Source organism: Mauremys mutica, chromosome 15, assembly GCF_020497125.1.
Source record: "Mauremys mutica isolate MM-2020 ecotype Southern chromosome 15, ASM2049712v1, whole genome shotgun sequence".
Taxonomy (NCBI): domain Eukaryota; kingdom Metazoa; phylum Chordata; order Testudines; family Geoemydidae; genus Mauremys; species Mauremys mutica.
In genome coordinates this window covers 34,839,721-34,908,748 of record NC_059086.1, presented here as the reverse complement: position 1 = coordinate 34,908,748, position 69,028 = coordinate 34,839,721, and the positions used below count along the sequence as shown (strand labels likewise).

The 69,028-nt window shown below is 61.2% G+C and overlaps 2 protein-coding genes and 1 long non-coding RNA gene across 3 annotated transcripts; all 3 read left to right on the top strand.

The window, feature by feature from the left end:
• The first annotated feature begins 35,960 nt into the window (after positions 1-35,960).
• Positions 35,961-57,720, top strand: LOC123350181 (leukocyte immunoglobulin-like receptor subfamily B member 2). The gene is made up of 7 exons (XM_044988617.1): positions 35,961-36,245; positions 54,782-54,877; positions 55,544-55,663; positions 56,212-56,239; positions 56,492-56,541; positions 57,060-57,097; positions 57,440-57,720. The coding sequence occupies exons 1-7, from the start codon at positions 36,008-36,010 to the stop codon at positions 57,587-57,589; spliced, it is 720 nt and encodes a 239-aa protein (XP_044844552.1). The 5' UTR covers positions 35,961-36,007; the 3' UTR covers positions 57,590-57,720.
• Positions 41,428-45,349, top strand: LOC123350198. Its single transcript, XR_006573726.1, has 3 exons — positions 41,428-41,528; positions 42,085-42,112; positions 45,300-45,349. It is a non-coding gene; the product is annotated as an uncharacterized LOC123350198 (long non-coding RNA).
• Positions 57,721-60,719: 2,999 nt separating the features above from the next.
• LOC123350016 (immunoglobulin superfamily member 1-like) lies at positions 60,720-68,008 on the top strand. Its single transcript, XM_044988349.1, has 8 exons — positions 60,720-60,823; positions 62,320-62,388; positions 62,769-63,053; positions 65,624-65,905; positions 66,277-66,363; positions 66,531-66,645; positions 67,084-67,276; positions 68,003-68,008. Exons 1-8 carry the CDS (start codon positions 60,790-60,792, stop codon positions 68,006-68,008), a joined length of 1,071 nt encoding a protein of 356 aa, XP_044844284.1. The 5' UTR covers positions 60,720-60,789.
• The last annotated feature ends 1,020 nt before the right edge of the window (positions 68,009-69,028 follow it).

Here is a 69,028-nt window from a genome sequence, read left to right as displayed (position 1 = left end):
TCCCCAGTCACTGGAGTCACCCTGAATATGGACATTGGACTGTAACCTCTGGACTATTTCTGAAAGGACCTTTGGCAACTACAAACTCATCTCTGCTGTGTCTGATCCTCAAGAATTGAATTCAAGTCTGTCTGTATATTGGTCTTTTAACCAACACTCTCTCTCTCTCTTTTCTTTTTTAATACATTTTAGTTTAGTTAATAAGAATTGGTTAATAGTGTGTATTTTTGGGTGAGATCTAAGTTATAATTGGACCTGGGTGTGTGGCTAATCCTTTGGGGTCGGAAGAACCTTTTCTTTTATATGATGAGATAAGATTTTCAGTAATTATCATCATATCTGACGTGTGTCTGGATGGAGGCCTGAGGCTGGGCACGTTAAGGGAACTGCGGTGTTTGGACTTCTGAGTAACCAGTGAGGCAACACAGAGGCTGTTTTGATAATTCTAAGTATTGAAATATCCACCAGACTTGGGGGGTTGTCTGCCCCCTGTGTGCAGTTCTCCCTAAGTGAGTGACCTCAGCTGGCACCCACGGGCAGCACCGTCACAGAGCCTCTGACACCCTGCAAACCAAACACGCTGCTTCAGGTAGAATAAACAAACAGATTTATTAGCTATGAAGGTCGATTTAAGTGATTGTAAGTCAAAGCACAAGAAGTCAGATTTGGTCAAATGAAATAAAAGCAAAACGCATTCTACGCTGAGCTTAACACTTTCAGTTCCCTTTCAGACTTCGATGCTTCTCACCACAGGCTGGCTGGGTGCCCTTTCCCAGGCTCTCCCCTTCGATCAGCGTTTCAGTCGCTGGGTGGTTGTGGTGTCTGTAGATGTAGGTGGAAGAGAGAGAGAGCGAGCAGGGCAAAATGTCTCCCCCTTTTAGCATGTGCTTTCTTTCCTCCAGATTTTGCCCCCCTCCCCTTCAGAGGCAGGGGAGCGTTACCTCATCGCAGTCCCAAACTGACCAAAGGAAGGGGGGTGACTCCCTTGAGAGTCCAACAGACTCTTTGTTGCTGCCTAGGCCAACGTCCTTTGTTCCTGTGAGGCTGGGCTGGGTTTGTCCCGTACGTGCCCTGATGAGGTGTGAACGGCCCCTCTGCTTCGGGAGAGTTTTGGCCAGGGTTTGCTTTAAGCCATGAGGAGACATTTTCAGCCTCATAACTATATACAGGAAATGATAACCTATAACCTGACAGTAACATCACTGTAACGGTGACTATAACATCACCGTAACAACCACGCTCAGTGTATTCTAAGCCTTCCGAAGACACCCGCCATGCCAAACTTTGCACTGGATCCCACACAACTGTCAAAGTTAGACTCAGGACTCACAGGAGCCAGCATCCGACGAAGTGGCTATTCACCCACGAAAGCTCATGCCCCAATACGTCTGTTCGTCTGTAAGGTGCCACAGGACTCTTTGCTGCTTTGACAGGTTTTCAGACCACTCTGTTTTATTAGACTCTGTCTGGTCACCCTACCAGGGAGTCAGGTTTACGCTGAGTTTGAGAGGCAGTAACAGAAACAGGAAGCGAGCGCTGGCTCTAGACACACTTCCCCTTTTCACAGATTTTTTGGCCGGTCCTTTAGGAAATTAGGATCTAAATGTATCCCTCCCTCCCTGCCCACCTCACAGGGGCCGGAAACCACCTCCCACCCCTCTGTCCCGTCTCTCTCTCACACCACTGCACTAAGAACAGCATCTGCAGCGACACTACCTGTGGGATTACAATGTGAGATGCTGAACTGATTATGCTGGGTTGTGTGTGAAGGACTGGCCTTGGGCTTGTTCTCATTGGCCAGCTAATTGTAAATAGGATACAGGTGTGTAGGATGATAATTACCCTATGGGGTTACAGCTGTGGTTGTGTGTGTATAATTAATCAATTAGCAATTGATTGTTGACTATATTGTATATAAGAGCATGCTGGGAATGAATAAATGGATATGCATACACACACACGCTCTCTCTCTCTGCTTGGGCTCTGTTCCTGCGCGAGTGCGATGCAACAACTACCTGGGAAGGAGGTTGGCCATACCCCTCCACCCTCATGCTCCAGAGTGGGCGCTGGACCCAGCTGGGTCAGGAAGGAACCTCTGCCCCACTCCATAAGAGAGGCTCGCTTTGTTGGGGGTACTGTGTGTGGGAGGGGGAACCCTCCTCTGCTCTGAGCTGCTGCTCCAGGGAGGCTAGATGGGCCTGTTGGAAAAGCTCAGGGAAGCCTGGGCACCTCTTGATGCCTCCTGAGATTCCCCCTTTCCCAGCTGGTCCCCGGACTGGGCAGCTCCCGTGTGGGCCTGGGAGGTGATCGTGGGGGTGGGGGACCAGGCAGCTGCAGGAGGGGATGTGGTTTTCTGGGCGTTGCAGGGATCTGGCTTTGCGCTGACCGTGGTAGATTTGGCCTGGAGATTGCAGAGGAATCATCTGATGTAGAAGAAAGGGGCCGAGCGCATCACGGGTTTCCTGGGGCCGCAGCCCCCGTCACAGTTCCTCATTCCCCTCGCACTCGGGCCTCAGGCTTGGTGGAGCTGGGCACTGCGGTGTTGGTGGCAGCACTGAGGGGCCACCCACTGCCCCATCATGGTGTCCGCTCTCACCGTCCTCCTTTTCGGTGAGTATTGGAGACAGCCAGGGGGTGTGTTCTTTGGGCGGAAAGTGAGACCAGAGCATGTGTCCATGGTGCGGGTGGGATCTGAGACGAGGGCGTGTCCATGTGAAGCGGGGGGATCTGAGACCAGGGTGTAGGCTCCCGTCGCTCAGGGATCTGGTCACTAACGAGCCGTCTCCTCTCCAGGCTGCTGGCTGGCCGGGCACAGCGGGGTGTGGGGAGGTGAGTATCTGTCTGTGCGGAGGTGGGTAACATCAAGGATGGGAGAGGGGATGCATGGGGTGGGGAAAAGAGGAACTGAGCCCTCAACCTTCCTGTAGCAGGGGGCTTACCCCACTCCTGCCCTGAAGGGCTGAAACCAGCCCTGGGGGAAGGTTGTGGCTGGGAGCTACTAAGCTGGGCTGATGGGGAAGTGGCAGCAGCTGAGCCAGGCCCGATCAGGCCACAGCTGGCCTGTATAAAGAGGCTGGGAGCCAAGAGCTCAGGAGTCTTCCTCTGCCTGTAGAGGGAGAAGGGCCTGGCTGCAGGGAGCTGGACACAGGGTACCTGAGGGGAGCAGGGCTGGGGAAAGGCTGAGGGGCTGGGGAGCTCCAGCCTGGAAAGCCCCAGGCTGCGGCCTAGCATTGGGCCAACAGGTACTGGGGGTTGCAGGGGGCAGCCTGGGGTAGGCCAAGACAGCAGGTCCAAACCCCCCTTGCCAGTGCTGAGTGGCTGATACTGCAGCCTGCCCCTGGGTGCGGGGCTAGACAATGACTGGCAGTAGCCATACACTGAGGCAAGGTGGGGATAGAGGGTGGGGGTTCCCCAGGGAGGGGAGACCCTGAGACCGAGGGGTTACTGCCAGGGGGCAGCACCCCATGTAAAAGGGCACTGGGTCCAGGGAGGGGCCAGAGGATGGGCAGATCACCGGCCTGCAGAAGGCGCTCTGGAGCTGGAACGAGCTAATTCCCAGGAGTCACCAGCAGGAGGCGCCACAGGGGTGAGTCCACTTGTCTACGCTTCCCTAAAACTCAACCCAAACTCCCCCCGTGTCCTCAGTCCCGGCCCCGTTCTTCTGTGCCCCCCACCCGCTGGAGTAACTAGGAGCCGAATCTGGCTCCCGGGGTCTGATGAGGCAGACGGGAACCATCCCTGGTTCAATGTCCTGCCCCTCACAGGCTATGAGGATGGGCGGGGTCAGGGACAGCAGGTGGATTTATTTCAGCTCATACAAATGCTAACAGGGCCTGTCCGTGGGCTCTGGATCCCCTCGGGGATCCGAAACGTTCACGGTCAGTGCAGCCGTGGGGGAGAAGCCTCCAGATCCACCTCTGCCCCCAGATCCACCCCCAACAGCTCCCTCCCCTGCACTCACAGCCCCCCCCCCCCACCCCCGTTCCCAGGGCCTGGGGAAAGGTGGGTCTCGTGTAACTCCCGCCAGTCGCACACTCTATTTCCAACCCCAGGGCTGGGGTCAGAGCTGCAGGGGCCCACTGCTCAGGCTCCCTGGCCGGCCACAGGTGGGGCCTGCGGGGACACTATCTCTCAATAACAGAACAGAATTGTAGATTCAGAGAAGCCAGGGAGTGAATGGACCCTGGAGACTGGCCTGGCCTGGCCCCCGCCGGGGAGCAGAGCTCTGGGCCCCAGGGGCTGGGGTTGCTCCGTGTCTCATGCTGTGAGCCCAGGGCTGAGGGGAAACTCTGGCCCCTGTGGAAAGGGATCCAGGAGCCCGTCCCCAGGGCCGCCGGGTCTGACCCACCACTGAGGCTGCGTGGTGAGGACGGGCCCCAGGAGTGAGTGACGGGGCCTGTGTCTCACGGCCTGTCTGCTTCCCACTGCAGAGCCCAGCTACCCCAAACCCAGCATCTCCCTGAGCCCCAGCTGGGGGGTCTCCCTGGGGGGAGCCGTGGCCATCTGGTGTCGGGGGCAGCGCCGGGGCGTGCGGTTCGTGCTGAATAAAGAGGGACGTAATTTCCGACCTGTGGATTCAGACGAGTCTGAGGTTGTGTTTCCCATCAGCAACGTGAGCTGGGAGGATGGCGGGAGCTACAGCTGCTCCTATCACAGCAGATCGGAGCCGTTCAACGTGTCGCACCCCAGTGACCCCGTGGAGCTGGTGGTGAGAGGTGAGGGGCCCGGCTCGGCGTCCCTGTTCCCAGCCCCACCCCCAGCCAGACCCTCATGGGGGCTCAGTGCCAATGGGACACTCAGAGCCAGGCTCTGCCCTGAGCCCTGACCCCGCAGAGGGGACGCCTGGCCAGGGAGCGGGGACGGAGTCACTGGGGGGTTCCCCAGCCAGGGGGGAGGGAGGCGACTTTAACGCTGCCCCTTGTGCATGTGAATCGCTATTTAATCCTGTGATCCCCTCCCCTCTGTTCTCCAGTGCCCCGGTCGGGGCTGAATGAGGCAGGAGCTGCAGGAGCTGGTGGACACGGCGCTGGGCTGGGACCCAGGAGGTCTGGCCCAGCTCCTGGTGCAGCCACAGACTCTGTGTAATGGGAGCATGTTGCTGTTTTCAAAAGTGTCCTTCCTTGGGTGCGGGGGGCCTCAATCTTTGGGAGGATCTCAGGCCGAGCACCCACAAACCTAGACGTCTACAGTTAGCGGAGACCTCTGCAAATACTGGCACTGTATCTCTTGTGCTGGGGGAGCATGTAGGGTCCCCACCATGATCAGGGCCCCTTTGTGCCAGGCGCTGCATAAACACAGAGTGAGGAGACAATCCCTGCCCTTGGGAACTCACTAAGGAAAGTGAATCTGTCTGTGCCTCAGTTTCCCCTGTGTATAATGGGAATCAAGACCCCTTCCTGCCACTGGGGGGAGGGGGCTGCCTCCCTTCCTGGGTGGAGCTCTGGCCCTGCGGTGCTGCATGCCAGAGACCAGCGTGTGAGTCACTCTGTGCTTGCGGGGGCCATACATGGGCATATGAGGATCCCAAGAACGAGTCTGTGGGGCTGGGAGCCCAGCTTGCAAGGCCTGGATTCTATGGGGCGGGGGAGAATCTCTGCCCAGGGGCCCCAGGATCTGTCCATGGCTGCAGCCGGCCGGGTCTGGGTGGGTGCCTGGGTCTGGCTCTCACAGCCTGTCTCATGTGCGCAGATCCCAGCTTACCCAGACCCTCCATCTCCCTGAGCCCCACTGGGGTCATCGCCCCAGGGGCAGACGTCACCATCCGGTGTCAGGGGCAGCGCCGGGACGTGAGGTTCTTCCTGCACAAGGCTGGAGACCTGAACCCGCAGCAACACATGGACCCTGCTGGGGCCGGGGCCGAGTTCCGCATCCCCAGCGTGGGCCTGTAGCACAGAGGGAGCTACAGCTGCAGCTACCGGCCCCAGTCAGAGCCCTTCGTCTCCTCGCAGCCCAGCGACCCCGTGCAGCTGGTGGTAGCAGGTGAGGGTCCCGGCTCAGCCCCCCAGGGAAGCAGGATGCGGCCTCTCCTGAGGGGTCCGGCCCCGAGGAGGCCCCAGAGCCGCAGTGCCTGGGAGATCCCCAGAGGGGGGCTGGGCTGGACCTGCTGGACGTGGGGGTTAGGGGCTCTGCTCCGGGGCAGCGCCAGCTACTGATCTCCCTGTCTGAGCCGCCGAGTGACTCTCCCCTTCCCCCTGCAGCAGCCCCCCTGGATTTCACCAACACCAACATCACCCGCCTGGTGCTGAGCGCCGCGGTCCTGCTCGTCCTGGGGCTGATCCTGGCCGAGGCCTATTACAGCCGCCTGAGAGGGGCCCCTAGGTGAGGTGACCCCCCCCGTCTTCTGTACCCATTGCTCTCCCCAGGGGCTGGGCCCAGGGTGACATGGGCCCCTCTAACACGCCATCTCTCTGGGCACCCAGGAGCCTGGATCCGGCCCTGCAGGGAAGAGACTCTCCCTGGGGGACAAGTGGATTCCTCATGGGGTGCGGAGACGCTGGCGCAAACGCCCTGCCCCCAAACACCCCTGTCTCGGAGAATCCCCCCACCAAACAGCTCCCGAGCTGACAGTGGTGTGACGGGTTCGGTCACAGAGACCCCCTTGGGACTGTCACCTGATGGGCTGAGACTCCCTCTGAGCCCTTTTTCTCTGCCACTTTGGGTCTCCAGAAACCTGCCTTGTTGAGCAGGACACACTAGCCAGCTGCAAACACAGACCCAGGGTCTGAACTGTGCCCCCAAAGCTGCACTTAACTGAAAACAGCTTAAGAAGTGCTCCTGTCTTCAGCACCCAGACACTCGGCTCCCAATGGGAGCCAAGCCCCAAATCAATCCATTTTACTCTGTAAAGCTTATACAGGGTGAACTCATAAATCATCCGCCCTCTATAACACTGATAGAGAGATTTGCACAGCTGTTTGCTCCCCCAGGTATTAATCACTTACTCTGGGTTAATTAATAAACAAAAGTGATTTTATTAAGTATAAAAAGGAGGATTTAAGTGGTTCCAAGTAATAACAGAGAGAACAAAGTAAGTTACCAAACAAAACAAAACCAAACCCGCAAGTCTAAGCCTAATCCATTAAGAAACTGAGTACAGGTAAATCTCACCCTCAGATGTTCCAATAAGCTTCTTTCACAGACTAGACTCCTTCCTAGTCTGGGCCCGATCCTTTCCCCTGGTACAGCCCTGGTTAGCTCCAGTGGTAACTAGGGGATTCCTTAGGCCTGGCAGCCCCCTTTGTTCTGTTCCACCCCCTATTATAGCTTTGGCCCAAGGCAGGAATCCTTTGTCTCTCTCTGGGTTCCCAGCCCTCCCTCTAAATGGAAAAGCACCAGGTTTAAGATGGATTCCAGTTCCGGTGACTGTGACGAACTGGGAATGTTCTTAATGGTTTCTCTGAATACTGTGTTGGTGCCTCAGCGTCCCCTATGCAGTTCTTAATGTCTAGGTGGTGGGAGAAGGGTGTGTGGTTGCTGCAGAGCAAAGGGCCAGTGCACCTAAATGCCTGGCATTGTCTCCTAGCACCTGATAGCCTGGGCCCCTCCTCTGCAAAGGTGCCAGCTGAAGGTGTTGGAGAACAAAGAGGTCAGGTGACCTCCTGGCCCAGGAAAGGAACTGAGCAGAGAGGAGGGGCTGGAGGGGGTGTCAGTCTGGAGCTGGCTGGGGACGAGGAGTGAGGGCAGACGTGGGGGTCAGGCTCACTGCCCCCCAGAATGGACCCGGCCAAGGGGTCCCGTTCGCTGTACTTACAAGCTCTGGTTTAGACCCTGTTCCTGTCATCGAATAAACCTCTGTGTTACTGGCTGGCTGAGAGTCACGTCTGACTGCGAAGTGGGGGTGCAGGACCCGGTGGCTTCCCCAGGACCCCGCCGGGGCAGGCTCGCTGTGGGAAGTGCATGGAGGGGCAGAGGATGCTGAATGCTCCAAGGAGAGACCCAGGAGGTGGAGCCGTGTGAGCTTCTTGCCCTGAACAAGTCTGCTCCAAGGGAGAGGAGGCTCCCCAGAGTCCTGCCTGGCTTGGTGGGGAGCAGTTCCAGAGCATCGCCCGGGGACTCTGTGACAGTGACGTGATCACATGTCACTGTCAGACTTCCTTATTCATAGCCTAGTACAGGGGTAGATAACCTATGGCACGGGTGCCAAAGGCGGCACACAAGCTGATTTTCACAGGCACTCACACTGCCTGGGTCCTGGCCACCGGTCCGGGGGGCTCTGCATTTTAATTTAATTTTAAATGAAGCTTCTTAAACATTTTTAAAACCTTATTTACTTGACATACAACAGTGGTTTAGTTCTGTATTATAGACTTACAGAAAGAGACCTTCTAAAAACATTGAAATGTATGACGGGCATGAGAAACCTTAAAGTAGAGTGAATAAGTGAAGACTCGGCACAGCACTTCTGAAATGTTGCTGACCCCTGGCCTAGTAGCTGGCAGACAGATACACAGGAAGGCTTTGCAGGTAAACAAACCCATCCACCTAACATGTTCACATTAGTAATACAAGTTTATATCTTCTTTGCCTAACTCCAGCCATAGAAATAGAATCAAAGAATATCAGGGTTGGAAGGGACCTCAGGAGGGATCTAGTCCAACCCCCTGCTCAAAGCAGGACCAGTTCCCAACTCAGTCATCCCAGCCAGGGCTTGTCAAGCCGGGTCTTAAAAACCTCTAAGGAAGGAGATTCCGCCACCTCCCTAGGGAACCCAGTCCAGTGCTTCACCACCCTCCTAGTGAAATAGTGTTTCCTAATATCCAACCTAAACCTCCCCCACTGCAACTTGAGACCATTGCTCCTTGTTCTGTCATCTGCCCCCACTGAGAACAGTCTAGATCCATCCTCTTTGGAACCCCCCTGCAGGTAGTTGAAAGCAGCTATCAAATCCCCCCTCATTCTTCTCTTCTGCAGACTAAACAATCCCAGTTCCCTCAGCCTCTCCTTGTAAGTCATGTGTTCCAGCCCCCTGATCATTTTTGTTGCCCTCTGCTGGACTCTTTCCAATGTTTCCACATCTTTCTTGTAGTGGGGGGCCCAAAACTGGACACAGTATCCAGATGAGGCCTCACCAATGCCGAATAGAGGGAAATGATCACGTCCCTCGATCTGCTGGCAATGCCCCTACTTATACAACCCAAAATGCCGTTGGCCTTCTTGGCAACAAGGGCACACTGCTGACTCATATCCAGCTTCTCATCCACTGTAACCCCCAGGTCCTTTTCTGCAGAACTGCTGCCTAGCCACTCGGTCCCTAGTCTGTAGCAGTGCATGGGATTCTTCCATCCTAAGTGCAGGACTCTGCACTTGTCCTTGTTGAACCTCATCAAGTTTCTTTTGGCCCAGTCCTCTAATTTGTCTAGGTCCCTCTGTATCCTATCCCTACCCTCCAGCGGGGGTGCAGAAATAATACATGCAAACAAATAGGATGAACACACTTAGTAGATCATAAGCTTTGTAATGATACCTTACAAGAGACCATTTGCATAAAGCACATTCCAGTTACATTTACATCCCACTCCAGTTACATCGCCCCCCACCCCCGTCCATCCAGGGTCGCCCTAACCAGGGTGCGTTCGGCCCTAGCGCTTTCTCAACAGGAGGCTGGGTCGTTAAATCTGTCCCCCTCCTCTCTCTGCAGCGGGGTCCCCCAGCCCCTTTTCTCAGCCAGCGTAACACAGGAGGGTTTATTGAGCATTGAACCCAGCACAGGAAACTCTCAGGGCCTCAGGCCTGGCCTCTCTCAGCCCAGCACATCCCAGTCTCCCCTGCAGCCAGGTGGGCTCTGCCTGCTCCCCCTCTCCAGCTCAGAGCCCCCCCCTGCTTCCCAGCTGGGCATCCGATACCCCCGTCCATTGTCTTCTCTCCAGGGAAACCGGGTCGCCTGGATCTCCTTTCCCCTCTTCTGTCCTCTGGCCCATCTGGCTGGAACTGGCTGGTCAGGTCACCGGGGTCCTCTCCCCACAGCCCATTGTCCTCCCACTGGCCAGAACCGGCTGTGACTCCTGAGCTACGTCTCTGGTTCACCAGGTCACCAGTCGCTGGGGTCTCCATCCTCCAGGCCATTGGCCGGGGTCCCAAGTTTTGTCACTGGTCCTCTGTACCAACAAACTCCCTTTCCCCTCACCTCGTTAAACCAGTCACACCCAGGGAAACTGAGTCTCACCCCCTCTGCATGCAAACCATTGGAAAAACAAGGAAAAAACAAGAAAATCCCCCACTTCGTCACACCCCTCCCAGAACTGGGGTATATAAACAGGGTAGGTGCCGGGCATCAAGTTTACAGAGTTTCACAGGCAGTAGCAGAAACGGGAAGCGGGTGCCAGCTCTGGGCAGACTTCCCCTTTCATGGATTTAACGGCTGTTCCTTTAACAACCCTGGATCTAAATTTACCCACCTCTCACCCCATCATGGGGGGCCAGAAACCACACCACCTCCTCCCAGGCCCCCAGCCTGTCTCTGTACCATGTCACTTGGCTAAGAATAGATTCTGCAGCGACACTACCTGGGAAGGAGGTTGGCCAGGTCCCTCCACCCTCATGCTCCAGGGCGGGTGCTGGGCCTAGCTGGGTCAGGAAGGAACCTCTGCCCCACTCCATGGGAGAGGGTCGCTCCATGTGGGACACTGGGTGGATGGGTGGGTGGGTGGGGGAGCACCCTCCTCTGCTCTGAGCTGCTGCTCTAGGGAGGCTAGATTGGGACGCTCCCATGTGGGACTGGGAGGTAATGTGTGTATGTGTGGTGGCGGAGGGAGCTGGGCAGCTGCAGGAGGGGATGTGGTTTGCGGGGCGCTGCAGGGAGCTGGCTTTGCTCTCACCACAGTAGATTTGGGCTGGAGATTGCAGAGAAACCATCTCATGGGAAGAAAGGGGCTGAGCGCATCACGGGCTTCCTGGGGCTGCAGCCCCCGGCGCAGTTCCTCATTCCGCTCGCACTCAGGCCTCAGGCTCAGTGGAGCTGGGCACTGGGGTGTTGGTGGCAGCGCTGAGGGGGCCCCACCAGGGCATGTGCCCAGGGGAGGGATCTGAGACCCAGCTGTCAGATCCAGTTGTTCTGGGATCTGGTCCCTAATGACCTGTCTCCTTTCCAGGCTGCTGGCTGGCCGGGCGGAGCCAGTGTCAGGACGTGAGAATCTGTGGGGAATGGGGCAGGTGGAGCAATTTCCCCATTAAGGATGAGGGATGTGGGTGAGGGGCGCAGATCCCCCACAGGGATGATCCTCTCAGACCGCTGCTCCCTTCCACACCCAGAGGTGGGACTGAGACCTCGCCCCACTCATTACAGGGATGGGCACCACACAGGGTGAATTCACCTGCACTCAAAGCAGGAAATACAGAGTGAAGGCCCCAGCCCCCCCGCAGCGCCCCCGCACTGCGCCCGGGGAGCTGGCAGGAGCCCGGGGAACGGGTCAGGCAGAGCAGGGCTGTAAGATGTGGACACGCAGCGGGACTGGAGCAAGGCCCCGTTGTGTCTCACCCTCGGCTTGCTGCACACGCGTGTCACTGCTTTGCTCGTGGGTCAGGCTCAGCCCGGCCTGGCGTTCGGAATGTCCCCTGAACAGCTTTGGGAATATCCCGTCCCCAAAGGGGCCCCCGGCACCGTCCAGAGCGGAGCTAAATCCCCAGCGGCTGAGAGCGGTTTGGGGTGGAGCAGAGCCAGAGATTGAGCCTCACTTACTGCCTGTTTGTTTGTGACTCCAGAGGGGTCCTACCCCAAACCCTCCATCTCCATCAGCCCCGGTGGGGTGATCCCCGTGGGGGGAAACGTCACCATCCAGTGTCGGCATCGGCACCTGGGCATGAGGATCCTCCTCTCCAAGGATGGAGAAGGGAACGACACGGGCACTTTATACTGCAATAAAGCCTCCCAGCACGCTCTACCTTACTCCCCGTCCTCGCTAAAGCGAGGGTGACCAGATGTCCCAATTTTATAGGGACAGTCCCGATTTTTGGGTCTTTTTCTTATATAGGCTCCTATTACCTCCCACCCCCCTCCCGATTTTTCACATTTGCTGTCTGGTCACCCTCCGTAGAGCGCTCCTGGTACTCCACCTCCACCGGAGGGATAACGGCTGGTGTGTATTGGCTGAGACACCCAGGGCCAGTGTGCATGAGGAGTTACGGTACAGCGTTCTGACTGACCACCAGAAACGGCCCATAACCCCCTTAAGCCAAGTGGCCTCTCTTCTCTTCCTTGTGAAATCGGCTGAGGAATGCCAGGGCCGGCTCCAGGCACCAGCCGAGCAGGCTCGTGCTTGGGGCGGCAGATTCTGAGGGGCGGCTTCCGCCCAATCCTTTTTTTTTTTTTTTTTGGCTTCGCTGCTTCGGCCGCCCCTGCAGGTTTTTTTTTCTTTTATCTTTTTGGTTCGCTGCTCCAGCTGCCTTGTAGGGGGCAGTGGCACGGAGGAGGGGGAGCGGCCTGCTGGGAGCGGGCTGCACCCTCCGTCTGCCCCAGCCGGTGCCAGGTCTGTAGCAAGCCCAGCAGGGCAGCCCAAGCCACGTCCTTCCCTCCCTGCCCACCAGAGCGGCACGGAGCCCTCCCGGCAGGCGGAAGCCCTGATGACCCCCTTTCTCTCTTCCCCCGCCTCACCCCGGGGACATCTGCAGCGCCGGGAGTCCCCCTGCACCCACACTCCAGCCGCCCTGCACGGTTTTTTTTTGCTCTGCCACTCCGGCCACCCCGCAGGTTTGCTTTTTATTTTTTGCTTGGGGCAGCAAAAAAGCCAGCGCCGGCCCCGAGGCGTGCGGAAGTGCCTTTTCAGAGCTCCGTTTCAGACAGCGGCTGCTTATCTGCAACGGGGCAAAGCAAACGTTTACTGAGTGCGTGCGAGCGAGGCAGGGGGAGGGGGCTCTGAACTTACAAGACAGGGTGCTGCCGCACTCTCAGCACCCCAAAACCCCACTCTCTCTTTCTCCCCTCCTCCATACAAACAACACACTCCACCCCACCCCCCTCATTTGAAAAGCACGTTGCAGCCACTTGTACACTGGGATAGCTGCCCATAATGCACCGCTCCCAATGCCACTGCAAGTGCCGCAAGTGTGGCCGCGCCAGTGCCCTTGCAGCTGTCAGTGTGCACAGACGGCAGCGCTTTCCCTACTGCGATCTCCAAAGGCGGGTTTAACCCAAAACCCTCCACAGCTGCAAGCCCTTACATGGACCCTGCTGGCTCTGAGGCTGAATTGCCCAACACCAGCGCCAGACGGGAACAGAGTGGAAACTACACCTGTCGTTATAGTGACAGATCAGTACGAGCTGCCTACTCGGAGCCCAGCGACCCTGTGCAGATCATTGTAGCAGGTGAGTGGCCCAGCCCGGCGCCTCGGCTCCCAGCCCCACCCCCAGCCAGGCCCCAGGGGGTCTCCGTGAGCCCTGGCACCCAGCCAATGGGACGTCCAGCCAGTGATGGTCAGGTGTGGAGGAGATCTCAGCCCCCTGGAGGTGAGCTGAGGAGGGAGGAGATCTCAGGTGGTGCCCTTGGTGCCCTGGATCCCAGGGGAGACCCTGACCCTGTCTCTGCCCCGTTGCTGACGCTCCACGCTGGGGACGGGGCGCAGTGGCCGTGCCGGGGTCTGTCTCACGTCCTGTCTCCCTCCCACTGCAGAGCTCAGCTCCCCCAAACCCTCCAGCTCCCTGGGCCCCTTGGGGGAGCCGTGACCGTCCGGTGTCGGGGCCAGCGCCGGGGTCTGGAGTTTGTTCTGTACAACGCTGGGGCTGGGAACGCAGACGGAGGCAGCTACACCTGCTATTATCCCCCTGTCTCGGATCCGGACACTTGGTCGGAGCCCAGCGACCCCGTGGAGCTGGTGGGAGCAGGTGAGGGGCCCAGCTTGGCATCTCCGCTCCCAGCCCCACCACCAGCCAGCCCCACAGGGGGGCTCCACGCCAGTGGGACACTCAGAGCCAGGCTCTGCCCTGAGCCCTGGGCCCAGCAAAGGGGACTGTTACAGACCCACCGGATCGGGGCTATGGTCCCAGCTTCGGAGCAGCCTCGGGGAGCCCCTGGGGGTCTCACTCTTCCTTCAGGGCCCTGCGGCTCCCCCACCCCCTGAGGCTGGGCCCCTGGGCTGGCAGCCCCCCGGCTTCCCATCACGAGCGCTGTTCAGCGAGTGCCGCTGAGGCAGATCCTGAGGGAGCCTGGTACAATCTTGGGGAGCAACGCGCCCCTCTGCCAGCCTCTGCAGGGCACCCCCGCTGTGCAGCACACAGGAGGGGCTAGGAGGCCACTGCACCCAGCGCAGGAAGCCCTGGATTTGCCTGGAGAGAAAAACGTTACAGCCGGGACCAGCCTGGCTCCCCAGAGCCCCTGCCAAGCGGTGCCCCCCTGGGCCCCTGCTCTGTCCCTCGGCTCCCTCTCTGATTGCGGGGGGTGGGGGTGTTTGGGGTGTTGGTGGATTCACACACACACCAGTGACTCTCTGTCCTCCCACCCCCAGGAGCCCGGCACCAATGGACTCACCTACACCGAGCTGGACGGCCGGGCGCTGTAGGCCAAACGGGGGGGCCCGGCCCCTGCTCCCGAGCCCGCCCAGCCCAGCATGTACACCGTGATCAACGTGAGCCGGGGGACCCTGCAGTGAGAGCCCCCTGCAGCCATGGGGCGCCGCGCAACAGACTCACCCCCCTGCAGTGACAGCCCCAGAGAACTCTGCTTCTAGGGAAGATTTAGGGGGGATGCCCCAGGCTGCCCTCCCCCTGCTGCAGCCCCATCCCATCGAGCTGCTGTCCCCCTTCCCCCTGCAGAGGAATTATTTAAGCTCAGTACCAATGTGGATACAAGGACAAATGGGTATAAACTGGACACTAGGAAGTTTAGAGTTGAAATTAGATGAAGGTTTCTAACCATCAGAGGAGTGAAGTTCTGGAACAGCCTTCCAAGGGGAGCAGTGGGGGCAAAAGACATATCTGGCTTCAAGACTAAGCTTCATAAGTTTATGGAGGGGATGGTATAATGGGACAGCCTGATTTTGGCAATTAATTTGGCAATTGATCTTTGATTATCAGCAGGTAAGTATGCCCTGTGGTCTGTGATGGGATGTTAGATGGGGGGGATCTGAGTTACTACAGAGAATTCTTTCCTGGGTGCTGGCTGGTGAGTCTCGCCCACATGCTCAGGGTTTAACCGATCACCATATTTGGAGTCGGGAAGGAATTTTCCTCCAGAGCAGATTGGCAGAGGCCCTTTTCGCCTTCCTCTGCAGCGTGGGGCACGGGTCACTTGCTGGAGGATTCTCTGCAGCTTGAGGTCTTTAAACCACAATTTGAGAACTTCAATAACTCAGACACAGGTTAGGGGTTTGTTACAGGAGTGGGTGGGTGAGATTCTGTGACCTGCGTTGGGCAGAACGTCAGACTAGATGATCATAATGGTCCCTTCTGATCTTAAAGTCTATGAGTCTATGAGATCAACATTTGGGGGACTGTGGGGGGCTCAGCACCAGGAGGGGGAGATGTCACAGAGTCCCCGGGCGATGCTCTGGACCTGCTCCCTATGAAGCCAGTCAGGACTCTGGTGAAGTCTCCTCTCTGTGAGCAGACTGTCTTCAGGGCAAGAAGCTCACATGGCTTCACCTTCCTGGGTCTGACCTTGGAGCATTCAGCATCCTCTGCCCCTCCGTGCGCTTCCCCCAGCGAGTCCGCCCCGGCGGGGTCCTGGGGAAGCCACAGGGTCCTGCACCCCCACTTCGCAGTCAGACGTGACACTCAGCCAGCCAGTAACACAGAGGTTTATTCGATGACAGGAACAGGGTCTAAAACAGAGCTTGTAGGTACAGCGAACAGGACCCCTCAGCCGGGTCCATTTTGGGGGGCAGTGGGCCAGACCCCTACGTCTGCACTCACTCCTCGTCCCCAGCCAGCCCCAAACCGACTGACCCTCCAGCCCCTCCACCTTTGGGATTTGTCCCTTTCCCAGGCCAGGAGGTCACCTGATTCCTTTGTTCTCCAACACCTTTAGCTATCACCTTGCAGGGGGGAAGGGCCTCGGCCATTAGTTGCCAGGAGACAGAGTGTCGGCCATTTGTGTACACTGGCCCTTCGCTCTGCAACAATTACACCCCTTATCCCACCACCTAGAGACTTAAGAACTGCATAGGGGAAACTGAGGCACCCACACAGTATTCAGAGGAAACATTAAGAACAGTCCCACTTTGTCACCGGAGGGGCCACACTGAGGCAGCTTGTATGTGATTTTGCCTCTTGTTAATCTCCTGATTTGTAATAAACACAGAACCACAATCCGGCTCCCCCTGGGCAGCCCGTAGCCCCCCTCTCCCTGTGCTGGCTGTGTGTGTCACACCCGGGGGAGATAGGATCACTTATGAGGGCAGTGGGCCCTCCTGCTCTAACTACTACACCCCGCTCCCCTCTCAGAGCCAGGAGATATTACAGGGTCGCTGCCGGGAAATCAGGTTTACACTGAGTTTCACTGGCAGTAACCGAAACAGAAAGCGAGCGCCAGCTCTGGGAAACACTTCCCCTTTTCCTGGATTTTTCAGCTGCTGCTTTAGCAACTTAGGATCTAAATGTTTCCCTCCCTCCCGCCCTCCCCACCTCACAGGGGTCAGAAACCACCCACTAGTTCCCCGCCCCTCTGTCCCATCTCTGTCTCATGTCACTTGGCTAAGAACAGCATCTGCAGCAACACTGCCTAAGAAGGGGGTTGACCAGGCCTCTCCACCCTCATGCTCCAGGGCAGGTGCTGGGCCCAGCCGGGTCAGGAAGGAATCTCTGCCCCGCTCCATGGGAGAGGGTCACTCCATGGGGGGCACTGTGTGTGTGGGGGGGGGGGGAGCCCTCCTGCTGCTCCAGGGAGGCTACATGGGCCTGTTGGAAAAAGTCAGGGCAGCCTGGACACCTCCTGATGCCTACTGAGATTCCCCCTTTCCCAGCTGGTCTCTGGACTGGGCAGCTTCCATGTGGGGCTGGGAGGTGATGGTGGGTGGGGGCTGGGCAGCTGCAGGAGGGGATGTGGTTTGCTGGGTGCTGCAGGGATCTGGCTTTGCTCTGACTGTGGTAGATTTGGGCTGGAGATTGCAGAGAAACCATCTGATGGGAAGAAAGGGGCCGAGAGCATCACGGGCTTCCTGGGGCTGCAGCCCCCGGCGCAGTTCCTCATTCCACTCGCACTCGGGCCTCAGGCTTGGTGGAGCTGGGCACTGGGGTGTTGGTGGCAGCACTGAGGGGCCCCCACTGCCCCGTCATGGTGTCTGCTCTCACCGTCCTCCTCCTCGGTGAGTATCAGAGACAGCCAGGGTGTGTGTCCATGGGGGGTGGGGATCTGAGCCCAGGGTGTAGGATCCAGTTGCTCTGGGATCTGGCCCCTAATGACCCATCTCCTTTCCAGGCTGCTGGCTGGCCGGGCAGAGCGGGGTGTCCAGACGTGAGTATCTGTGGGGAATGGGGCAGCTGGAGGAATTTGCACATTAAGGACGAGGGATGTAGTGGGGGGTGAGGGGTGCAGATCCCCAAAAGTTATGATCCTCTCTGACCCGGACTCCCTCCCACACCCAGAGGTGGGGACTGAGACCTCGCCCCACTCATTACAGGGATGGGCACCACACAGGGTGAATTCACCTGCACTCAAAGCAGGAAATACAGAGTGAAGGCACCAGCCCCCCCGCAGCACCCCCGCACTGTGCCCGGGAAGCTGGCAGGAGCCCGGGGAACGGGTCAGGCAGAGCAGGGCTGTAAGACGTGGACACGCAGCGGGACTGGAGCAAGGCCCCGTTGTGTCTCCCCCTCGGCTTGCTGCACACGCGTGTCACTGCTTTGCTCGTGGGTCAGGCTCAGCCCGGCCCGGCGTTCGGAACGTCCCCTGAACAGCTTTGGGAATATCCTGCCCCCAAAGGGGCCCCCGGCACCGTGCAGAGCGGAGCTAAATCCCCAGCGGCTGAGAGCGGTTTGGGGCAGAGCAGAGCCAGAGTCTAAGCCCCGGGGGTGGGCAGGAAAATGTTAGAACAACCGGGGGATTTTGTAGAAGTGTTTTTTGGAGTCTTTGCTCAAGGACTCAGATTTGTCCCACAATCTCTTCTCCCCCCCCCACCCGCACTCCTGTGCATGCAGCACGTTGCTGGACAATTGGAGTAAATGTGTTTTTTAGAATATTTTAAAGAATAATCCATGTTCAGTCCAACTCCAGCAGAGCTGCAATTCGGCTACAATGTTAGAAAAACAGAACAGGGGTGATTCTGATCTTAGCCCCCTGGGTCAATCCAGAGTCACCCCTGACTGCAGCGGGGGCAGGGCTGAATTGACCCTGGAGAACTGAGGGAATCAGAGACTGGAAATCTCCTTTCCCCCTACTGTGTCTCACCCCGGCTGTGAGCCGCGGGGCCGGGCTGCACCCCAGGGACGGGCAGGGGGTGAAACGCTGGAGCAACAGATGGGCAGAGGATTGAATCAGACGGACGCGGTTTGTGTCACCCCCACTTACTGCCTGTTTGTTTGTGACTCCAGAGGGGTCCTACCCCAAACCCTCCATCTCCGTCAGCCCCGGTGGGGTGATCCCCATGGGGGGAAACTTCACCATCCGGTGTCGGAATCAGCACCTGGACATGACGTTCCTCCTCTACAAGGATGGAGCTGGGAACTATCTGACTTACACAGACCCTGCCGGCTCTGAGGCTGAATTTCCCATCACCAGCGCCAGACGGGAACACGGGGGCAACTACACCTGTCGTTATAGCAACAGAACAGGCACCTACTCGGAGCCCAGTGACCCTGTGCAGATCATTGTAGCAGGTGAGGGGCCTGGCCCAGCATCTCGGCTCCCAGCCCCACACCCAGCCAGGCCCCAGGGGGTCTCCATGAGCCCTGGCACCCAACGGATGGGACGTCCAGCCAGTGATGGTCGGGTGTCTGGGGGGGCAGGGGAATCTCGGCCCCCTGGAGGTGGGCGTATGGGGATGGGGGAGATCTCAGGTGGTTCCCTTGATGCCCTGGATCCCAGGGGAGACCCTGACCCTGTCTCTGCCCCGTCGCTGATGCTCCACGCTGGGGACGGGGCGCAGTGACTGTGTCGGGATTTGTCTCATGCCCCGTTTCCCTCCCACTGCAGAGCTCAGCTCCCCCAAACCCTCCATCTCCCTCAGCCCAAGCAGGGGGGTCACCCAGGGTGGAGCCGCAACCGTCTGGTGTCGGGGTCAGCGCCAGGGTCTGGAGTTTGCTCTGTACAAGGCTGGGGCCGGGAACGCAGCAGCGCGGGGCGGGGACTCGGCTGGGGTCTAATTTCCCATCCTCAAAGTGAGCCGGGCAGACGGAGGCAGCTATACCTGCTATTATCCCCCCAGCTCAGATCCCCACACCTGGTTGGAGCCCAGCGACCCCATGGAGCTGGTGGGAGCAGGTGAGGGGCCTGGCTCGGCATCCCCCCTCCCAGCCCCACCACCAGCCAGACCCACAGAAGGTCTCTGCACCGATGGGCCACTCAGAGCCAGGCTCTGCCCTGAGCCCTGGGCCCAGCAGAGGGGACGCCCGCCCGGGGAGGGGGGACGGAGTCACTGGGGGGTCCCAGCCAGGGGGGAGCAGCCTTCTACTCTGCACATGGTCTGACGCTGCCCTGGTCACCGCGGTGTCGGGTGCCTGCCAGTCGAGCATTAAGCGCCGTGGCCCCGTCTGTCCCGGGCGGGTCGTTCTCTCTCGTCCTCTCCCCGGGGGAGGTCTGTGCCCACCGCGGAGGTGCTGGTCTGGGGCGGTTTGGGGGGTCAATGGCCGCGCTGCCCCGGGTCGATAACGGAGCAGGCCGGCCGGGGGAGGGCGCCTGGCCTTGGAGCCGGAGGTGGGGAGGTTTGGGGGGCCCTTGGCTGCTGGGGGAGCTCGTTCTGCAGCCTGGGCCCGGCCCCGGGGGAAGTTCTGTCCCCTGCCCAGACGAGCGTGACCCTGATTGTGGCCAGGCAGGAGGCAGGGAGCTGACACCCCGGGGTCACCCCAGAGCTGTGGACTGTTGTCGGGTGTCTGCCCTGCAGATGGGGGCCGGCGGGCAGCACCCGGGTTAGCTCTAGACAAATTAGAGGATTGGGCCAAAAGAAATATGATGGGGTTCAAGAAGGCCAAGTGCAGAGTCCTGCACTTAGGACGGAAGAATCCCATGCACTGCTACAGACTAGGGACCGAATGGCTGGGCAACAGTTCTGCAGAAAAGGACCTAGGGGTTACGGTGGACGAAAAGCTGAATATGAGTCAACAGTGTGCCCTTGTTGCCAAGAAGGCTAATGGCATTTTGGGTTGTATAAGTAGGGGCATTGCCAGCAGATCGAGGGATGTGATCATTCCCCTCTATTCAGCACTAGTGAGGCCTCATTTGGAGTACTGTGTCCAGTTTTGGGCCCCACGCTACAAGAAGGATGTGGATAAATTGGAGAGAGTCCAGCGGAGGGCAACAAAAATGATTAGGGGGCTGGAGCACATGACTTATGAGGAGAGGCTGAGGGAACTGGGATTGTTTAATCTGCAGAAGAGAAGAATGGGGGGGGGGCGGATTTGATAGCTGCTTTCAACTACCTGCTAGGGGGTTACAAAGAGGATGGATCTAGACTGTTCTCAGTGGTAGCAGATGACAGAAGAAGGAGTAATGGTCTCAAGTTGCAGGGGGTGAGGTTTAGGTTGGACATTAGGAAAAACTATTTCACTAGGAGGGTGGTGAAGCACTGGAATGGGTTCCCTAGGGAGGTGGTGGAATCTCCTTCCTTTGAGGTTTTTAAGGTCAGGCTTGACAAAGCCCTGGCTGGGATGATTTAGTTGGGTTTGGTCCTGCTTTGAGCAGGGGGTTGGACTAGATCCCTCCTGAGGTCCCTTCCAGCCCTGAGATTCTATGATTCTGATGGAGCTGAAAACAGCAATGGAGCCGTGGCAGGGCAGGACTAGCTGCTCGCGTGTGCACCCGGCACCGTGGGCGGCTTGTCCTCGAGCAGCCAGCCCGGGCCGCTGCACCTAACTTGGCCCTGCCCACACGCCCCCCAGGCAGGCCAGATGCAGTGACCGAGGCAGGGGCCACACACGGCATATGAGGATCCCAAGCACTAGGGAGCCACGGCTCAGTGTCTGTGGGGCTGGGAGCCCAGCTCGCAGGGCCAGGATTCTGGGTGGGGGGAACTCTGGGATCTGGGAGACAATCTCTGCCTGGGGGCCCCTGCATGTGCCCAGGGCTGGGGTAGTGCAGGGAGGCCGGGGCTGGGTGGGTGCCTGCGTCTGGCTCTCACAGCCTGTTTCCTGTGCGCAGATCCCAGCTTACCCAGACCCTCCATCTCCCTGAGCCTCACTTCGGTCACTGCCTCAGGGGCAGACGTCACCATCCGGTGTCAGGGGGCAGCGCCAGGATGTGAGGTTGTTCCTGCACAAGGCTGGAGACCTGAACCCGCAGCGACACATGGACCCTGCTGGGGCCGGGGCCGAGTTCCGCATCCCCAGCGTGGGCCGGCAGCACGGAGGGAACTACAGCTGCAGCTACCGGCCCCGGTCAGAGCCCTTCGTCTCCTTGCAGCCCAGCGACCCTGTGCAGCTGGTGGTAGCAAGTGAGGGGCCCGGCTCAGCCGTCCCAGCTCCCAGTCCCACACCCAGACGGACACTCAAGGGCTCGGCACTGATGGGACACTCAGAGCCAGGCTCTGCCCTGAGCCCAGAGGTGGGGACATCCAGCTGGGAAGCAGCCACTGGAGATTCGGGGCTGAGGGAGGGGGCATCCCTGCCCCAGGGGGAGCTGCAGAGCAGGGGGACTTTTGCCAGGGGATTTTCCCCGGGCTGCCCCTGCTCTGGGGACACACAGAGGAGTCGGGGCCCAGGGGCTGCCCAGCCGGCACTGGCCCTAGCTACAAAAATCTCCCTCCCCCGTCCCAGAATGACCCTGATGCTCGATGCTGAGTTGTGGGGTGGGGGTGGGGTAATCGCTGAGTCGCTGTTTCAGCCCCACCCCCGCCCTGATGGACGCTGGTTCTATTCCTGCAGAAACAGACTCGATGACTTGGCCCATCATCGCCGGGGCGAGCGCAGCAGCCACCATCCTCCTGCTCCTCGTGGCCTTCGTCTGCTTCAGAAAAACCCGCGCCAGTGAGTGTCCCACCCAGCGAGGGAAGGGTTAAACCTGCCGCTAAGCAGGGCGGGATGGGGTCACGGCTGGGATGGGGGACTGTGCAGGTAAAGCCAAGGAGCAGGGGGGCTCAGCAGGGGGCGCTGTTACGTGGGTAATCCCTGTACACACACAGCCGTCCCACCCCAGAGGTGGCTGCATCTCAGCACGGGGCGGGGCGCGGGGGGGTGTCCCTGTATAATGAGCTGCTGGCTCCCTGCCTCTCTGGTACCTGGGGTGACAGAGGAGCCGACTGGCCTGGATCAGGTTCGTTATAATGAGTCACTAACGAGGGAGGATTGGGGACAGGAAAAGCCCCCGAGTTGATCTGCTCCTCCTCCTGAGCTGTGGTGTTATGCTGCCCCCTGCTGGTCCATCCCACCCCAGCAGGGATCCATGCTCAGCACCAGCAGCCTGGTGGGGGGTGAGTGGCCGGGCGCTGGGACCGGGGGATCCCGATCGGCTCATGGGGGATTCTGGTTTGTGTCCCTCTGCAGGAAGAGGAGCCGCACCGAGACCGAGCAGGTAGGAACCCGGCTTCTCCCCCTCCCAATGGACCTGCCTGGGTCACAGGGCTCCTGGGTTCTGTCCCCGCTTGGGGATGGGGGTGTGACCAGAAGTGGGTAGAGTGGGGGGGGGAGTGACCAGAAGTCCTGGGTTCTATATCTGCCTCTGGGAGCAGAGTGGGGTCTAGTGGTTAGAGCAGCGTGGGGTGGGGTCTGGTTGTTGGGGCAGGTGGCTTAGGGAACTGGGTTCAGTATGAGGCAGGATGCGGGGGGCTCTCTGGGTGTGTTGGGGAATCTCCCCCATGGGTGGGGGGATATGATTTTTACAAGGGGATTTTCTCTTTTAGCACCAGCCCTATGGGGGCATTAAAGGCACCGGCTCAGCAAGACTCCTCCTGTGAGTAACACACCCAAGGGGGTACCAGGGTGGGGCAGGACCCTGGGGGAGGGAAGGGGCTTGTGGGGGCTCCACCCATATGGGGCGGGGCCTGATTTACAGCTGCTGCTGGGCGGGGCTAAGGTGTCAGCTGAGAGTGTTGGACTCCCAGGAGCTCCCTGGGGCCACCCTCCCTTCCCGCTCTAGGCCCCCATCCACTCCTGGCTCCCGGCCCCCTGCTCTAACCACTAGACCCCACTCTCCTCCCGAGCCAGGGCGAGAACACAGGCGTTCTGACTCCCAGCCCCCACCCCTGCTGTAACCCCCAGACATCTCTGTGCCTCAGTTTTCCTCTCTGTAACACGGGGCTAATGACCCTGGCCCATGCTGTGGGGCGGGGGAGGGGTAGCTCTGCCGGGCTCTGACCCCCCTGGCTGGACAGAGGGGTCGGAGCTGGGTGTGGGGTTCTGCTCTGGGCCGGCCGGGGGTGCAGCTCAGCAGGTGTCTCTGTTCTGCAGACGCCTCCATCGACAAAGGGAAACAGCCGCAGACCCCGGTAAGTGTCCCCTGTTCCCCCATGGGGGCCTGACCCCCAACCCTGACCCACATGGGCCCCAGCAGCCCCCTCACACTTACCCCCCCACCCCCAGCCTTTCCTGGCACACTCAGTGGTTTGGGGTGGGGGTCGGGTTGCTGATAGGGGCTTATGGGATCACCAGCTGGGATTGCAGGAGTGTGTGTGTGTGGTTCCCTGTTGCCCCCTGCTTGATGGGAGGGGCCCTGCTCTGTGTTGTGGGATGGGCGGAGGTGTTTGGTGTATGTGTGCACACCCCCACCCCCACACCCCCCCCCCACACACACCCCAGTGACTCTCTCCCCTCCCAGCCCCAGGAGCCCGACCCCGGCACTGACGGACTCACCTACGCTGAGCTGAACCACAAGCCAGTGCAGGCCAAGCGGGGGGGCCCGGCCCCAGCCCCCCAGCCCGCCCAGCCCGGTGTTTACGCCGCGATCAACGTGAGCCGGGGGGCCCTGCAGTGAGAGCCCCCCGCAGCCATGGGGCGCCGGCCCCCAGGAGGCAAGAGACAGGGCCGGCTTTAACTTTTTTGCCACCCCAAGCACAAAAAAAAAAAAAGCGCCGCCCCACCGACCCCCCCCTCCCCTCCTGCAGCGCCCCTCCACTGAACCAACCCCCCCTCCCCTCCTGGAGCGCCACCCCGCAGAACCAACCCTACCCCCACCACCAGAGCGCCACCCCAACGAACCAACACGCCCCCCCGGAGCGCCGCCCGGTCGAACCAACCCCCCCTCCCCGCCCCGGAGCACCACCCCGCCGAACCAACCCCCCCTCCCAGCCCCAGAGCACCACCCCGCCGAACCAACCCCCCTTCCCAGCCCCAGAGCACCTCCCCGCCGAACCACCCCCCCCTCCCCGCCCCGGAGCACCACCCCGCCGAACCAACCCCCCCTCCCAGCCCCGGAGCACCACCCCGCCGAACCAACCCCCCTTCCCAGCCCCAGAGCACCACCCCGCCGAACCAACCCCCCCTCCCAGCCCCGGAGCACCACCCCGCCGAACCAACCCCACTTGCCAGCCCCGGAGCACAACCCCGCCGAACCAACCCCCCGTCCCAGCCCCGGAGCACCACCCCGCCGAACCAACCCCCCGTCCCAGCCCCGGAGCACCACCCCGCCGAACCAACCCCCCCTCCCAGCCCCAGAGCACCACCCCGCCGAACCACCCCCCGCTCCCAGCCCCAGAGCACCACCCCGCCGTACCAACCCCCCCCCCCCGGAGCGCCACACCAACCCCACCCCCACCCCCAGAGCGCCGAACCAACCCCCCCTTCCCCCCCAGAGCACCACCCCACCGAACCAACCCCCTCTCCCTGCCCCGGAGCGCCACTCTGCCGAACCAACATGCCCCCCTGGAGCTCCGCCCCACTGAACCAACAGGCCTCCCTGAAGCACCGCCCCGCTGAACCAACACGCCCCCGCAGAGCGCTGCCCCACCGAACCAGGATTGGCCGCCCCTTACAAGGTGCCACCCCAAGCACGTGCTTGATCGGCTGGTGCCTGGAGCTGGCCCTGGCAACAGACTCACCCCCTGCAGCGCCAGCCCCAGAGAACTCTGCTTCTAGGGAAGATTTCAGAGGGACGCTGCCCTCCCCCACTGCAGCCTCATCTCATCGAGCTGCTGTCCCCCTGCCCTGCCCAGACCCACATGTAGGGGCCGGTGTGGGGGGCTCTGCACTGGGAGGGGGTGGGGATGTGCCGAGGTGGCTGTTTATGTTATTGTGCATCCTGTTAATCTCCAGATTTGTAATAAACACAGAACCACAAATGCCAGGAGTGTGTGCGACACCTGGGGGAGACGGGGTGGGGGGCGTGGGCTGGTTATACAGGGACCCCTCACCCGGCATTTGAATGCAGCCACCTCTGAGGTGGGGCACTGGTTATATAGGGACCCCTCACCCAGCACTGGGATGCAGCCACCTCTGGGGTGGGGCACTGGTTATATAGGGTCCTGTGATGGAGTAGGGACTGTCTGTGTGGGGGATGGGAGAGCCGGGGAGGACTTTAGGTAATGGACAATACCTGAGCCTGTAACCTGAGCTAGGCAGGGGGGAGGGGAGGTCAACACCTTTGCCCTGGAAGCTAGACAAAGGCAGAGAGCCAGCTGGAGAGGGTTGGGTCAGTTTCAGTTTGGGGCTGGGGGGTGCAGTGCAGGGAATCCCAAACTGGGAACTAAGCTCCCTGCACCCCCAGAAGGACCAGATTGAGGGGTCCTGACTCTGCCCAAAAGCTCTGCTGTAGCCTGTGTTCCTGTTGTCCAATAAACCTTCTGTTTTACTGGCTGGCTGAGAGTCACTGTGAGTCCCAGGAAGAGGGGTGCAGGGCCGGACTCCCCCACACTCCATGACAACTGGTGGCAGGGGTGGGATCGACTGCACCCCGTGGACGGCGCTTCCTGCAGTAAGTGACTGGGGAGCAGTAAAACGAAGAGGCGATTGTAGGGGTGATTAACCCCTGGGAGTGTGTGACCAGAGAGAAGGACTTTGCAGTAACAGGGTCCCCCGGGGGATGGTGCCCAACACCTACCTGACCCTGATGGGCGTGAGCGGGACCCCATTCAATGTGCCCGTGGCGAGGGTGCACCTGAAGTGGGGCGCCAAGGAGGGCCCCAAGGATGTGGGGGTACAGCCCCATTTGCCCACAGAGGTGTTAATGGTGGGGACCTCGAGGGCTGGCCAAGCAATGCCCGGGGTGCCCTGGTCGTGACCCGGAGTCAGAGTCAGCGCAGGGCACTGCACCCTGACAATGGGGAAGGTACTCTGCCCGAGGCGCAGGACCCTAACCTGGTGGGGAGGGAACACCCAGGGACACGGTTCAGAGAGGCTGCGGCTCCAGACCCAGCCACCGAGAGAGAGCAGGTCCCCGTCCCTGTCCCAGCTGCTGAGTTCCAGGCCGAGGTGCAGAAAGATCCCTCCTTGGGGAAGCTCAGGGACCGGGCTGACCTCAGTGCAGTACAGACCATGAGAAGAGGTTGCCAGGAGATTTTCCTGTGGGAGAAGGGGTTCCTGTACCGAGAATGGGCTCCCCCCGGGGAAGTAGAGTCAGGGGGGATCAGGAGGCAGCTGGTGGTTCCCCAGAAGTTTCGCCACAAGCTCCTGTACCTGGCCCATGACATCCCCCTCGCAGGGCACCAGGGAATCCGACGCACCAGGCAGAGGCTGCTACAGAACTTTTACTGGCCTGGGGTCTTTACCCATGTCCGACAGTACTGCCAATCCTGTGACCCCTGCCAGCGGGTGGGGAAGGCCCGGGACAAGGGGAAAGCAGTTCTGAGGCCTTTGCCCATCATAGAAGAATCTCTCCAGAAGGTGGCCATGGACATAGTGGGACCTCTCAGCAAGGCGACCCGGTCAGGGAAGAAACACATCCTGGTGGTGGTAGATTTTGCCACTCGCTACCCTGAGGTGGTGGCCTTGTCCTCTACCGACGCAGACACCGTGGCAGATGCGCTGCTGACCATTTTCAGCCGGGTGGGGTTCCCCAAGGAAGTCTTAACGAACCAGGCGTCCAACTTCATGTCGAACCTGCTCCAGTCCCTGTGGGAGAAATGTGGGGTCCGGCACAACTGGGCCTCAGCGTATCACCCCCAGACCAACGGGCTGGTGGAGAGGTTCAACGGGACGCTAAAGATGATGCTAAAAACATTTATGCACCAGCACCCACAGGACTGGGACAAGTATTTACCTCACCTGCTGTTTGCGTACAGGGAGGTACCCCAGGAATCTACCGGGTTTTCGCCTTTCGAACTGTTATATGGAAGGCGGGTAAGGGGGCCTCTGGACCTGATGAGAGACGAATGGGAGGGGAAGGCCGCTCCCGATGGAGAGTCGGTGGTGGAGTATGTCCTGACCTTCCGGGAAAGACTTGCCAAGCTCATGGGCCTGGCCAGGGAGAATCTGGCCCGAGCCCAGAGGAAGCAGAAGGTCTGGTACGACCGCACGGTGCAGGCCCGTGCCTTCGCCACCAGGGATCAAGTGATGGTTCTCATCCCCGTGAGGAAAAACAAACTCCAGGCTGCCTGGGAAGGGCCCTTCAAGGTTGTCAAGCAACTAAATGAGGTAAACTATGTGGTGGAGCTGTCGAACCGGGCGCATCACCGCCGGGTGTACCATGTGAATATGATGAAGCCATACTATGACAGGGGGAATGTGGTGTTGGCCGTGTGTGGACATTGGGAGGAGCCGGGAGATGACCCTTTAGTGGATCTATTCCCAGAGACAAAAGCTGGTTCCCCTCTGGATGCGATTCCCCTCTCTGATCAGCTGACCCCTGCCCAGCAGGCTGAGATCAGAGGGGTACTGCATCTGTACCGACAGCTGTTTTCCAACCAGCCTGGGTGCACTAATTTGACTGCCCACTGGGTGGACACCGGGGCACACCCCCCTATAAGATGCTCCCCTTTTCGGGTCACCAGGAAAACTGCCCAGGACCTAGAAAGAGAGGTCAGGGACATGCTGGCTTTGGGGTTGATCCAGCCGTCCGCCAGCCCCTGGGCCTTGCCAGTGGTGCTGGTCCCCAAGAAGGACGGGTCGATCCGGTTCTGTGTGGACTATCGAAAGCTCAATGCCATCACCGTATCTGATGCCTACCCCATGCCCAGGCCTGACGAGCTCCTAGACAGGCTGGGAGGCGCTCGGTACCTCACCACCATGGATCTTACCAAGGGCTACTGTCAAGTGCCGCTGGATGCAGATGCCAGGCTGAAATCAGCCTTTATCACCCCCCTGGGGCTCTATGAGTTTCTGACTCTGCCCTTTGGCCTCAAGGGAGCGCCGGCCACCTTCCAGCGCCTGGTGGATCAGCTACTGACGGGGAGGGAGAGTTTTGCCGTGGCGTATATTGACGGCATCTGCGTCTTCAGCCAGACCTGGGAGAACCACGTGTCCCAGGTTAGACGAGTGCTGGACAGACTCCGGGAGGCTAAACTAACCGTAAAGGCTGAGAAGTGCAAGGTGGGGATGGCGGAAGTATCTTACCTGGGCCATCGGGTGGGGAGCGGCTGCCTAAAGCCAGAACCAGCCAAGGTGGAGGTGATCAGAGACTGGCCCGCTCCCCAAACCAAAAAGCAGGTCCAGGCCTTTATCGGGATGGCGGGGTACTATCGAAGGTTCATGCCCCACTTTAGCGCCATAACCGCTCCCATCACTGAGCTGTGCAAGAAGGGGAAGCCAGACAAGGTGGTCTGGACCGAGCAGTGCCAGGAGGCTCTCCGGGCGCTGAAGGAGGCTCTGGTTAGTGGCCCAATTCTGGCAAACCCAAATTTTGACAAGCCCTTTCTGGTGTTCACCGACGCCTCAGACACGGGGCTGGGGGTGGTGTTGATGCAGGAGGATGAAAAGGGGGAGAGACACCCCATCGTGTACCTGAGCAAGAAGCTGCTACCCCGGGAGCAGAACTACGCGGCCATCGAGAAGGAATGCCTGGCCATGGTGTGGGCCCTTAAGAAACTGGAGCCATATCTCTTTGGGCGCCACTTCACCGTGTACACCGACCACTCTCCCCTGACCTGGCTGCACCAGATGAAAGGAGCCAACGCCAAGCTCCTGAGGTGGAGCCTGCTCCTGCAGGACTATGACATGGACGTGGTCCACGTGAAGGGAAGTGCCAACCTGATAGCGGACACACTGTCCCGGAGAGGGGGCCCCGAACTTCCCCGGGTCACTGGGCAGAGTGACCCCGCTCAGTTCAGTCTCGGAGGGGGGAGAGGTGCGGTGGAGTAGGGACTGTCTATGTGGGGGATGGGAGAGCCGGGGAGGACTTTAGGTGATGGACAATACCTGAGCCTGTAACCTGAGCTAGGCAGGGGGGAGGGGAGGTCAACACCTTGGCCCGGGAAGCTAGACAAAGGCAGAGAGCCGAGTGGAGAGGGGTGGGTCAGTTTCGGTTTGGGGCTGGGGGGTGCAGTGCAGGGAATCCCAAACTGGGAACTAAGCTCCCTGCACCCCCAGAAGGACCAGATTGAGGGGTCCTGACTCTGCCCAAAAGCTCTGCTGTAGCCTGTGTTCCTGTTGTCCAATAAACCTTCTGTTTTACTGGCTGGCTGAGAGTCACTGTGGGTCCCAGGAAGAAGGGTGCAGAGCCGGACTCCCCCACACTCCGTGACAGGCGGTGTGGCCAGGCCTGGCTGGCACCTCAGCACCGTTGGGGAGGGGCTGGAAATGACGGCCAGGCTGGATCAGACAGTGGCCCCTAGCGCTGCGCTAGTGGGGTCAGCCCTGACTGATGGGGACAGCGCCCCCTACCGACCCCCCCACCCTGCAGCCCAGCGCCCCCTACTGAGCCCCCCACCCCCTTCAGCCCAGGGCCCCTTGGCACAAAATATTCCCCAAATCTCACTTGCTCTGCCCCCACTTGATGCCCTGGAGCCCCTCTGGCACCCTCCCCATAGAATTCCCTGTACACACAACTGTCCTGCCCCAGAGGTGGCCGCATCTCAGTACCAGGCGAGGGGTTCCAGTATAATGAGCCGCCGGCACCGAGCTTCACAGGTACCTGAGATGCCAGGGGAGCCACCGGCCTGTGGATCAGGTTCGTTATAATGAGTCATTAACGAGGGAGGACTGGGGACAGGAAAAGCCCCCCCCTCCAGTTAATCTGCTCCTCTCTCTGCTGCATGCTAAGGTATTGCGCTGCTGCATGCTGGTCCGGCCCACCCCAGCAGGGATCCAGGCTCAGCACCAGCAGCAGAGGGGACCCCCCAGGTTCCACCATCCCTGCTGCCCTGTGGGGGTGAGTGGCCGGGCGCTGGGACCGGAGGATCCCGATCGGCTCATGGGTGATTCTGGTTTGTGTCCCTCTGCAGGAAAAGGAGCCGCATCGAGACCGAGCAGGTAGGAGCCCGGATCCGCCCCCTTCCCGCTCGACCTGGGTTCTGTCCCAGCTTGAGGAGGGAAGTGGTGTCTAGTGGTTAGAGCAGGGGGTTTAGGATACAGCATGAGGGAGGAATGGGGGCTCTCTGGGTGTGATGGGGAATCTCCTTGCGCATTGGGGGATATGACATTTACAAGGGGATTTTTTCTCTTTTGGCACCAGCCCTTAGGGAGTGTTGAAGGCCCCGGCTCAGCAAGACCCCGTCTGTGAGTAACACACCCAGGGGGGTACCAGGGTGGGGCAGGACCCCTGGAGAGGGGTGGAGCTTGTGAGGGCTCCACCTACATGGGGCGGGGCCTGATTTACAGCTGCTGCTGGGTGGGACTAAGGAGAGGGCCCCAGAGGTAGTTGGTGTCAGATGAGTTTCTTGCCTCCCTCCCCAACAACACCCTGGGGGACACCCTCCCCTCCCCCTCTAGTTCAGGAATGCCCTTTGTGGGCCCCCCATTCTCCCACCTCAGGCCTGGGGCTTTGTGTGTCTCCCCCTTCACTTCTCCATCGGACCTTCCCAGCCAGTGACCTGTGGGGAATCCCCATCCACTCCTGGCTCCCAGACCCCTGCTCTGACCACTAGACCCCACTCCCCTCCCAGAGCCGGGGATTGAACCCAGGAGTCCTGACTCCCAGCTCCCCTCCCACCCTGCCATAACCCCCTAAACTCTGCCGCTGTCTCTGTGCCTCAGTTTTCTTCCCTCTCTGTAACATGGGGCTAATGACCCTGGCCTATGCTGTGGGGTGGGGGAGGGGTGGCTGTGCCGGGCTCTGACCCCCCTGGCTGGACAGAGAGGTCGGAGCTGGGTGTGGGGTTCTGCTCTGGACCGGCTGGGGGTGCAGCTCAGCGAGGGCCTCTGTTCTGCAGACGCCTCCATCGATGAAGGGAAACAGCCACAGACCCTGGTAAGTGTCCCCCGTCCGCCCGCAGGCTCCAACCCCCAACCCTGACCCACATGGGCCCTGGCAGCCCCCTCACATCGACCCACCCCCATTACCTGGCACACGCAGTGATTTGGGGTGGGGCTGCTGGGAGGGGGTTTTCCTTATGGGATCGCCAGCTGGCGTTACAGAGTCTAGCGGAGGGCAATGAAAATGATCAGGGGGCTGGAGCACATGACTTATGAGGAGAGGCTGAGGGAACTGGGCTTGTTTAGTCTGCAGAAGAGAAGAATGAGGGGGGATTTGATAGCTGCTTTCAACTACCTGAAAGGGGGTTCCAAAGAGGATGGATCTAGACTATTCTCAGTGGTACCAGATGACAGAACAAGGAGTAACGGTCTCAAGTTGCAGAGGGGGAGGTCTAGGTTGGATATTAGGAAACACTATTTCCCTAGGAGGGTGGTGAAGCACTGGACTGGGTTCCCTAGGGAGGTGGTGGACTCTCCTTTCTTAGAGGTTTTTAAGGCCCAGCTTGACAAAGCCCTGGCTGGGATGATTTAGTTGGGTTTGTCCTGCTTTGAGCAGGTGATTGGACTAGAACCTCCTGAGGTCCCTTCCAACCCTGAGATTCTGTGATTCTATGATTGCGGGTGGGGGTGTTTGGGGTGTTGGTGGATTCACACACACACCAGTGACTCTCTGCCCTCCCACCCCCAGGAACCCGGCACCGACGGACTCACCTACGCCAAGCTGGACAACCAGGTGCTGCAGGCCAAGCATGGGGGCCAGCCCCCTGCCCCCAAGCCCGCCCAGCCCAGCATGTACGCCGTGATCAACATGAGCCAGGGGACCCTGCAGTGAGAACCCCCCACAGCCATGGGGCGCCAGCCCCCAGAGGGCGACAGACTCACCCCCTGCAGTGACAGCCCCAGAGAACTCTGCTTCTAGGGAAGATTTAGGGGAAAGCCCCAGGCTGCCCTCCCCCTGCTGCAGCCCCATCCCATTGAGCTGCTGTCTCCCTTCCCCCCACACACCAACATTTGGGGGGCTGTGGGGGGCTCAGCATCAGGAGCGGGAGATGTCACAGAGTCCCCGGGCGATGCTCTGAACCTGCTCCCTACGAAGCCAGTCAGGACTCTGGTGAAGTCCACTCTCTATGAGCAGACTGTCTTCAGGGCAAGCAGCTCACATGGCTTCACCTCCTGGGTCTCTCCTTGGAGCATTCAGCATCCTCTGCCCCTCCGTGCGCTTCCCACAGCGAGTCCACCCAGGCGGGGTCCTGGGGAAACCACAGGTTCCTGCACCCCCGCTTTGCAGTCAGACGTGACTCTCAGCCAGCCAGTAAAACAGAGGTTTATTCGATGACAGGAACATGGTCTAAAACAGAGAACAGAACCCCTCAGCGGGGTCCATTTTGGGGGGCAGTGAGCCAGACCCCTACATCTGCCCTTCACTCCTCGTCCCCAGCCAGCCCCAAACCGACTCACCCTCCAGCCCCCCCTCCTCTGGGGTTTGTCCCTTTCCCGGGCCAGGAGGTCACCTGATTCCTTTGTTCTCCAACACCTTTAGCTATCACCTTGCAGGGGGGAAGGGCCCCGGCCATTAGTTGCCAGGAGACAGAGTGTCGGCCATTTATGTGCACTGCCCCTTTGCTCTGCAACAGTTACACCCCCTTATCCCAACACCTAGAGACTTAAGAACTGCAGAGGGGAAACTGAGACACCCACACAGTATTCAGAGGAACAGTCCCACTTCGTCATTAAGAACACTCCCACTTCGTCACAGGAGGGGCCACATTGAGGCAGATTTTATGTGATTTTGCCTCCTGTTAATCTCCAGATTTGTAATAAACACAGAACCACAAACCAGCCCCCCCTGGGCAGCCCCCAGCCCTCCCTCTCCCTGTGCTGGCTGTGTGTGTTGCACCCGGGGGAAATAGGATCACTTCTGGGGGCAGTGGGCCCTCCTGCTCTAACCACTACACCCCAGTCCCCTCCCAGAACCAGGAGATATTACAGGGTCGCTGCCGGGAAATCAAGTTTACGCTGAGTTTCACTGTCAGTAACCGAAACAGAAAGCGAGCGCCGGCTCTGGGAAACACTTCCCCTTTTCCCGGATTTTTCAGCTGCTGCTTTAGCAACTTAGGATCTAAATGTTTCCCTCCCTCCCGCCCTCCCCACCTCACAGGGGTCAGAAACCACCCACTAGTTCCCCGCCCCTCTGTCCCATCTCTGTCTCATGTCACTCTGCTAAGAACAGCATCTGCAGCGACACTGCCTGAGAAGGGGGTTGACCAGGCCTCTCCACCCTCATGCTCCAGGGCAGGTGCTGGGCCCAGGAATCTCTGTCCCGCTCCATGGGAGAGGGTTACTCCGTGGCGGGCACTGTGCAGGGAGGGGGAGCCCTCCTCTGCTCTGAGCTGCTGCTCTGGGGAGGCTAGACGGGCCTGTTGGAAAAAGTCAGGGCAGCCTGGACACCTTGATGCCTCCTGAGATTCCCCCTTTCCCAGCTGGTCCCCAGACTGAGCAACTCACATGTGGGGCTGGGAGGTGATGGGGATGGAGGGGACCAGGCAGCTGCAGGAGGGGATGTGGTTTGTGGGGCGCTGCAGGGATCTGGCTTTGCTCTGACCGTGGTAGATTTTGGCTGGAGATTGCAGAGAAACCATCTGATTGGAAGAAAGGGGCCGAGCGCATCACGGGCTTCCTGGGGCTGCAGCCCCCGGCGCAGTTCCTCTTTCCACTCGCACTCGGGCCTCAGGCTTGGTGGAGCTGGGCACTGGGGTGTTGGTGGCAGCACTGAGGGGCCCCCCACTGCCCCGTCATGGCGTCTGCTCTCACCGTCCTCCTCCTCGGTGAGTATCGGAGACAGCAAGGGTGTGTGTCCATGGGTGGGGATCTGAGACCAGGGTGTAGGATCCAGTTGTTCTGGGATCTGGTCCCTAATGACCTGTCTCCTTTCCAGGCTGCTGGCTGGCTGGGCAGAGCCGGGTGTTGGGAGGTGAGTATCTGTGGGGAATGGGGCACGTGGGGGAATTTCCACATTAAGGATGAGGAACATGGGGTGAGGGGTGCAGCAGATCCCCCAAAGGGATGATCCTATCAGACCCCTGCTCCCTTCCACACCCAGAGGTGGGGACTGAGACCTCGCCCCACTCATTACAGGGATGGGCACCACACAGGGTGAATTCACCTGCACTCAAAGCAGGAAATACAGAGTGAAGGCACCAGCCCCCCCGCAGCGCCCCCGCACTGTGCCTGGGGAGCTGGCAGGAGCCCGGGGAACGGGTCAGGCCGAGCAGGGCTGTAAGACGTGGACACGCAGAGGGACTGGAGCAAGGCCCCGTTGTGTCTCCCCCTCGGCTGGCTGCACACGCGTGTCACTGCTTTGCTCGTGGGTCAGGCTCAGCCCAGCCCGGCGTTCGGAACGTCCCCTGAACAGCTTTGGGAATAGCCCGTCCCCAAAGGGGCCCCGGGCACCGTGCAGAGCGGAGCTAAATCCCCAGCGGCTGAGAGCGGTTTGGGGCGGAGCAGAGCCGGAGTCTGAGCCCCGGGGGTGGGCAGGAAAAGGTTAGAACAACCCGGGGATTTTGCAACGGTGTTTTTCGGAGCCTTTGCTCAAAGGACTCAGATTTGTCTCATGAACCCCCACCCCACCCCCACACTCCTGTGCATACAGCACATTGCCGGACAATTGGAGTAAATGTGGTTTTTAGAATATTTTAAAGAATAATCCATGTTCAGCCCAACTCCAGCAGAGTTGCAGCTCGGCTACAATGTTAGAAAAACAGAAGGAGGGAGGTTCTGATCTCAGCCCCCCGGGTCAATCCAGAGTCACCCCTGACTGCAGTGGGGGCAGGGTTGAATTGACCCTGGAGAACTGAGGGAATCAGAGACTGGAAATCTCCTTTCTGCCTCCTGTGTCTCTCCCCGGCTGTGAGCCGCGGGGCAGGGCTGCACCCCAGGGATGGGTGGGGGGTGAAACGCTGGAGTGACAGATGGGCAGAGGATTGAATCAGACGGACACGGTTTGTGTCACCCCCATTTGACGAACTGGGACTGATTTTAATGTTCCCTCTGAATACTGGGGGGGTGGGGGGGGTGGCGGCTCAGTTCCTGGCCGACCCTCTGTCGCCTGGCAACTAATGGCCAGGCCCTTCCCCCCCTGCAAGGGGATGCTAAAGGTGTTGGAGAACAAAGAGATCAGGTGACCTCCTGGCCCCGGAAAGTGAGCGGAGAGAGTTGGGGCTGGAGGAGGTTGGAGAAGTTTGGAAGTGGGCTGGAAGATGGAGGGGAGCCCCGAGGAGGCTCGGGCCTCCCAGTGGGGTGGTGGCCTCTCTGGGGCCCCCAGATAGACCTAACTAAGGGGGGGTCTTGTTGTCTGTACCGGCAAGACCTGTTGTGGACTGTGTTCCTGTCACCTAAATAAACCTCTGTGTTACTGGCTGGCTGAGAGTCATGTCTGACTGCAAGGTGGGGGTGCAGGACCCTCCGGCTTCCCCAGGACCCTGCCGGGTGGGAAGCACACAGAGGGGTACATGCTGAATGCTACGTGTGAGCTTCCTGCCCTAAAGGTAGTCTGCTCCAGAGAGAGGAGGCTCCCCAAAGTCCTGACTGGCTTTGTGGGGAGCAGTTCCGGAGCATCGCCCGGGGACTCCGTGACACCCACTTACTGCCTGTTTGTTTGTGAATCCAGAGGGGTCCTACCCCAAACCCTCCATCACCGTCAGCCCCGGTGGGGTGATCCCCATGGGGGGAAACGTCACCATCCGGTGTTGGCTTCACCTCAAGAACATGAGGATCGTCCTCTACAAGGATGGAGCTGGGAACTATCTGACTTACACAGACCCTGCCGGCTCTGAGGGTGAATTTCCCATCACCAGGGCCAGACGGGAACACGGGGGCAGCTACACCTGTCGTTATAGCGACAGAACAGGACCAGCTACCCACTCGGAGCCCAGCGACCCTGTGCAGATCATTGTAGCAGGTGAGGGGCCCAGCCCGGCACCTCGGCTCCCAGCCCCACACCCAGCTAGGTCCCTGGGGGCTCGCACCGATGGGCCACTCAGAGCCAGGCTCTGCCCTGGGCCCAGCAGAGGGGACGCCCGGCCGGGGAGGGGGGACGGAGTCACTGGGGGGTCCCAGCCGGGGGGAGCAGCCTTCTACCCTGCACATGGTCTGACGCTGCCCTGGTCACTGCAGTGTCGGGCGCCTGCCAGTCGAGCATTAAGCGCCGTGGCCCCGTCTGTCCTGGGCGGGTCGTTCTCTCTCGTCCTCTCCCCGGGGGAGGTCTGTGCCCACCGTGGAGGGGCTGGTCTGGGGGGTTTGGGGGGTCAATGGCCGCGCTGCCCCCAGTCGATAACGGAGCAGGTCGGCCGGGGGAGGGCGCCTGGCCTTGGAGCCGGAGGTGGGGAGGTTTGGGGGGCCCTGGCTGCTGGGGGAGCTCGTTCTGCAGCCTGCGCCCGTCCCCGGAGGAAGTTCTGTCCCCTGCCCAGACGAGCGTGACCCTGATTGTGGCCGGGCCGGGGGCAGGGAGCCGGCACCCCGGGGTCACCCCAGAGCTGTGGGCTGTTGACGGGTGTCTGCCCTGCAGCTTGGAGCTGGCGGGCGGCACCCGGGTTAGCTCTGATGGAGCTGAAAACAGTAAAGGAGCCGTGGGCGGGCAGGACTAGCCGCTCGCGTGTGCACCCGGCGCCCTGGGCGGCTTGTCCTTGAGCAGCCAGCCTGGGCCGCTGCAGCTAGCTTGGCCCTGCCCACACGCCCCCCAGGGCAGGCTGGATGCAGGGAATGAGGCAGGGGCCACACATGGGCATATGAGGATCCCAAGCACTAGGAGGCCGTGGTTTGGTGTCTGTGGGGCTGGATTCTGGGTGGGGGGAACTCTGGGACCTGGGAGAGAATTTCTGTATGGGGTCCTCTGGATCTGCCCGTGGCTGGGGTGGGCTGGGGAGGCCGGTGCTGGGTGAGTGCCCAGGTCTGGCTCTCTCAGCCTGTCTCCTGTGCGCAGATCCCAGCTTACCCAGACCCAACATCTCCCTGAGCCCCACCGGGGTCACCGCCCCAGGGGCAGACGTCACCATCCGGTGTCAGGGGCAGCGCCGGGACGTGAGGTTCTTCCTGCACAAGGCTGGAGACCTGAACCCGCAGCGACACATGGACCCTGCTGGGGCCGGGGCCGAGTTCCGCATCCCCAGCGTGGGCCGGCAGCACGGAGGGAGCTACAGCTGCAGCTACCGGCCCCGGTCAGAGCCCTTCGTCTCCTCGCAGCCCAGCGACCCCGTGCAGCTGGCGGTAGCAAGTGAGGGGCTTGGCTTGGTGTCCTTCTCCCAGCCCCACCCCCAGCCAGGCCCCAGGGGGTCTCCGTGAGCCCTGGCACCCAGCCAATGGGACGTCCAGCCAGTGATGGTCGGATGTCTGGGGGGGGCGGGGGAATCTCGGCCCCCTGGAGGTGGGCGTGTGGGGAGGGGGGAGATCTCAGCTGGTTCCCTTGGTGCCCTGGATCTCAGGGGAGACCCAGACCCTGTCTCTGCCCCGTCGCTGATGCTCCACGCTGGGGATGGGGCGCAGTGGCCGTGCTGGGGTCCGTCTCATGCCCCGTCTCCTCCCACTGCAGAGCTCAGCTCCCCCAAACCCTCCATCTTCCTCAGCCCCAGCGGGGGGGTCGCCCAGGGGGAGCCACGGCCGTCCAGTGTCGGGGTCAGTGCCAGGGTCTGGAGTTTGCTCTGTACAAGGCTGGGGCCAGGAACGCAGCAGCGCTGGGCGGGGACTCGGCTGGGGTCAAATTTCCCCTCCCCAAAGTGAGCCGGGCAGAGGGAGGCAGCTACACCTGCTATTATCCCCCCAACTCGGATCCCAACATGGTCGGAGCCCAGCGACCCCAGGGAGCTGATGGGAGCAGGTGAGGGGCCCGGCTCGGCGTCCCCACTCCCAGCCCCACCACCAGCCAGACCCACAGAAGGTCTCTGCACTGATGGGCCACTCAGAGCCAGGCTCTGCCCTGAGCCCGGGGCCCAGCAGAGGGGACGCCCGGCCGGGGAGGGGGGACGGAGTCACTGGGGGGTCCCAGCCAGGGGGGAGCAGCCTTCTACTCTGCACATGGTCTGACGCTGCCCTGGTCACCGCGGTGTCGGGCGCCTGCCAGTCGAGCATTAAGCGCCGTGGCCCCGTCTGTCCCGGGCGGGTCGTTCTCTCTCGGCCTCTCCCCGGGGGAGGTCTGTGCCCACCGCGGAGGGGCTGGTCTGGGGTGGTTTGGGGGGTCAATGGCCGCGCTGCCCCCGGTCGATAACGGAGCAGGCCGGCCGGGGGAGGGCGCCTGGCCTTGGGGCCGGAGGTGGGGAGGTTTGGGGGGCCCTTGGCTGCTGGGGGAGCTCGTTCTGCAGCCTGGGCCCGGCCCCGGAGGAAGTTCTGTTTCCTGCCCAGACGAGCGTGACTCTGATTGTGGCCGGGCCGGAGGCAGGGAGCCGACACCCCGGGGTCACCCCAGAGCTGTGGGCTGTTGTCGGGTGTCTGCCCTGCAGCTGGGGGCCGGCGGGCGGCACCCGGGTTAGCTCTGATGGAGCTGAAAACAGCAATGGAGCCGTGGGCAGGCAGGACTAGCCGCTCGCGTGTGCACCCGGTGCCCTGGGCGGCTTGTCCTCGAGCGCCCGGCCCGGGCTGCTGCAGTTAGCTTGGCCCTGCCCACACGCCCCCAGGGCAGGCCAGGTACAGGGAATGAGGCGGGGGCCACACACGGCATATGAGGATCCCAAGCACTAGGGAGCCGCGGCTCAGTGTCTGTGGGGCTGGGAGCCCAGCTCGCAGGGCCGGGATTCTGGGTGGGGGGAACTCTGGGATCTGGGAGAGAATCTCTGCCCGGGGGCCCCTGGATCTGCCCGTGGCTGGGGCTGGCCTGGGAGGCCGGGGCTGGGTCTGGCTCTCACAGCCTGTCTCCTGTGCACAGATCCCAGATTACCCAGACCCAACATCTCCCTGAGCCCCACTGGGGTCATGGCCCCAGGGGCAGAAGTCGCCATCCGGTGTCAGGGGCAGCGCTGGGACGTGAGGTTCTTCCTGCACAAGGCTGGAGACCTGAACCCGCAGCGACACATGGACCCTGCTGGGAACGTGTCCGAGTTCCGCATCCCCAGCGTGGGCCGGCAGCACGGAGGGAACTACAGCTGCAGCTACCAGCCCCGGTCAGAGCCCTTCATCTCCTCGCAGCCCAGTGACCCAATGGAGCTGCTGGTAGCAGGTGAGGGGCCTGGCTCAGCCTGGCAACTCAGCTCCCAGCCCCACACCCAGCCAGGCCCCAGGGGGTCTCTGTGAGCCCTGGCACCCAACGGATGGGACGTCCAGCCAGTGATGGTCAGGTGTCAGGGGAGGGGGGAGATCTCGGCCCCCTGGAGGTGGGCGTATGGGGATGGGGGAGATCTCAGGTGGTTCCCTTGGTGCCCTGGATCTCAGGGGAGACCCTGACCCTGTCTCTGCCCCGTCACTGACGCTCCACACTGGGGACGGGGCGCAGTGGCCATGCCAGGGTCTGTCTCACACCCCATCTCCTCCCACTGCAGAGCTCAGCTCCCCCAAACCCTCCATCTCCCTCAGCCCCAGCGGGGGGGTCGCCCAGGGGGGAGCCGCGACCGTCCGGTGTCGGGGCCAGCGCCGGGGTCTGGAGTTTGCTCTGTACAAGGCTGGGGCCAGGAATGCAGCAGTGTGGGACGGGGACTCGGCTGGGGTCAAATTTCCCATCCCCAAAGTGAGCCGGGCAGAGGGAGGCAGCTACACCTGCTATTATCCCCCCAGCTCGGATCCCGATACCTGGTCGGAGCCCAGCCACCCCGTGGAGCTGGTGGGAGCAGGTGAGGGGCCTGGTTCAGTGTCTCCGTTCCCAGCACCACAACCAGGCAGCCCCACAGGGGGCTCCACGCCGATGGGCCACTCAGAGCCCGGCTCTGCCCTGAGCCCTGGGCCCAGCAGAGGGGACGCCCGGCCCGGGACGGGGGACGGAGTCACTGGGGGGTCCCAGCCAGGGGGGAGCAGCCTTCTACCCTGCACATGGTCTGACGCTGCCCTGGTCACCGCGGTGTCGGGTGCCTGCCAGTCGAGCATTAAGCGCCGTGGCCCCGTCTGTCCCGGGCGGGTCGTTCTCTCTCGTCCTCTCCCCGGGGGAGGTCTGTGCCCACCGCGGAGGGGCTGCTCTGGGGCGGTTTGGGGGGTCAATGACAGGGAATGAGGCGGGGGCCACACATGGCATATGAGGATCCCAAGCACTAGGGAGCCGCAGCTCAGTGTCTGTGGGACTGGGAGCCCAGCTCGCAGGGCCGGGATTCTGGGTGGGGGGAACTCGGATCTGGGAGAGAATCTCTGCCCGGGGGCCCCTGGATCTGCCTATGGCTGGGGCCGGCCTGGGAGGCCGGGGCTGCGTGGGTGCCTGGGTCTGGCTCTCACAGCCTGTCTCCTGTGCGCAGATCCCAGCTTACCCAGACCCTCCATCTCCCTGAGCCCCACTGGGGTCATGGCCCCAGGGGCAGACGTCACCATCCGGTGTCAGGGGCAGCGCCGGGACGTGAGGTTCTTCCTGCACAAGGCTGGAGACCTGAACCCGCAGCGACACATGGACCCTGCTGGGGCCGGGGCCGAGTTCCGCATCCCCAGCGTGGGCCAGCAGCACGGAGGGAGCTACAGCTGCAGCTACCAGCCCCGGTCAGAGCCCTTCGTCTCCTCAGAGCCCAGCGACCCCGTGCAGCTGGTGGTAGCAGGTGAGGGGCCCGGCTCCACATCCCCACTCCCAGCCCCACACCCAGCCGGACACTCGGGGACTTGGCACTTATGGGACGCTCAGAGCCAGGCTCTGCCCTGGGCCCAGAGGTGGGGACATCCAGCTGGGAAGCAGCCACTGGAGATTCAGCGCTGAGGGAGGGGGGATCCCTGCCCCATGGGGAGCTACAGAGCAGGGGGGGCTTTTGCCAGGGGATGCTCCCTGGGCTGCCCCTGCTCTGGGGACGCACAGAGGAGTCGGGGCCCAGGGGCTGCCCAGCCGGCACTGGCCCCAGCTACAAAAATCTCTCTCCCCCATCCCAGAATGACCCTGATGATCGATGCTGCGTTGCGGGGTGGGGGTGGGACGAGCGCTGAGTCGCTGTTTCAGTCCCCCCGGCCCTGATAGATGCTGGTTCTATTCCTGCAGAAATAAACTCGATGACTTGGCCCATCATCGCTGGGGTGAGTGCGGCAGCGGCCGCCGTCCTCCTCCTCCCCGTGGCCTTCGTCTGCTTCAGAAAAACCCGAGCCAGTGAGTGCCCCGGCCAGCGAGGGAAGGGTTAAACCTGCCGCTAAGCAGGGCCAGATGGGGTCACAGCTGGGATGGGGGACTGTGCTGGGGAAGCCAAGGAGCAGGGGGGCTCAGCAGGGGGCGCTGTTACATGGGTAATCCCTGTACACACACAGCTGTGCCACCTCAGAGGTGGCTGCATCTCGGGGCGGGGCGGGGCGGGGGGGGGGGGTGTCCCTGTATAATGAGCCGCTGGCACCCTGCCTCTCTGGTACCTGGGGTGACAGAGGAGCTGATTGGCCTAGGTCAGGTTCGTTATAATGAGTCACTAGCGAGGGAGGATTGGGGACAGGAAAAGCCCGCCGAGTTATTCTGGTCCTCCTCCTGACCTATGGTGTTGTGCTGCCCCCTGCTGGTCCATCCCACCCCAGCAGGGATCCAGGCTTAGCACCAGCAGCAGAGGGGACCCCCCCAGGTACCCCCATCCTTGCTGCCCTGTGTGGGGTGAGTGGCCGGGCGCTGGGACCGGGGGATCCCGATCGGCTCATGAGGGATTCTGGTTTGTGTCCCTCTGCAGGAAAAGGAGCCGCACTGAGACCGAGCAGGTAGGAACCCTGCTCCTCCCTACAAAATATATCGGAAGGACAGAACAGGCCGTGCGGGGGGAGGAGTGGCACTATATGTGAAAGAAAATGTAGATTCAAATGAAGTAAAGATCTTAAGCGAATCCACATGTTCCATAGAATCTCTATGGATAGAAATTCCATGCTCTAATAAAAATCTATTAGTAGGGATCTATTATCGACCACCTGACCAGGACAGTAATAGTGATGATGAAATGCTAAGGGAGAATAGAGAGGCTATCAAAATTAAGAACCCAATAATAGTGGGGGATTTCAATTATCCCCATATTGACTGGGAACATTTCACTTCAGGACGAAATGCAGAGATAAAATTTCTCGATACTTTAAAAGACTGCTTCATGGAGCAGCTGGTACGGGAACCCACAAGGGGAGAGGCAACTCTAGATTTAATCCTGAGTGGAGCGCAGGAGCTGGTCCAAGAGGTAACTATAGCAGGACCGCTTGGAAATAGTGACCATAATACAATAGCATTCAACATCCCTGTGGTGGGAAGAACACCTCAACTGCCCAACACTGTGGCATTTAATTTCAAAAGGGGGAACTATACAAAAATGAGGGGGTTAGTTAGACAAAAGTTAAAAGGTACAGTGACTAAAGTGAAATCCCTGCAAGTTGCGTGGGCCCTTTTTAAAGACACCATAATAGAGGCCCAACTTCAATGTATACCCCAAATTAAGAAACACAGTAAAAGAACTAAAAAAGAGCCACCGTGGCTTAACAATCATGTAAAAGAAGCAGTGAGAGATAAAAAGACTTCCTTTAAAAAGTGGAAGTCAAATCCTAGTGAGGCAAGTAGAAAGGAGCACAAACACTGCCAACTTAAGTGCAAGAGTGTAATAAGAAAAGCCAAAGAGGAGTTTGAAGAACGGCTAGCCAAAAACTCCAAAGGTAATAACAAAATGTTTTTTAATTACATCAGAAGCAGGAAGCCTGCTAAACAACCAGTGGGACCCCTTGACGATCAAAATACAAAAGGAGCGCTTAAAGACGATAAAGTCATTGCGGAGAAACTAAATGGATTCTTTGCTTTGGTCTTCACGGCTGAGGATGTTAGGGAGATTCCCAAACCTGAGCTGGCTTTTGTAAGTGACAAATCTGAGGAACTGTCACAGATTGAAGTGTCACTAGAGGAGGCTTTGGAATTAATTGATAAACTCAACATTAACAAGTCACCGGGACCAGATGGCATTCACCCAAGAGTTCTGAAAGAACTCAAATGTGAAGTTGCGGAACTATTAACTAAGGTTTGTAACCTGTCCTTTAAATCGGCTTCGGTATCCAATGATTGGAAGTTAGCTAATGTAACGCCAATATTTAAAAAGGGCTCTAGAGGTGATCCCGGCAATTACAGACCGGTAAGTCTAACGTCGGTACCGGGCAAATTAGTTGAAACAATAGTTAAAAATAAAATTGTCAGACACACAGAAAAACATAAATTATTGAGCAGTAGTCAACATGGTTTCTGTAAAGGGAAATCATGTCTTACTAATCTATTAGAGTTCTTTGAAGGGGTCAACAAACATGTGGACAAGGAAGATCCGGTGGACATAGTGTACTTGGATTTCCAGAAAGCCTTTGACAAGGTCCCTCACCAAAGGCTCTTACGTAAATTAAGTTGTCATGGGATAAAGGGGAAGGTCCTTTCATGGATTGAGAACTGGTTAAAAGACAGGGAACAAAGGGTAGGAATTAATGGTAAATTCTCAGAATGGAGAGGGGTAACTAGTGGTGTTCCCCAAGGGTCAGTCCTAGGACCAATCCTATTCAATTTATTCATAAATGATCTGGAGAAAGGGGTAAACAGTGAGGTGGCAAAGTTTGCAGATGATACTAAACTGCTCAAGATAGTTAAGACCAAAGCAGATTGTGAAGAACTTCAAAAAGATCTCACAAAACTAAGTGATTGGGCAACAAAATGGCAAATGAAATTTAATGTGGGTAAATGTAAAATAATGCACATTGGAAAAAATAACCCCAACTATAGATACAATATGATGGGGGCTAATTTAGCTACAACGAGTCAGGAAAAAGATCTTGGAGTCATCGTGGACAGTTCTCTGAAGACGTCCACGCAGTGTGCAGAGGCGGTCAAAAAAGCAAACAGGATGTTAGGAATCATTAAAAAGGGGATAGAGAACAAGACTGAGAATATATTATTGCCCTTATATAAATCCATGGTACGCCCACATCTCGAATACTGTGTACAGATGTGGTCTCCTCACCTCAAAAAAGATATTCTAGCACTAGAAAAGGTTCAGAAAAGGGCAACTAAAATGATTAGGGGTTTGGAGAGGATCCCATATGAGGAAAGATTAAAGAGGCTAGGACTCTTCAGCTTGGAAAAGAGGAGACTAAGGGGGGATATGATAGAGGTATATAAAATCATGAGTGATGTTGAGAAAGTGGATAAGGAGAAGTTATTTACTTATTCCCATAATACGAGAACTAGGGGTCACCAAATGAAATTAATAGGCAGCAGGTTTAAAATAAATAAAAGGAAGTTCTTCTTCACGCAGCACACAGTCAACTTGTGGAACTCCTTGCCTGAGGAGGTTGTGAAGGCTAGGACTATAACAATGTTTAAAAGGGAACTGGATAAATTCATGGTGGCTAAGTCCATAAATGGCTATTAGCCAGGATGGGTAAGAATGGTGTCACTAGCCTCTGTTCGGCAGAGGATGGAGATGGATGGCAGGAGAGAGATCACTTGATCATTGCCTGTTAGGGTCACTCCCTCTGGGGCACCTGGCATTGGCCACTGTCGGTAGACAGATACTGGGCTAGATGGACCTTTGGTCTGACCCGGTACGGCCGTTCTTATGTTCTTATGTTCCCCCTCCCAATCGACCTGCCGGGTCACAGGGCTCCTGGGTTCTGTCCCCGCTTGGGGATGGAGGTGTGACCAGAAGTGGTTCTAGCTGCAGGGAGTGGGGTGACCAGAAGTCCTGGATTCTATATCTGCCTCAGGGAGGGGAGTGGGGTCTAGTGGTTAGAGCGGGATGGGGTGGGGGTCTGGTGTTTGGGGCGGGGGGGGGTTAGGGAACTGGGTTCAGTGTGAGGCAGGATGGGGGGAGCTCTCTGGGTGTGTTGGGGAATCTCCCCCATGGGTGGGGGGATATGATATTTACAAGGGGATTTTCTCTTTTAGCACCAGCCCTATGGGGGCATTAAAGGCACCAGCTCAGCAAGACTCCACCTGTGAGTAACACACCCAAGGGGGTACCAGGGTGGGGCAGGACCCTGGGGGAGAGGAGGGGCTTGTGGGGGCTCCACCCAAATGGGGCGGGGCCTGATTTACAGCTGCTGCTGGGCGGGGCCCCAGAGGTAGCCGGTATCAGCTGAGAGTGTTGGACACCCAGGAGCTCCCTGGGGCCACCCTCCCTCCCCGCTCTAGGTCCCCATCCACTCCTGGCTCCCAGCCCCCTGCTCTAACCACTAGACCCCACTCCCCTCCTGAGCCAGGGCGAGAACACAGGCATTCTGACTCCCAGCCCCCGCCCCCGCTGTAACCCCCAGACATCTCTGTGCCTCAGTTTTCCTCTCTGTAACACGGGGCTAATGACCCTGTCCCATGCTGTGGGGCGGGGGAGGGGTGGCTGTGCCGGGCTCTGACCCCCCCTGGCTGGATGTGGGGGTCAGAGCTGGGTGTGGGGTTCTGCTCTGGGCCGGCCGGGGGTGCAGCTCAGCGAGTGTCTCTGTTCCGCAGACACCTCCATCGACAAAGGGAAAAAGCCGCAGACCCCGGTAAGTGTCCCCTGTTCCCCCATGGGGCCTGACCCCCAACCCTGACCCACATGGACCCCAGCAGCCCCCTCACACTTCCCCCCCGACCCCCAGCCTTTCCTGGCCCACTCAGTGGTTTGGGGTGGGGGTCGGGTTGCTGGGAGGGGCTTATGGGATCGCCAGCTGGGATTGCAGGGGTGTGTGTGTGTGTGTGTGGTTCCCTGTTGGCCCCTGCTGGTCGGGATGGGCCCTGCTCTGTGTGCGGGACGGGCGGCGGTGTTTGGTGTATGTGTGCACCCCCCCCACACACACACACACCCCAGTGACTCTCTCCCCTCTCAGCCCCAGGAGCCCGACCCCGACGGACTCACCTACGCCGAGCTGAACCACCAGCCACTGCAGGCCAAGCGGGGGGGCCCGGCCCCAGCCCCCCAGCCCGCCCAGCCCGGTGTTTACGCCGCGATCAACGTGAGCCGGGGGGCCCCGCAGTGAGAGCCCCCCGCAGCCACGGGGCGCCGGCCCCGAGGAGGCAAGAGACAGGGCCGGCTCGAACTTCTTTGCAGTCCCAAGCAAAAACAAAAGTGCCGCCGTAACACCCCCTCCCCACCTCGGAGCGCCGCCCCACCGAACGAAGATTGGCCGCCCCTTACAAGGTGCCGCCCCAAGCACGTGCTTGGTTGGCTGATGCCTGGAGCCGGCCCTGGCAACAGACTCACCCCCCTGCAGCGCCAGCCCCAGAGAACTCTGCTTCCGGGGGAGATTTAGGAGGGACACTGCCCTCCCCCCACTGCAACCCCATCCCATGGAGCTGCTGTCCCCCTGCCCTGCCTGGACCCACATGTAGGGGCCGGTGGGGGGGGCTCTGCACTGGGAGGGGGAGGGGATGCGCCGAGGTGGCTGTTTATGTTATTGTGCATCCTGTTAATCTCCAGATTTGTAATAAACACAGAACCGCAAATGCCAGGAGTGTGAGCGACACCTGGGGGAGATGGGGTGGGGGGCATGGGGGCTGGTTATACAGGGACCCCTCACCCGGCACTGGGATGCAGCCACCTCTGGGGTGGGGCACTGGTTATACAGGGAACCCTCACCCGGTGCTGGGTTGCAGCCCCTCTGGGGAAGGGCATCAGTTGTCCAGGTCACCGGGGTTCACAGTCTGACCCTGGGCGAAGCTGCAGAAGGGTCTGGTGCCCGTGACCAATTGGCGCCGGCTGTTTACAGCCCCTCCATGGGGTCGTCCCTTCCCCCCTGTGCTGGGGGCTCCATCGCCGTGAGCCGGGGTCGGGGGGGAGCTAACGGGAAGTGATCCCTGGGCAGGGCCCGTATGAGAGATCAGGGGGTCATCACCCTGTGACCCTGATGTTCCCCTCCTCGGGACCCCAGGCCGGTCAACGTGGGCACAGGGAGAGCCCCACAGCTAATCCCCCACTTGGGACTTCCTCGCAAAGGCCCCAGGCCCCACCCTCAGGCCCTGCCTCTGGGGTGACATGGGAATCGGCACTTGCTGGGAGCAGTGCGGGGGCTAGGACACAGAGCAGGGCAGTTCTGAATCCCCCCTGCAGGGGGTGGGGGGGCTGTTTTCCATTGAATGAGGCTTTGTTGCCGTTCAGTGGTGTGCGGAGGAGTCCCCTCAGGTCCACCATCGTGGCCACTGCATGAGATGCTCCCCACCCCCCACCCCCGAGATCCTGCAGACTCTGGACCCACAGATCGGCCTGGAGAGACACAACTGACCCACGTCCACCTGCCCCTGGGCCATCCGACATCGGCCGTTTCCCCGTTGCCTCAGTTTCCCTTAACTCCTGCATAAAGAGCCGCCCTGAGTCTTCTAGTCTCTGCCCTGGGGCCAGATAGGAGCTGCTGCCCCCTTTCCCCCCCCGCGAGCCAGCCAGTCCCTGCCATGCGGCCCTCGCCCACAGGCTGTTACGAAACCCAGACTGCGGGTGCTGAGAGGCCTCAGGAAAAGATTTTCCTGTTGAGACACCGAGCCGGGCACTTCCTCCCCAGAGCCAGTCGCACCGTCCGTCGCTCCCCAGGTGCCACGTCCTCCTCTGGGTCCCCCGCGCCATGGGCCCCCCTCCTGCCCTGCTCCTCGCCCTGGGTGAGTGTGTCCCTGCGCCCCCCTCGGGGGTCTGCTCCCCTCCCCAAGGGGGTGGGACGGGGCTGGCTCAGCCTCCCTGAGTCCATTGTGAGGGGGGAGCCAGGGAGAGCCCCTTAACCCACACCCAGCCTGCCCCCCCACACACCCTGCCCCCACACCCAGCCCCGGTCGTCCCCCACAGCTCCCCAACACACCCCTTGGCCCCACAACCCACCCTGTCCTCCCGCACACAGCCCCACAACACACACCCTGCCCCCACCACCAGCCCCTGTCCTCCCCCACACAGCCCCACAACACACACCCTGCCCCCGCCACCAGCCCCTGTCCTCCCCCACACAGCCCCACAACACACACCCTGCCCCCACACCCAGCCCCGGTCGTCCCCCACACTCTGCCCCCACAACCAGCCCAAATCCTCCTCCCTGTAGCCCCCACACACACACCCTGCCCACACAACCAGCTCCGGTCAGCCCCCACACTCTGCCCCCACTACCAGCCCAAATCCTCCCCCCTGTAGCCCCCCCCCACACACCCTGCCCCCACTACCAGCCCAAATCCTCCCCCCTGTAGCCCCCCCCACACACACTCTGCCCCCACAACCAGCCCAAGTCCTCCCCCCTGCATCCCCTCAACACACAGCCTGCCCACCACAACCAGCCCCTCTCCTTCCCCACAGCTCCCCAACACACCCCTTGGCCCCACAACACACACCCTGCCCCCACCACCAGCCCCTGTCCTCCCCCACACAGCCCCTTGCTTATCCACCCCACAGCTCCCCCCATGCCCACCATCTCCCCCTCACTCCCACACACAGCCCTCTGCCCAGCCCCACAACCCCCCCTCCCCTAACTCACCCCTGGGAGCTCCCCCTACGCGGGTTAGGCCAGGACTGGGCTGTGTGTGTGTGTGTGGTGGGGCTGTGCGTGGGGCTGGGTTTGGCCTGGACCCCAAAATCGAGGTCCCTGGAAGCAGCTTGTATTAGCTGCTCCCATGGGATGGTGCCTGGGTAGGAGAGACATGGGGTGGGGGGCTGCTGGCCCGTCCCCTCCCCCAGCGCTTTGGGGAAGTCGGCAGCATGCGACTGGCAGTGGCTACCCATTGCACAAGCAGTGTCCTGCCCCTGCTTCCCCCTGCACACACACACACACTCCCTCCAGCCTATTCTGTGCCCCCAGGTTGGAATCTGCCTCCCAGCGCCGCCTCCCCCCAAATCGGGCAACTCTTCCACGGTGACCCCCGTCCCCTCTCCGGCCCACACCCAAAGCCCTGTGGATTCTGGGCTAGGCACAGCAACCCCCAGTCAACAGCCGGACCCCTGATTCCTCAGCGAGTCGGGTGCAAATTCCCCAGCGAGGGCCCTGGCTCGTGCATGGACCCCGGCGTCCGGGGCCAGACTTCCAGATTCTGCATCCCCCTCAGGCTGCAGGTGCACGGTGGAGCCAGGGTTAAAACTCTTGATTTCCCCAGGGAAATAGCTGCCAGCAGCGGCATTTGGTGGATCATCATTAGGGTTCAGGGTTAACACCCGTGGTGGCACTCCACATCTGATGCAGGCTGGCTGCAAACTCTGCCCAGCAACGGATATGAAGTCCCACAGGCTGGCACATGACTCTGACCCCAATGATGTAGCACGGGGGTGGGCAGGATGTGGTCTCACATTCCTCCTCCCTCCCCCCCCCCCCCCCCGCCCGCCCGCATTGAACACCAACTTCTCATGGCAGGCGTCATCTGGACCCGCCTCCCATTGGCTGCTGCTCGTAAGTTGCCTGCAGAAACCAGCGTTGTCCAAGGTGGGGTCTGGGAGATATGATGGGGGGTGGGACCCCCTGTCTCAGCAGAAGGGGACAGCAGGGGAGCAGGATGGAGGGGTTGATTCGAGGATAGGGGACAGTGGGTCCCAGGGTAGGGACTGGCTGGCTCAGGGGGCTGGGAATGGGGCCCGGGGCCTGTCCCCTCTAGGGGGCACTGGCTCCCATCCGGTCCCAGGGTAGGGACTGGCTGGCTCTGGGGATGGGGAATGGGGCATGGGGCTTCACCCCTCTAGGGGGCGCTGGCTCCCATCTGGCCCCAGGGCAGGGTCTGGCTGGCTCAGGGGGTGGGGAACGGGGTACGGGGCCTCTCCCCTCCTAGGGGACGCCGTGCCTCACAGCCTGTGTCCATCCCTCTGCAGAATCCCCCTTCCCCAAGCCCTCCATCTCCCTCAGCCCCAGCGGGGAGATTGCGCCGGGGACGGACGTCACCATCTCCTGCCACGGGCCGCAGCAGGGCGTGCGGTTCAAGATGTACCGGGCCGGGGTCGTGCGGTGGCACATGGAGCCGGCCGGCTCGACGGCCGAATTCCACATCCCCAACGCCCGGCAGGAGGACGGGGGCAGCTACACCTGCAGCTACGAGAGCCTGAGGGAGCCGCCCGTCATCTCCCCCCACAGCGACCCCCTGCAGCTGGTGGTAGAAGGTGAGGGGGTGTCTGCCATAGCCTAGTACCAGAACCCAGGAGTCCTGGCTCCCAGCCCCCCCCCCCCGCTCTAACCACTAGGCCCCACTCCCCTCCCAGAGCTGGGGAGAGAACCCAGGAGTCCTGGCTCCCAGCCCCCCCACCCCGCTCTAACCACTAGACCCCACTTTTCTCCCAGAGCCGGGGAGAGAACCCAGGAGCCCTGGCGCCCAGCCCCCCTGCTCTAACCACTAGACCTCACTTCCCTCCCAGAGATGGGGAGAGAACCCAGGAGTCCTGGCGCCCAGCCCCGTCCTGCTCTAACCACTAGCCCCCACTCCCCTCCCAGAGCCGGGGAGAGAACCCAGGAGTCCTGGCACCCAGCCCCGTCCTGCTCTAACCCGTTTGACCCCAGTTCCCATATTACACTTGTGCCATAATATTTTTAAATCAAATGTGCACTTGTCTGTAACGGGAAGGATTTAGTAGAATTGTTTATTCTATTTCAAAGTTTTGGCAAAGCCTTGGGGAAACTGTATTTCAAAACCATTCATCTCATTTCCGAACGTCGTTAAACCGCCTTTAATCTAGGAGAATCCTATTTTATTTCAAAAACATATGAAACCTGTAGCGTAAAACGTACCGCACGCTAATATACATTTGTTTATTATTTTATTTTCTTTCCATATTTTATTCCAAATTACGTTTAACTGAATGGACGTGGGTGTTAGGATGTAGATATTCAGGCCTGCCCATAAAGGCCTGGACTTGAAGAACTTGGGTGTATTTTTATCACTTAGCTCGTTATAGGTGTATAAAACAAAGAATCAAAATCGCTGCCCGCCTGCGTCTGGGCCTTCTCTCACGTGACAGTCTGAGGCCTGGTTCTTAGGCTGAAGCCTTTGGCTAAGCAGCAGGGGCGCCCATATGCTGGGAATCGAACGGTCACATCCTCACATCCCAAACCCGCCACACTGAAATAAGGTGCCGTTGGCCTGTTAGGAAGAGGATCCTGTCCTGATCAGGGCCGGCTCCAGACCCCAGCGTGCCAAGCGCGCGCTTGGGGCGGCGTCCCGCGGGAGGGCGGCAGGCGGCCCCGGTGGACCTCCCGCAGGCATGCCTGCGGAAGGTCCGCTGAGACTGCGGCTCCACAGGCGTGCCTGCGGGAGGTCCACCGGAGCCGCGGACCGGCGACTGCCAAAGCGCCCCCCGCGGCGCGCCGGCGCAAATCCTAGAGCCGTCCCTGCCGGCAGCCGCGGGGAGCCCAGAGCCTTTTAAATCCCAGCCGCGGCCGGGAATCAGAGGGCTCTGGGCTGCCGGCAGCCGCGGGGAGCCCAGAGCCCTTTGAATCCCAGCCCCTGGCCGCTGATTGCCCCCTCCCCAGACCCCTGCCCCAACTGCCCCCAGGACCCCCACCCCCTATCTAAGCACCACTGGTCCTTGTACCCCGATTACCCTCTCCCGAGACCCCTGCCCCTAACTGCCCCTTGGGACCCCAGCCCCTATCTAAGCCTCCCTTCTCCTTGTCCCCAACTGCCCCCTCCTGAGACCCCACCCAACTTCCCCCCAGGACCCCACCCCCTACCTGTCCCCTGATAAGCCCCCTGGACTCCCATGCCTATCCAATTGCTGCCTGTCCCCTGACTGCCCCTCCGAACCTCTGCCCCATCCAACCCCCCCTGCTCCTTGTCCTTTGACTGCCCCCCGGAACCCCCTACCCCTTCTCCAACCCCCAAATCGCTTACTGTGCCACTCAGACCAGTGTGTCTGGCTCCGTGCAACTCCAGACAGTTGCTGCCATGCTCCCCCATGGAGCCCACAGCCCTCTCCCACCCCCAGCACCTGCCTTTCAGATTTGAACACCTCAAAATTCAGGAGTGCTCAAGCTCGGTTTGGGCAGCTTTTACTTCATTTCTCCCAAATCAAATATACTGATCCATTGTCACTTGCTGTAGAAAAAGTAGGATAAAATTGAGCAAGAAATGCTTATTAGGACTGGAATTGCTATTTTCAACAGCCATTGCCTTTTTGTTTGTTTGAAAGGAAGACAGTGATATTGCATTGGCAAATTCCCCATAGAAAGAAAGAGTGGAACAAAAGAATAATAAAGGCACCTCAACTTTTCCTCATTTATGGAGGACAGTCTTATAATATGCATCCAGATCTCCTCCAATCACACAAGCTGAAAATTGTTCCACTTTACTGCAGCTCTGTAACCATATGGGAACCAGTCCTGTCTGTGTTTTGTGCACATCCAAAATTCCGGCTGAATGACCTGCCCTGGGAGCGAGTTACCAGTGACCCAGGGCTGGGGCAGCAGGAGGTGTGGGGGGGGGGCACTGGTGGGGGGGAGCCCAGGGCTGGGGCAGCAGCAGGGTGGAGGGAGGGCACTGGTGGGGAGGAAAGGGGGAAGCCCAGCGCTGGGGTGGCAGGGGGTGTGTGTGGGTGGGGGGAGAGCCCAGGACTGGGGCAGCAGGAGGGTACGGGGGGAGCCCAGGGCTGGGAAGGGGGGCAGCCAAATATTTTTTTGCTTGGGGCAGCAAAAAACCTAGAGCCGGCCCTGGTCCTGATGGTGCCCATCCCCACCAGATAGAGAAACAGATCCTAAGACGGTTAAAGAAAACTCAGTTTGACAGAATCCTGTCTGGCAAGAAATCACTTCTCAGTGGTTGTGGCTGTGAAACCCTCGTTTCTGTGTTTTAGCTTCATGGCCCCCACTTTGCTATTGTTAATCTGCCTGGTTCTCTAATTGTTTCTGTCTCTGAATAATTAATTTTGCCAGGTGGAAGTTAATGAGGATAGTGGGATATAACTGCTTAGAGCAGGGGTCCCCAATGCGGTGCCCGCGGGCGCCATGGCGCCCATGTCCTGGCCAGCGGTGCAGCATCCGCCAAAACGCCGCCGAATTTCCGCGGCATTTCGGCGGCGATGCCTCTCGATGACGCCGCTTGCCGCCAACAAGTGACGTCAGCGAGAGGCGCTGCCGCCGAAATGCCGCAGAAATTCGGCGGCATTTCGGCGGATGCTCCACCACCGCCACGGTCCTTCGTCCGGCGCCCGCCAGACGAAAAGGTTGGAGACCACTGGGTTAGAGAATCATGTTACAATCATGTTACATGTTAGGTAAATTTCAGTAAAATGATTGGTTAAGGTATAGCTGAGAAATCACGATATGAACTGGGGTCAAACAGGAAAGGGAAGGGAAATTGGAATCATGTTTGCAAAGGGGGGGAACGGGGATAGGGAACGGGGACACAGGCAAGGCTCTGTGGCGTCAGAGCCGGGAAGGGGGACACTGGAGAACGGACTCTATCGGCGTATTGAATGTGTATTTATTTTATTATTATTCAGTTACATTTCAAGGTACTATTCCAGAGTTCGCATTAATGTACCCGTCCGTCGTTAAGTTGTGGGTCGGGTCTATTATCCCCCCAGCTCGGATCCCCACACCTGGTCGGAGCCCAGCGACCCCGTGCAGCTGGTGGGAGCCGGTGAGGGGCCTGGTTCGGTGTCTCCGTTCCCAGCCCCACCCCCAGCTAGATCCCCGGGGGCTCGCACCGATGGGCCACTCAGAGCCAGGCTCTGCCCTGAGCCCTGGGCCCAGCAGAGGGGACGCCCGGCCGGGGAGGGGTGATGGAGTCACTGGGGGGTCCCAGCCAGGGGGGAGCAGCCTTCTACCCTGCACATGGTCTGACGCTGCCCTGGTCACCGCGGTGTCGGGCGCCTGCCAGTCGAGCATTAAGCGCCGTGGCCCCGTCTGTCCCGGGCGGGTCGTTCTCTCTCGGCCTCTCCCCGGGGGAGGTCTGTGCCCACCGCGGAGGGGCTGGTCTGGGGCGGTTTGGGGGGTCAATGGCCGCGCTGCCCCGGGTCGATAACGGAGCAGGCCGGCCGGGGGAGGGTGCCTGGCCTTGGAGCCGGAGGTGGGGAGGTTTGGGGGGCCCTTGGCTGCTGGGGGAGCTCGTTCTGCAGCCTGGGCCCGGCCCCGGAGGAAGTTCTGTTTCCTGCCCAGACGAGCGTGACCCTGATTGTGGCCGGGCCGGAGGCAGGGAGCCGACACCCCGGGGTCACCCCAGAGCTGTGAGCTGTTGTCGGGTGTCTGCCCTGCAGCTGGGGGCCTCTGGGTCCACCCGGGGCAGGGGGAGGCTGGGGCAGCTGGGGCTGGGTGGGTGCCCGGGTCTGGCTCTCACAGCCTGTCTCCTGTGTGCACATCCCAGCTTACCCAGACCCTCCGTATCTTTGAGTGTCTCTTGGGTCACATGGCCCCAGCCAAAAAAATCTCCCTCCCCACACCCGGAATGACCCTGATGATCGATGCTGAGTTGCAGGGGGAGGGGGGGCAATCGCTGAGTCACTCTTTCATCCCCTCCCCCTGCCCCCACAGACGCTGGTTCTAGTCCCGCAGGGGGAACCGACTCGATCCAGTCTGAAGCGGCGCCGACTCCCACCCGCCAGGGCAGCGCGGTGCCAGGTACCGGGGCTGGGGGGATCTCTTGAGTCACAGATTATGGGACAGCTTCCCCCAGTGGTTCCCCAGGGGGAGGGACGGAGGCTGTTCTCAGGGGCAGTGACTCCCGCCCTGCTGCCGGATTTGGAAGGGGAGCGAAGCCTCCTGCTCGGACATGAACCCACGGCTAATGGGCAGCCGGAGGCTTCCTCTGGGGGCAGCTGGGCCCATCAGTGGCCACAGGGTGGGGGGTCCTGGAGCTCCCTGTAAAGCAGCCAGCATGGGAGGCCGGATGCCGGGCTAGATGGGCCCGTTGGCTGGAGATGGTGCGGCCAGGCCTGACTGGTGCCATGGCACTGTAGGGGGAGGGACTTGAAATAATGGCCAGGCAGGATCAGACAGCGCCCCCTAGCGCTGTGCTGGGGCAATGGGGCCAGCCCTGACTGATGGGGAGAGCGCCCCCTACTCAGCCCCCCGCCCTGCGCCCCAGCACTCCCAACGCAACCAATCCCCCAAATCTTGCTCTGATTCCACTTGATTCCCCAGGACCCCCAACATCCTCCCCATAGAATTTTCTGCTGCTTGCGCCCTGTGGTGTCCCAGCCCCTTGGGCGCTGCCGGGGGTGGGAGGGGCTGAGGGGGGGAACAGACCAGCTGCTCCCAGCACTCACGGCTGCTGCTATTTCCCAGGCGGATCGGAGCCACCAGGTCTGACCAGCCCCATCATCGCTGGGGCGAGCGCAGCAGCCGCCGTCCTCCTCCTGCTTCTCCTCCTCATGGTCTTCGTCTGTTTCAAAAAAACCCGAGCCAGTGAGTGCCCTGCCCAGCGAGGGAAGGGTTAAACCTGCCATTAAGCAGGGCCAGATGGGGTCACGGCTGGGATGGGGGACTGTGCCAGGAAAGCCAAGGAGCAGGGGGGCTCAGCAGGGGGCGCTGTTGCTTGTGTAATCCCTGTACACACACACCTGTCCCACCCCAGAGGTGGCCGCATCTCAGTGCCGGGCGAGGGAACCCTGTATAATGAGCCGCAGGCACCGTGCTACTCAGGTACCTGGGGTGACAGAGGAGCCAACCGGCTTGAATCAGGTTTGTTATAACAAGTCACTAATGGGGGAGGATTGGGACTGGAAAAGCCCCCTGAGTTAATCTGCCCCGACCCACGCTATGGTGTTGCGCTGCCCCCTGCTGGTCCATTCTGGGAACAGCCCGGCCCTCCCCAGCAGGGATCCAGGCTCAGCAGCAGAGGGGACCCCCAAATCCCCCCATTCCTGCTGCCCTGTGGGGGGTGAGTGGCTGGGCACTGGGACCGGGGGATCCCAATCGGTTCATGAAGGATTCTGGTTTGTGTCCCTCTGCAGGAAAAGGAGCCACATCGAGACCGACCAGGTAGGAACCTGGATCCTCCCCCATCCTGACAGACCTGCCTGGGTCACAGGGCTCCTGGGTTCTGTCCCCGCTTGGGGGGGAGAGTTGGGTCTAGTGGTTAGAGCGGGGTGGGGTGGGGTCTGGTGGTTGGGGCAGGTGGCTTAGGGAACTGGGTTCAGGGTGAGGCAGGATGGGGGGGCTCTCTGGGTGTGTTGGGGAATCTCCTCCGTGGGTGGGGGGATATGACATTTACAAGGGGATTTTCTCTTTTAGCACCAGCCCTATGGGGGCATTAAAGCCACCGGCTCAGCAAGACTCCTCCTGTGAGTAACACACCCAAGGGGGTACCAGGGTGGGGCAGGACCCTGGGGGAGGGAGGGGCTTGTGGGGGCTCCACCCAGATGGGGCGGGGCCTGATTTACAGCTGCTGCTGGGTGGGGCTAAGGAGAGGGCCCCAGAGGTAGCCGGTGTCAGCTGAGAGTGTTGGACTCCCAGGAGCTCCCTGGGGCCACCCTCCCTCCCCGCTCTAGTTCCCCATCCACTCCTGGCTCCCGGCCCCCTGCTCTAACCACTAGACCCCACTCTCCTCCCGAGCCAGGGTGAGAACACAGGCATCCTGATGCCCAGCCCCCCACCCGCGCTGTAACCCCAGACATCTCTTTGCCTCAGTTTTCCTCTCTGTAACATGGGGCTAATGACCCTGGGCCATGCTGTGGGGCGGGGGAGGGGTAGCTCTGCTGGGCTCTGACCCCCCTGGCTGGACACGGGGGTCAGAGCTGAGTGTGGGGTTCTGCTCTGGGCCGGCCGGGGGTGCAGCTCAGCGGGTGTCTCTGTTCCACAGACGACTCCATCGACAAAGGGAAACAACCGCAGACCCTGGTAAGTGTCCCTGTTCCCCCATGGGGCCTGACCCCCAACCCTGACCCACATGGGCCCCAGCAGCCCCCTCACACTTCCCCCCCGACCCCCAGCCTTTCCTGGCCCACTCAGTGGTTTGGGGGTCGGGTTGCTGGGAGGGGCTTATGGGATCGCCAGCTGGGATAGCAGTGGTGTGTGTGTGTGTGTGTGTGGTTCCCTGTTGCCCCCTGCTTGTCGGGATGGGCCCTGCTCTGTGTGCGGGACGGGCGGCGGTGTTTGGTGTATCTGTGCACCCCCTCCCCCAACACACACACCCTCCACACACACACACACACCCCCCCCAGTGACTCTCTCCCCTCTCAGCCCCAGGAGCCCAACCCCGATGGACTCACCTACGCCGAGCTGAACCACCAGCCACTGCAGGCCAAGCCGGGGGACCCGGCCGCAGCCCCCCAGCCCGCTCAGCCCGGTGTTTATGCCGCGATCAATGTGAGCCGGGGGGCCCCGCAGTGAGAGCCCCCCGCAGCCACGGGGCACCGGCCCCCAGGAGGCAACAGACAGGGCCGGCTCGAACTTCTTTGCAGTCCCAAGCAAAAAAAAAAAAAAGAGCTGCCGCCCCCCCCGGAGCACCACCCCACCGAACCAACCCCCCCCCCGGAGCACCACCCCACCGAACCAACCCCCCCCCCCCCGGAGCACCACCCCGCCGAACCAACCCCCCCCCCCCCGGAGCACCACCCCGCCGAACCAACCCCACCCCCAGCCCCGGAGCGCCACCCCGCCAAACCAACCCCACCCACCCACCCTGGAGCACCACCCCGCCGAACCAACCCCACCCCCACCCCCACCCCCAGAGCGCCACCCCGCCGAACCAATCCCCCCTCCACACCCTGGAGCGCCGCCCCGCCGAACCAACCCCCCCCCCCCCGGAGTACCACCCCGCCGAACCAACCCCCCCCCCGGAGCACCACCCCGGCGAACCAACCCCACCCCCACCCCCGCAGCGCCACCTCGCCAAACCAACCCCCCCCCCCACACCCTGGAGTGCCACCCCGCCGAACCAACCCCACCCCCACCCCCGGAGCGCCACCCCGCCGAACCAACGCCCCCACCCACCCTGGAGCACCACCCCGCCGAACCAACCCTCCCCCCCACCCCCGGAGCGCCACCCCGCCGAACCAACCCCCCCCCCCACCCTGGAGCGCCACCCCGCCGAACCACCCCCCCCCCACCCTGGAGCACCACCCCGCCGAACCAACCCTACCCCCCACCCCCGGAGCGCCACCCCGCCGAACCAAACCCCCCACCCACCCTGGAGCGCCACCCCGCCGAACCACCCCCCCCCCCCCCCCCGCAGCGCCTCCCCGCCCCCCCAACCCCACCCCCCCCCGGGAGCGCCACCCCGCCGAACCAACCCCACCCCCACCCCCAGAGCGCCACCCCGCCGACCCACCCCCCCCCCCGGAGCACCACCCCGCCGAACCAACCACCCCCCCCGGAGCGCCACCCCGCCGAACCCACCCCACCCCCTCCCACGGAGCGCCACCTCGCCGCACCAACCCCCCCACCCACCCTGGAGCGCCACCCCGTCGAACCAACCCCACCCCCCACCCCCAGAGCGCCACCCCGCCGAACCAACCCCACCCCCACCCCCAGAGCGCCGCCCCGCCGAACCAATCCCCCCTCCACACCCTGGAGCACCACCCCGCCGAACCAACCCCCTCCACCCCCACCCCCGGAGCGCCACCCCGCCGAACCAACCCCACCCCCACCCCCAGAGCGCCACCCCGCCGAACCAATCCCCCCTCCACACCCTGGAGCGCCACCCCGCTGAACCAACCCCACCCCCACCCCCAGAGCGCCACCCCGCCGAACCAACCCCACCCCCACCCCCGGAGCGCCACCCCGCCGAACCAACCCCACCCCCACCCCCGGAGTGCCACCCCGCCGAACCAACCCCCCCACCCACCCTGGAGCACCACCCCGCCGAACCAACCCCCCCGCCCTGGAGCACCACCCCGCCGAACCAACCCCCCCCCCACCCTGGAGCACCACCCCGCCGAACCAACCCCACCCCCACCCCCGGAGCGCCGCCCCGCCGAACCAACCCCCCCACCCACCCACCCTCGAGCACCACCCCACCAAACCAACCCCACCCCCAACCCCAGAGCGTCGCCCCGCCAACCCAACCCCAACCCCAGAGCGCCACCCCGCCGAACCAACCCCCCCTCCCCGCCCCGGAGCACCGCCCCACCGAACCAACCCTACCCCCCACCCCATAGCGCCACTCCGCCGAACCAACACGCCCCCCCGGAGCTCCGCCCCACCGCACCAAGATTGGCCGCCCTTTACAAGGTGCCGCCCCAAGCACGTGCTTGGTCGGCTGGTGCCTGGAGCCGGCCCTGGCAACAGACTCACCCCCCTGCAGCGCCAGCCCCAGAGAACTCTGCTTCTAGGGACGATTTAGGAGGGACGCTGCCCTCCCCCCACTGCAGCCCCATCTCATCAAGCTGCTGTCCCCCTGCCCTGCCCGGACCCACATGTAGGGGCCGGGGGGGGGGGGGGGCTCAGCACCGGGAGGGGATTCGCCGAGGTGGCTGTTTATGTTATTGTGCATCCTGTTAATCTCCAGATTTGTAATAAACACAGAACCGCAAATGCCAGGAGTGTGAGCGACACCTGGGGGAGACAGGGTGGGGGGCGTGGGCTGGTTATACAGGGATCCTTCACCCGGCACTGGGTTGCAGCCCCTCTGGGGAAGGGCATCAGTTGTCCAGGTCACCGGGGTTCACAGCCTGACTCTGGGCGAAGCTGCAGAAGGGTCTGGTGCCCGTGACCAATTGGCGCCGGCTGTTTACAGCCCCTCCATGGGGTCGTCCCTTCCCCGCTGTGCTGGGGGCTCCATCGCCATGAGCTGGGGTGGGGGGAGCAAATGGGAAGTCATCCCTGGGCGGTGCCCGTACGAGATATCGGGGGGTAATCACCCTGTGACCCCGATGTTCCCCTCCTCGGGACCCCAGGCTGGACAGTGTGGGCACAGGGAGAGCCCCACAGCTAATCCCCCACTTGGGACTTCCTCGCAAAGGCTCCGGGCCCCACCCCTAGGTCCTGCCTCTGGGGTGACATGGGAATCGCCACTTGCTGGGAGCAATGCGGGGGCTAGGACACAGAGCAGGGCAGTTCTGATTCCCTCCTGCAGGGGGTGGGGGGCTGTTTTCCATTGAATGAGGCTTTGTTGCCGTTCAGTGGTGTGCGGAGGAGTCCCCTCAGCTCCACCATCGTGGCCACTGCATGAGATGCTCCCCACCCCCCACCCCCCCGAGATCCTGCAGACTCTGGACCCACAGATCGGCCTGGAGAGACAAAACTGACCCACGTCCACCTGCCCCTGGGCCATCAGACATCGGCCGTTTCCCCGTTGCCTCAGTTTCCCTTAACTCCTGCATAAAGAGCCCCCCTGAGTCTTCTAGTCCCTGCCCTGGGGCCAGATAGGAGCTGCTGCCCCCTTTCCCCCCCCCCCCCGCCCCGAGCCAGCCAGTCCCTGTCATGCGGCCGTTGCCCACAGGCTGTTGCGAAACCCAGACTGCGGGTGCTGAGAGGCCTCAGGAAAAGATTTTCCTGTTGAGACACCGAGCCAGGCGCTTCCTCCCCAGAGCCAGTCGCACCGTCCGTCGCTCCCCAGGTGCCACGTCCTCCTCTGGGTCCCCAGCGCCATGGGCCCCCCTCCTGCCCTGCTCCTCGCCCTGGGTGAGTGTGTCCCTGCGCCCCCCTCGGGGCTCTGATCCCCTCCCCACGGGGGTGGGACGGGGCTGGCTCAGCCTCCCTGAGTCCATTGTGAGGGGGGAGCCAGGGAGAGCCCCTTAACCCACACCCAGCCTGCCTCCCACACACACCCTGCCCCCACAACCAGTCCCGGTCGTCCCCACACTCTGCCCCCACAACCAGCCCAAATCCTCCCCCCTGTAGCCCCCCCCCACACCCTGCCCCCACAACCAGCCCCGGTAGTCCCCCACACTCTGCCCCCACAACCAGCCCAAATCCTCCCCCCTGTAGCCCCCCCACACACCCTGCCCCCACAACCAGCCCCGGTAGTCCCCCACACTATGCCCCCACTACCAGCCCAAATCCTCCCCTCTGTAGCCCCCCCCCACACACCCTGCCCCCACAACCAGCCCCTCTCCTTCGCCACAGCTCCTCAACACACCCCTTGGCTCCACAACCCACCCCTGTCCTCCCACACACAGCCCCACAACACACACCCTGCCCGCACCACCAGCCCCTGTCCTCCCCCACACAGCCCCTTGCTTATCCACCCCACAGCTCCCCCCATGCCCACCATCTCCCCCTCACTCCCACACACAGCCCTCTGCCTAGCCCCACAACCCCCCCTCCCCTAACTCACGCCCGGGAGCTCCCCCTACGCGGGTTAGGCCAGGACTGGGCCGGGGGTGTGTGTGTGGTGGGGCTGGGTTTGGCCTGGACCCCAAAATCGAGGTCCCTGGAAGCAGCTTGTATTAGCTGCTCCCATGGGATGGTGCCTGGGTAGGAGAGACATGGGGGGGCCTGCTGGCCCGTCCCCTCCCCCAGCGCTTTGGGGAAGTCGGCAGCATGCGACTGGCAGTGGCTACCCATTGCACAAGCAGTGTCCCGCCCCTGCTTTCCCCCCCACACACACTCCCTCCGGCCTATTCTGTGCCCCCAGGTTGGAATCTGCCTCCCAGCGCCGCCTCTCCCCAAATCGGGCAACTCTTCCCACAGTGACCCCCGTCCCCTCTCCGGCCCACACCCAAAGCCCTGTGGATTCTGGGCTAGGCACAGCAACCCCCAGTCAACAGCCGGACCCCTGATTCCTCAGCGAGTCGGGTGCAAATTCCCCAGCGAGGGCCCTGGCTCATGCATGGTCCCCAGCGTCTGGGGCCAGACTTCCAGATTCTGCATCCCCCTCAGGCTGCAGGTGCACGGTGGAGCCAGGGTTAAAACTCTTGATTTCCCCAGGGAAATAGCTGCCACCAGCGGCATTTGGTGTATCATCATTAGGGTTCAGGGTTAACACCCGTGGTGGCACCCCACATCTGATGCAGGCTGGCTGCAAACTCTGCCCAGCAACGGATATGAAGTCCCACAGGCTGGCACATGACTCTGACCCCAATGATGTAGCACGGGGGTGGGCAGGATGTGGTCTCACATTCCTCCTCCCTCCTCCCCCCCGCCCGCCCGCATTGAACACCAACTTCTCATGGCAGGCGTCATCTGGACCCGCCTCCCATTGGCTGCTGCTCGTAAGTTGCCTGCAGAAACCAGCGTTGTCCAAGGTGGGGTCTGGGAGATATGATGGGGGGTGGGACCCCCTGTCTCAGCAGAAGGGGACAGCAGGGGAGCAGGATGGAGGGGTAGATTCGAGGATAGGGGACAGTGGGTCCCAGGGTAGGGACTGGCTGGCTCAGGGGGCTGGGAATGGGGCCCGGGGCCTGTCCCCTCTAGGGGGCACTGGCTCCCATCCGGTCCCAGGGTAGGGACTGGCTGGCTCTGGGGATGGGGAATGGGGCGCGGGGCTTCACCCCTCTAGGGGGCACTGGCTCCCATCTGGCCCCAGGGCAGGGCCTGGCTGGCTCAGGGGGTGGGGAACGGGGTACGGGGCCTCTCCCCTCATAGCGGACGCCGTGCCTCACAGCCTGTGTCCATCCCTCTGCAGAATACCCCCTCTCCAAGCCCTCCATCTCCCTCAGCCCCAGCGGGGAGATCGCGCCGGGGACGGACGTCACCATCTCCTGCCACGGGCCGCAGCAGGGCGTGCGGTTCAAAATGTACCGGGCCGGGGTCGTGCGGTGGCACATGGAGCCGGCCGGCTCGACGGCCGAATTCCACATCCCCAACGCCCGGCGGGAGGACGGGGGCAGCTACACCTGCAGCTATGAGACCCTGAGGGAGCCGCCTGTCAGCTCCCCGCACAGCGACCCCCTACAGCTGGTGGTAGAAGGTGAGGGGGTGTCTACCGTAGCCTAGTACCAGAACCCAGGAGTCCTGGCTCCCAGCCCCCCTCCCCCCGCTCTAACCACTAGGCCCCACTCCCCTCCCAGAGCTGGGGAGAGAACCCAGGAGTCCTGGCTCCCAGCCCCCCCTGCTCTAACCACTAGGCACCACTCCCCTCCAGGAGCCAGGGAGAGAACCCAGGAGTCCTGGCGCCCAGCCCTTAACCCGTTTGACCCCAATTCACATATTACACTTGTGGCATAATATTTTCAAATCAAATGTGCACTTGTCTGTAACGGGAAGGATTTAGTAGAATTATTTATTCTATTTCAAAGTTTTGGCAAAGCCTTTGGGAAACTGTATTTCAAAACCATTCATCTCATTTCCGAACGTCGTTAAACCGACTTTAATCTAGGAGAATCCTATTTTATTTAAAAAACATATGAAACCTTTAACGTAAAACGTACCGCACGCTAATATACATTTGTTTATTATTTCATTTTCTTTCCATATTTTATTCCAAATTACGTTCAACTGAATGGACGTGGGTGTTAGGATGTAGATATTCGGGCCTGCCCGTAAAGGCCTGGACTTGAAGAACTTGGGTGTATTTTTATCACTTAGCTCGTTACAGGCAGGGGCGGCTCTAGGCACCAGCAAACCAAGCTGTTGCCTAGGGCGGCCAAATCTAGGGGGCGGCAGGCTGGGCCGGTGGACCTGCCGCAGTCATGACTGCGGAGGGGGCGCTCGTCCCGCGGCTCGGCTGGACCTCCCGCAGGCATGACTGCGGCAGCTCAAGCGGAGCCGCCGGACCCGCGAACCGTCCGCAGCCGTGCCCGCGGGAGGTCCGCTCGTCCCGGGGCTCCGGTGGACCTGCCGCGGGAGCTCAACCGGAGCCGCGGGAAGAGGGGACCCGCCGCGGGACCGAGGAAGGGCGGCGCAGCACACCGCGCTGCTTGGGGCAGCCTATTTTCTAGAGCCGCCCCTGGTTACAGGCGTATAAAACAAAGCATCAAAATCGCTGTCCGCCTGCGTCTGGGCCTTCTCTCACGGTGACAGTCTGAGGCCTGGTTCTTAGGCTAAAGCCTTTGGCTAAGCAGCAGGGGCGGCCATGCGCTGGGAATCAAAGGGTCACATCCTCACATCCCAAACCCGCCACACTGAAATAAGGTGCCGTTGGCCTGTTAGGAAGACAATCCTGTCCTGATGGTGCCCATCCCCACCAGAGAGAGAAACAGATCCCAAGATGGTTAAAGAAAACTCAGTTTGACAGAATCCTGTCTGGCAAGAAATCACTTCTCAGTGGTTGTGGTTGTGAACCCCTCCTTTCTGTGTTTTAGCTTCATGGCCCCCACTTTGCTATTATTAATCTGCCTGGTTCTCTAATTGTTTCAATCTCTGTATAATTAATTTTGCCAGGTGGAAGTTAATGAGGATAGTGGGATATAACTGCTTAGAGCAGGGGTCCCCAACGCGGTGCCCGCGGGCGCCATGGCGCCCACGTCCTGGCCAGTGGTGGAGCGTCCGCCAAAACGCCGCCGAATTTCCGCGGCATTTCGGCGGCGATGCCTCTCGATGACGCCGCTTGCCGCCGACAAGTGACATCATCGGGAGGCGGTGCCGCCGAAATGCCGCAGAAATTCGGTGTCATTACAGAAGATGCTCCACCGCCGCCACTGTCCTTCGTCCGGCGCCCGCCAGACGAAAAGGTTGGGGACCACTGGGTTAGAGAATCATGTTACAATCATGTTACATGTTAGGTAAATTTCAGTAAAATGATTGGTTAAGGTATAGCTGAGAAATCACGATATGAACTGGGGTCAAACAGGAAAGGGAAATTGGAATCATGTTTGCTAAGGGGGGGAACGGGGATAGGGAATGGGGATGCAGGCAAGGCTCTGTGGCGTCAGAGCCGGGAAGGGGGACACTGGAGAACGGACTCTATGGGCGTATTGAATGTGTATTTATTTTATTATTATTCAGTTACATTTCAAGGTACTATTCCAGCGTTCGCGTTAATGCACCCGTCCGTTGTTAAGTTGTGGGTCGGGTCTCAGCGGGAGCGGCGCTCCCAGTTCTGGGGCCTCTCGTGAACGAGTCCAGGGGAGAGGAACGAAGCCGAGCGGGTTAGAAAGCAGGAGGTGCGAGGAAAGATTGAAAAAATCGACCGTGTTTAGTCTGGAGACGAAGACGGAGAGGGGACCTGATACGTCTTCTGATCTGGTGCAGAGGACGGTGATCTATTGTTCTCCCTGTCCATCAAGGGCCAGGGAAGAAGAAATTATCGTAGTTTACGGCTAGAGATCTATTCGGGGAAACTTTCTAACTCTGGGGGAAGTTCAGCTCTGGAATGGCTCCCCAGAGAGGTGGTGGAGTCCCCGTCAGGGGGGATTTTTAAGGCCAGGTTGGACAGGCGCCTGATAGGGCGGGTCGAGGTCAGCGCAGGGGGCTGGACGAGATGACCGCTGCCCGCCCGACGTTTCGCTCCGACGACTGTGGGTCGGACGTGCTGGGACGAGGCCACAGGATCCCGCAAACGTAGGGTCTGATGCCGATTCTCTTTTCTCCCGAACCCAGCTCACTACCCCAAGCCCTCCATCTCCCTCAGCCCCAGTGGGGAGATCGCGCCGGGGACGGACGTCACCGTCTCCTGCCAGGGGCCACGGCAGGGCGTGCGGTTCAAGCTGTACCGGGCCGGGGTCGCGCAGAGGCACACGGAGCCGGCCGGCTCGACGGCCGAATTCCGCATCCCCAACGCCCGGCGGGAGAACGGGGGCAGCTACACCTGCAGCTACGAGAGCCTGAGGGAGCCGCCCGTCATCTCCCCCCACAGCGACCCCGTGCAGCTGGTGGTAGCAGGTGAAGGGCCCGGCTCGGCGTCCCAGCTCCCAGCCCCACACCCAGCCCGACCCTCCAGGGCTCTGCACCGATGGGACGCTCAGAGCCAGGCTCAGCCCTGAGCCCAGCAGAGTCACTGGGGGGTTCCCAGCTGCTGGAGATTCGGGGCAGAGGGTGGGGGGATCCCTGCCCCCGGGAGAGCTGCAGACACCCCAGCTCTGGGGATGCACAAAGCAGTCGGGGTTCAGGGGCTGCCCAGCCGGCACCATCGCAGCCACTAAAATCCCACCCCCCCTCCTCGGACTCTCCCCACTGAGAATGACAGTGATGGGGCGAGGGGGGGGGGTTGCTGAGTCGCTGTTTCTCCCCCTTACCCTCCTCCCCCCCGACAGACGCTGGTTCTGGTCCCGCAGGGCGAACCGACCCGACCCAGCCTGGAGCCGCGCCGGCTCCCACCCGCCCGGGCAGCACACTGCCAGGTACGGGGGTCTCTGGCTGGCAGATCAAATTGGCTCTCTATAGATTTGCTGTGGCGGGGGGGATCTTTACTGAGGGGGTGGGACTGGCCCAACTCTCCAATAGGGAATTGGGGGACACTGCCCCCCCAGCATGGTGCATTCACCTCCTGCCCCTGTCCTCCCTCCAGGCGCCCCCCCGAGGCAGGATTACCCCCCGTTTGCCATCGTCCGTCTGTCCCTGGCCGCCGGGGTCCTGCTGTTGCTGGTGTTCATCCTGGCCGAAGCTGCCTACAGCTGGAGGAGGTGAGGACTCGAGACGCGGTGACCTTGCGTGTGGGGGGCTCCCCTCCCCGCCCTGCCGTGTCCCCAGGGGGGCGGGCGACCCCACTGATCCCCCAGACGGGTCACTGGGGATCCGTCCCTTGGGGGATCAGGCCTGGCCAGCATGTGGCTCCCACCAGACCTGGGCGGGCTCCAGAGACCCAGCGTCAGGCCCCGGAGAGCGAGAGACGGGGATCGAACCCAGGTGTCCTGCGGGGAACCCCCAGGCCATGGAGCCAGGCCTCCCTCACACCCCCAGCCAGAGGGGAGGGGCTGGAATGTGGGGGGGGTGTCCGGTGGCCGACCTGGGGGAGTCGAGGGAGGCAGGTGGGGGGCAGGCACGACCCAGGAGGGATGGGGTGATGGGGGAGGTGGCTAAAGCCCCCAGTTGCTGAGGAGATGTCTCTGCTTCGTCCCCAGGACCCCCCACCTGCTGACCCCCCCACGGCCCGGCGGGGAGCGGGGCCGGCAGCCCGAGGGGCAGACGGAGGCCCCAGCGTGGGAACTGCAGCCCCCCCAAATTCCTGCCCGGTCACTGGGGACAGAGATAGCAGGACACACACATGTGCGGGGACGGGGGGCGGTTATCGGACCCGCGGGCCCATCCATATCGGTATCCCCGCCCCACTCCCCACCCCCGCCCCAGCCCCCCCAGATCAGATCCATGGGCCCCTCCAGCCTGGTATCCTCACCCCACTCTCCGCCCCCACCCCCGCCCCCCCAGATCAGATCCATGGGCCCCTCCAGCCTGGTATCCTCACCCCACTCTCCGCCCCCACCCCCGCCCCCCCAGATCAGATCCATGGGCCCATCCAGCCTGGTATCCCCACCCCACTCCCCGCCCCCAGCCCCGCCCCCCCAGATCAGATCCATGGGCCCCTCCAGCCTGGTATCCTCGCCCCACTCTCCGCCCCCACCCCCGCCCCCCCAGATCAGATCCATGGGCCCATCCAGCCTACTATCCCCACCTCCCTCCCCGCCCCCACCCCCGCCCCCCCAGATCTGATCCATGGGCCCATCCAGCCTGGTATCCCCGCCCCACTCCCCACCCCCGCCCCAGCCCCCCCAGATCAGATCCATGGGCCCATCCACATCGGTATCCCCGCCCCACTCCCCACCCCCACCTCCGCCTCCCCAGATCAGATCCATGGGCCCATCCAGCCTACTATCCCCACCTCACTCCCCGCCCCCACCCCCGCCCCCCCAGATCTGATCCATGGGCCCATCCAGCCTGGTATCCCTGCCCCACTCCCCACCCCCGCCACCCCAGATCAGATCCATGGGCCCATCCATATCGGTATCCCCGCCCCACTCCCCACCCCCGCCCCCGCCCCCCCAGATCTGATCCATGGGCCCCTCCAGCCTGGTATCCCTGCCCTACTCCCCATCCCCCCCGCTCCAGATAGCACCTAGGACCAGTTCAACTTGGTACCCCCCCCGGCCCCCTCCTCACCTGCACCGTTGACCACCCACACCAGAATAATGGTCCCTTCTGGCCCGGTCTCCTGCCCCCTCCCTGCCCCTGAGATGAAATGCATGGGGCCCGTCCCCACCTAGCTTGGTATTCCACCCTCTCCCTGCCCTCCCGGTCAGACCCACGGGCCCACCCAGCTCCAGTACCTGTCCCCAGCCGGGAGCGGCTCTCCCTGGGGTCTCTCGACAGGAGGGGACATTGATACTGAGCAGCCTCCGTTAAACCCACCGCCCGGCTGGCTGGCAACGACCCTGCGTCGGTCACTGGACTCTGCCTCCTCAGCCTCACCAATAAGCAGAACTGGCGGATAAGGGAGCACTTCTGCCGGACTCCTGGGTTCTCTCCCCAGCTCCGGGAGGGGAGTGGGGTCTACTGGTTAGAGCAGGGGAGCCAGGACTCCTGGGTTCTATTCCCAACTCTGGGAGTGAATAAATAGCTCTCCCCTGGGCCTCAGTTTCCCTTTTTCCCAAAGGGGGATTTCCTGGACTGTGATTTTTGTTTTGTAAGTGCCGGGAGCCGAGCCGGCCCCGCCTGCTCCTCTAGGCTGGGCTGGATCCCCCCCCCCCCCGCCCCGCCAGGGGAAAGTGATGCAATTTCCAGCCTACGTATGTGACATAAGTCATCACGGGACGGGAAGTGAGTTTAGTCAGTGCCCAGCTGCGAGAGGTGGCGCCTCGCATTGATTCCCAGCTCCTGCGAGCGGAGCAGGAAACCCCCTGAGCCCCCCCCCGAAATCCGCCACCGGGCCCCGTCGTGCCGGGGGAGTATGGGGCCCGCGACGCTGTTGTGGCTGGTGGCTCTAGGTTGCTCAGGCGTGACCGGGGGTAAGCGCCAGCCCTGCCGGACCTGCCGGGGGGGCGGGAGGGGGTGCGGCCCCCAATGGATGTGGGG

Coding starts and splice junctions, on each gene's coding strand:
- LOC123350016 (XM_044988349.1), top strand. CDS start 60,790: ATGGGCCCCCCTCCTGCCCTGCTCCTCGCCCTGG. Junction 66,364..66,530: donor CCCGGGCAGCACACTGCCAG/GTACGGGGGTCT, acceptor TCCTCCCTCCAG/GCGCCCCCCCGAGGCAGGAT. Junction 66,646..67,083: donor GCTGCCTACAGCTGGAGGAG/GTGAGGACTCGA, acceptor CTTCGTCCCCAG/GACCCCCCACCTGCTGACCC.
- LOC123350181 (XM_044988617.1), top strand. CDS start 36,008: ATGGGGGGAAACGTCACCATCCGGTGTTGGCTTCACCTCAAGAACATG. Junction 56,542..57,059: donor GGCTCAGCAAGACTCCTCCT/GTGAGTAACACA, acceptor TCTGTTCCACAG/ACGACTCCATCGACAAAGGG. Junction 57,098..57,439: donor GGAAACAACCGCAGACCCTG/GTAAGTGTCCCT, acceptor CTCCCCTCTCAG/CCCCAGGAGCCCAACCCCGA.